This window comes from Hibiscus syriacus, unplaced genomic scaffold, assembly GCF_006381635.1.
Source record: "Hibiscus syriacus cultivar Baekdansim isolate YM2019G1 unplaced genomic scaffold, ASM638163v2 tig00110548_pilon, whole genome shotgun sequence".
Classification (NCBI taxonomy): Eukaryota; Viridiplantae; Streptophyta; class Magnoliopsida; order Malvales; family Malvaceae; genus Hibiscus; species Hibiscus syriacus.
In genome coordinates, this window is record NW_024062775.1 from 5,307,959 (window position 1) to 5,359,799 (window position 51,841).

The 51,841-nt window shown below is 35.7% G+C and overlaps 2 protein-coding genes and 3 pseudogenes across 2 annotated transcripts; 1 reads left to right on the forward strand and 4 right to left on the reverse strand.

The window, feature by feature from the left end:
* Positions 1-14,376: 14,376 nt before the first annotated feature.
* LOC120130714 lies at positions 14,377-16,766 on the reverse strand (annotated as a pseudogene).
* A 5,536-nt stretch (positions 16,767-22,302) lies between these two features.
* LOC120130663 (CCR4-NOT transcription complex subunit 9-like) lies at positions 22,303-24,166 on the forward strand. The gene is made up of 6 exons (XM_039147856.1): positions 22,303-22,464; positions 22,637-22,735; positions 23,261-23,303; positions 23,420-23,526; positions 23,681-23,776; positions 24,050-24,166. The coding sequence occupies exons 1-6, from the start codon at positions 22,303-22,305 to the stop codon at positions 24,164-24,166; spliced, it is 624 nt and encodes a 207-aa protein (XP_039003787.1).
* Positions 24,167-24,798: 632 nt separating this feature from the next.
* Positions 24,799-28,164, reverse strand: LOC120131086 (annotated as a pseudogene).
* Positions 28,165-28,332: 168 nt separating this feature from the next.
* Positions 28,333-29,010, reverse strand: LOC120130664 (probable ubiquitin-conjugating enzyme E2 26). Its single transcript, XM_039147857.1, has one exon. It carries the CDS (start codon positions 29,008-29,010, stop codon positions 28,333-28,335), a length of 678 nt encoding a protein of 225 aa, XP_039003788.1.
* A 6,067-nt stretch (positions 29,011-35,077) lies between these two features.
* LOC120131085 lies at positions 35,078-39,806 on the reverse strand (annotated as a pseudogene).
* Between the last annotated feature and the right edge of the window lie 12,035 nt (positions 39,807-51,841).

Here is a 51,841-nt window from a genome sequence, read left to right on the forward strand (position 1 = left end):
CCGACGGGAAAACCCGGCTAAGTTCGGGTCGGGTATCGGAATAAAATTCGGGGATTTTTTTGGGTTCGGGTTCGGGTTCGGATTAGGGGCAAGGTATCCCCGCCCCGCCCAGCCCCGATTAAATATATATAATATTTTTTATTTTTTATATTAATTATATAAAATACAAACAAAACCTATAAGACACTCTTTATATATAAGAAAATATTCAAACAAATATAATATCGATTATTGAGAATTTTAATTATTAAATCTGGAGATGGGTTCGTTTAAAAGTCATAGCTAACCCTTTGTAAAATATAAAATATGAAGATGTTACCAAGTCATGGTCATCTTTATGGAGAAATTTAAAAATTATCAAACTATTAATGGGTATGACAGGGTCAGTATTATTTGCCCTAATACGTGAGTGATGTTGCCATGATGGTTCCAGCAGGTTGCTCATGTTCTACATACATTCATGCATGTATACATACATAAATACATTTATTCTTTTTTTGCCCTAATATGATCGGGTTGGGGTCGGGTATAATATTTCGGGTCGGGTTCGGAGACGGGGCAAAAAAAATCCAGACGGGGCGTCTTGATAAAAAATCCGACGGAAAATGGGACGGGGATGGGGATTCATTTCGGGGACAGGGACGGGAGAGCAAAACCCGCCCCGTTGCCATTCCTATACATGAGATCCTCACAAGCGGAGGTGCATGGCACACCACTTCTGAGATAGAGTTGCACCTCCAACTCGAGTGATACAATGACAAGTATCATATCGATAATTCAACTTAGTTCTCCCATCACCAGATTGGCCTGCAAGGAAAATAATTTATTTTTATAAAGATCACAGTGTGATTCCTATGAATGGAATCAAGTTGCAATCCATTCATCAGTACACATTACAAACCCAAATTTCCATTTCATTGACACTAAGCAAAAGCTAAAGTGAGTACCTTCAAGAGGAACCCATGATTCTTCTGGATTGCTAACAAGAAATGAAAGCCTCTCAGGACGAAGCACTCGTTTAGGATTATTCTTGTCCTTGGATTGATTTATGGCCAACATATCAGGGGTTTCATACAATCCGTTATCATCTGCATGGTATCCTCTAGTGTGCCTCAACAACAGTGCCACGGCATTCTGCGCAATTTCTTCAGCACCAGCAGAGGAGAGGCTTTATCATCAGCTTCAGGTTTCTCAACCTGTTTCTGTTTCCTTATAATCAAACCGGAGGCAGCAGTCTCAATTCCTGGCTCTTTAACCTGTGGATTGTCGGCATTCCTAAGTACCTTCTTCCTATCTTTGTAGTCAACAAATTCGTCAACTTAATGTGTATCTACTTCTATTACTTGATTCGAATATTTAATCTCCTTGTTCTCAACAGCACCAAGCCACTGGGGCTTTGCAACGGTACAGATAGCCTTTTTCCCTCGGATGTATCACTAACAATATTTTCTTCTGGTTTCTTCGTTGATTTTGTAGAGACATCTGCGACCCCCTCTTTCTGCATGGGAGAATTTTCTGATTCTGTAGATGTACTAATATTTTGGCTTCCTTTGGAGTTTGCTTCCGGACAACAGCCGCAGAAGGTTTAGATTTTTTGGGTGCTGGTACTTGTGCCTTTGTATCCCTTTTCTTAGCAGCTTCTCCAGTTGGGTCTGCAATCTTCAACAGGTGGGAGATCCGATCCAACTCAGACTGAAGGACAGAAAGTTCCACCTCAAGTTCAGGCAAGTTCAGCAGAATGATTTCCAATTTTCCTCTCCCGTTGACCCAACTTTCAACTCTGATCTACTCGTCGTCCGACCTCCGATCGATGAGCCGAAACCACCATCGTGTTCGTTGTCGAGCGAGGAACAAAACCCCTCAAAGCTTTCGTCATGAATCATCGCCGTTCGTCGTTAATTTCAGTCGAAAGTATCGTCGATAATAACCCGATTTTAGTTGGTTTTTCATCGATTCACGACGATCGGGTCATCCATTTACGACACCTCTCGTACCATCGTGTTCCTTGTGCCATTCCGAGTCCACCGGTGTCATCCCTTTTCTCCAGCGACGGCGGCGCGTGTGGAGATGAAGCAGTCAAAGTTTTCGATTCGTTGAAATCGAGCTCTTCACCGTTCAAAAATTTGAACCGAGCTTTGTAAGTATCTCGAAATAGCTTAAAATAATTTTTAAGAATTTTTTCGGGAATTTTCCGATATCAGGACACTATTCACGTGCCCCCACGCGCCGCCACTACGCGTGGGGAAGACAAAAGTGACCGGTTTTGGTGCACAGTTGACTGGTTTGACCGGTCACAACCCGACCCGACCCGTTGACCCATCCCGACCCGTTGACCCGGCATGACCCGTTGACCGTTGACCACTGTTGACCAAAACTTTGACTGGCTTTGACCGGGCATTAAACGACCTTTGACTTTGATCGAGTATACCTATCCTGACATTTTTCGACATTCCAAATCCGATTCCGCAGTCCGTTTTTCGAAATTCGAACCCGAAGGCCTCGAAATTACTGGTCAAACCCGTTGACTTTGATTTTGACCGAAAATTTCAAATTTTCGAAAAGTCATATTTTATACTTTCGACGTCCTGAATCCGAATCCGAAGTCCGTTTCGCCAAATTCGAACCCGGTAAGCTTTCTTTCACCCGATTCGATCCGTTTATCGCAATTAAGCTCCCTTTCTGATATAATTTATGTTGATATGTATCTGAGGAATTATTGGAAGTTGAATTGAAGATCAAAGGCATTCGAATGTAATTTTTTATGGTCGATCAGTATTGCACGGAAATCGAGGTAATACTTTACTACCTCTTTATGCTTTATGGAACATGTTTATATTGATAAATCCATGAACAAGATAATGTTGGTCACTTTGGTGGAGTTGAATGATTTATACACTCGATATGATGTGGTAGAAATTCTGTAACTGATTACGGATCGAATGACTAATATAAGAGATTGATGAATTGTTAGATTAAATTACAAGTTTTGTGATTAGTGATAAAGAAATCAGCCTTGTATCTGCAACTTATAATTTATTTCATCAAAGGTTAAATGTTAAAGGTATTTGGATGAGAAATTATGAGAATACTCCGGTAGGGTAAAATTACAAAAATACCCTTATGTTATAAAAAGACAAGATTTGAATATGGAAGTTAGATAAGAGGATTTTACAGACATATTGATTTGATAAAAATATTGATGTGCATAAGAAATGTTAGTTTTATTTAGAAATTATGGATAACCGGTTTTAATCCTAGGAGAGTTTGTGAAGGATACTAGAAGTCTGTTAAGAGAACCGTTTCAAGATCAGAGAGCGTTCAAGAAAGCAATTAATTATAGGATCTCTGAATTATATTATTTTCGTTAAGACCTAATATCGAAATTATCTGGTTAAGAAATTATGAAAATGCCCTTGAGAGGTAAAATAGTCAGAGTTGACCCTGAAGGAGAAAACACTTTGAGGATTTGTACTTAACTCGATTAAGTACAAATTTAATTATTAATATTCTGCCTTTGTAAAGAAAAATTCATAATATTGCGTTTGTAAAAGACGAGAAGGAACTTGACCCAAAAATATTTGAGTTATGAGTAAATACCTGAAGAACAATTTATCGGAGGGTGCTCTTTTATCAGAATTATTCGAACGGACTGGAATGGATGATAAATTTGAATTAAATAATAAGATCGGATGGAGGAAAAAGATTGAAATACCGTGGATCTATAAAATGACCAAATTACCCCTATAATGGAAATGACCCAAGAATATCACCAAGCTCAGGAATGATGGGATATCCTTGAGCTCTGTTATGATTGGAATAAAACGAAAAACCAAAATGACCAAAATACCCTTATGGCCTATATTAAGTAAATATCTTTGGATTAATTAAGGAATCCAAGTAAGCATAGGTGTTAGACTACCTTTAGAAGTTATGGAATAACTTAAGCGAGCCGATCAACCGTAATGATATGTCAGTACCTGAACGACATATGTATCAGTTGAAGGTGTGTTTGTCTTCTCAAGTGTGGTTTGATGATAATTTTGGAAGTACTCAGCTCAGCTCAACTCTAGATCGCATTCGATAATAAGAAATGGATATTCGTTAGTCAAATAAACCACGAAGACCAAATTGAATTAAACGGAAGTACAATATGTATACAAATTTCATAAACGTCTGGATTACCCTATAAAAATCCGAAATCACTGGAATGGACTTGAATGCTAAATGAACTAAGTAACCTCAATGATTAAGGATTAAGTAAATGATGTGGATGAGTCTGGAAACGTTAATGAACATACATGATGTAATGTTTTTATGGATATTGAACTACAAATCAAGCACGTCAACATTTCATGATATAGTGGAAGCGTGAACATGAAAAGTCATATTTTATACTTTCGACGTCCTGAATCCGAATCTGAAGTCCGTTTCGCCAAATTAGAACCCGGTAAGCTTTCTTTCACCTGATTCGATCCGTTTATCGCAATTAAGCTCCGTTTCTGATATAATTTATGTTGATATGTATCTGAGGAATTATTGGAAGTTGAATTGAAGATCAAAGACGTTCGAATGTAATTTTTTATGGTCGATCAGTATTGCACAGAAATCGAGGTAATACTTTACTACCTCTTTATGCTTTATGGAACATGTTTATATTGATAAATGCTTGAAAAAGATAATTTTGGTCACTTTAGTGGAGTTGAATAATTTATACACTCGATATGATGTGGTAGAAATTTTGTAACTGATTACGGATCGAATGACTAATATAAGAGATTGAGGAATTGTTAGATTAAATTACAAGTTTGTGATTAGTGATAAAGAAATCAGCCTTGTATCTGCAACTTATAATTTATTTCATCAAAGGTTAAATGTTAAAGGTATTTGGATGAGAAATTATGAGAATACTCCGGTAGGGTAAAATTACAAAAATACCCTTATGTTATAAAAAGACAAGATTTGAATATGGAAGTTAGATAAGAGGATTTTACAGACATATTGATTTGATAAAAATATTGATGTGCATAAGAAATGTTAGTTTTATTTAGAAATTATGGATAACCGGTTTTAATCCTAGGAGAGTTTGTGAAGGATACTAGAAGTCTGTTAAGAGAACCGTTTCAAGATCAGAGAGCGTTCAAGAAAGCAATTAATTATAGGATCTCTGAATTATATTATTTTCGTTAAGACCTAATATCGAAATTATCTGGTTAAGAAATTATGAAAATGCCCTTGAGAGGTAAAATAGTCAGAGTTGACCCTGAAGGAGAAAACACTTTGAGGATTTGTACTTAACTCGATTAAGTACAAATTTAATTATTAATATTATGTCTTTGTAAAGAAAAATTCATAATATTGCGTTTGTAAAATATGAGAAGGCACTTAACCCAAAAATATTTGAGTTATGAGTAAATACCTGAAGAATAATTTATCGGAGGGTGCTCTTTTATCAGAATTATTCGAACGGATTGGAATGGATAATAAATTGGAATTAAATAATAAGACCGGATGGAGGAAAAAGATTGAAATACCGTGGATCTGTAAAATGACCAAATTACCCCTTTAATGGAAATGACCCAAGAATATCACCAAGCTCAGGAATGATGGGATATCCTTGAGCTCTGTTATGATTGGAATAAAACGAAAAACCAAAATGACCAAAATACCCTTATGACCTATATTAAGTAAATGTCTTGGATTAATTAAGGAATCCAAGTAAGCATAGGTGTTAGACTACCTTTAGAAGTTATGGAATAACTTAAGCGAGCCGATCAACCGTAATGATATGTCAGTACCTGAACGACACAGGTATCAGTTGAAGGTGTGTTTGTCTTCTCAAGTGTGGTTTGATGATAATTTTGGAAGTACTCAGCTCAGCTCAACTCTAGATCGCATTCGGTAATAAGAAATGGATATTCGTTAGTCAAATAAACCACGAAGACCAAATTGAATTAAACGGAAGTACGATATGTATACAAATTTCAGAAACGTCTGGATTACCCTAGAAAAATCTGAAATCACTGGAATGGACTTGAATGCTAAATGAACTAAGTAACCTCAATGATTAAGGATTAAGTAAATGATGTGGATGAGTCTGGAAACGTTAATGAACATACATGATGTAATGTTTTTATGGATATTGAACTACAAATCAAGTACATCAGCATTTCATGATATAGTGGAAGCGTGAACATGAAATAAAGACATTGGAAGATTTATTCAGCGATGATTCTGAAGATTATATATAGACTAGAATTTGTGGTATTAAAATGTAAATACCCTGTAATGACAATGAATTGACCAGTCGATAAGCATTAATTCTGGGAGTTATTCATCTGAAGTTGTTTGATAATGAAATCAATCGACATAAACTGTAAATGTCCTGAATCTTCATTTATTCCTTATCAACCAAGTCACATTTTGAATAACTGGTGATTTCTTCAGTTAATGAACTCTTCCCATGGTGATTCAAAATTCCAAAATTCTATCGGCATACTGAAGATCTGTGTTTCTCTGCCTTATAAGATTATCCAGTCCCTCTAAATAATATCCATAAACTCTGGTGTGTTCCCTACTCACATGAATATTTTATCTGATTTTCGATTTGAATTCTGATCTGATACTTGACATGGATTCTGATCTGATATCTGACATGGATTCTGATCTGATACTTGACTTGGATTCTGATCTGTTACTTGACCTGATTTCTGATATGATACTTGACCTGATTTATGTTTTGATTTTTGATATATCCGTTTACGGATGGAAAATGTTTTAATTGGGGGTATTGTTGAAGGAAGAAGTTTCACGGGTTCCTCGACTTTGTGCTCAGGGCCTTATATGATGTGCTGGGTTGGGTGTATGGTTCTGGGGAACCTACACATTATGATGTGTTGGGATGGGGGTATATATATATATATATATATATGTTTTAAAAAGATCTGAAAAGTTACATGGTTTTTTGGGAACACACTAGAAAACCTGTTATGATCTCCTGAACCTAGACATCCGAAATATTTCCATATGAAATGAATACTATTTATTACTATATGCGATATCAATGGACCTCAGCTCAAAATAAAGATCTTTAAATATCTGAACCAATAAGGAAAATATATTTATCTGTATCTACACGTTCATCAGCATCATCTGGTAGTTCTATATTACTGAGCTTTCCAAAGCTCACTCTATTACTCGCATTTTCAGGTTAAAAGAATTGTACAAGTGCATCTATCGACTTCAGTAAGGGAGTTCTTCCGGCGTTGTTGCAAAGTATGGTACATGTGATTAGGGGCATGTAATTGTATTTTGATTTATATACGAGTTTGTAAATCTGTTTTATTTTTAAATAGTAACAACTGATTTTATAAGTTACATGTTTCAATAAAAGTTTTGAATTTTCCGCTATTTTTACAGTGGGTCACTTCGGTGGCCCTAATGTGACTTCTCGGATCGGATCGGATTACCTGCATCGGTCTTGGGGGTTACAATTACCATATGGAACTTTTGCCATATACACTCGTTCTTCGTTAGTTTTAGGAGATAATTGAGAACTAAGTTTCAAATGAGAAGCCAATGGGATACTTACATGTTTGGTATTTTCATTCATGCCAAAACATTGTAATACATTTCTCAAATATTGCTTCTGTGTTGAACAAAGCTTCCCTCTATGTCTATCTCTGCTTATCTCCATACCAAGAATCTTCTTGGCCTCACCTAGATCTTTCATCTCAAACTCTTGATTCAACTGAGCCTTTAATTTGTCTATCTCCTTTTGACTCTTCGAAGCGATCAACATATCGTCAACGTACAAGAGAAGATAAATGAAAGATCCATCTTTGAGCTTTTCCAAATACACACAATGATCATATTTTCTTGTAGTATACTTTTGCCTCCTCATAAAGCTATCAAATCGCTTGTACCACTGCCTCAGAGATTGCTTCAATCCATATAGCGATTTGTTCAGCTTACAAATCCATTTCTCACAACCACCATCTTTGTATCCTTCTGGCTGAGTCATATAGATCTCATCTTCTAAATCACCGTGCAAGAAAGCAGTCTCTACATCAAGTTGAGCTAGCTCCAAATTCAATTGTACTACCAAGGCCAACAATATTCTAATGGAAGAATGCTTCACAACAGGGTAAAATACTTCATTGTAGTCGATTCTCTTCTTTTGAGCGTAGCCTTTAGCTACCAACTGTGTCTTGTAGCGAACAACTTTATTGCTATGAGATCCATCTTTCTTTACAAATACCCACTTGCATCCAATGGCTCTTTTACCTTTCAGTAATTGTGTCAGTTTCCAAGTGTTGTTCTTTTGGAGAGATTGCATTTCTTCATCCATTACACTTTTCCACTTATCACTTTCCAAGCTTTGTATTGCTTCTTGGTAAGTGATAGGGATATCATCATCAACAACTGGAAGAGCATAGGCCACCATATCAACAAATCGAACAGGTCTACGAATTTCTCTCCTTGGCCTTGTAACTACAAGTGGTTCTGGTGTCTCCAATGGTTCTTGGGTTTGAACCTCTTCATCTTCTGATTTTTCTATTAGAGTTGAAGAATCAGCTACATCAACTTCTGGGATCATCGTCTGCTGAAACTCCACCTATTTTGGAGTATGCTTCACCTGTTGTGAAGTACTACTTGTCTGGGCAGCTTCACTTGTTACCTTCTTTACTATGGCAGATTCATCAAAGGTAAGATCTCTGCTACAAATCATCTTCTTGGTGTCTAAACACCAAAGGCGAAATCCCTTCACTCCATGGGTGATTCCAACAAAGAGAGCATTCTTTGCTCTCGGATCAAGCTTGGATTCCTTCACATGATAATATAAGCAGTGGATCCAAATACATGTAAGGAATCATAATCAGTAGCAGGTTTTCCAGACCATACCTCCAATGGTATTTTTTCTCCTATCGCTGATGACGGCAGATGATTGATGAGATGACTAGCATATGTCACAGCCTCAGCCCAAAATGCCTTGCCTAACCCAGCATTAGACAACATACATCAAACGTTCTCCAATAGTGTTCGATTCATACGCTCTGCCACCCCATTCTGTTGTGGTGTATGTCTAACAATGAAGTGTCGAACAATATCATACTCATGGCAAACGTCAAAGAATGGGTCACTTTTATATTCTCCTCCATTGTCCGTCCCAAGACGTTTGGTCTTTCTACCAGTCTGGTTCTCGATCATATTTTTCCATTTCAGGAAAATTTGAAGCACTATATCTTTAGACTTTATCGGATACACCCAAACTCTTCTAAAAAAGTCATCTACAAAAGTTACAAAATAATGGTTTCCTCCCAAAGATGATGTCTTTGAAGGACCCCATACATCTGAGTGAATATAATCTACAATACCTTTTGTATTATGTATAGTGGTGCCAAATTTCACTCTATTCTGCTTTCCCAGAACAAAATGCTCGTAAAAGTTCAATTTGCAAGCCTTTGCACCTTTCAACAATCATTTCTTTACCAGAAATTTGCAAGGATTTCTCTTCAACATGTCCCAACCGCATATGCCACAACTGGGTTGCGTCCAAATCATCACCTCCGGAAGCTGCTGCAACTGCTCCAATAATTGTACTACCTTGGTAGTAATACAAATTATTTTTCCTGATTCCCTTCATCATCACAAGTGCGCCATATGTGACTTTTAAAACTCCATCACAACTAGTAGAGCATAGGCCACCATATCAACAAATCGAGTAGGTCTACGAATTTCTCTCCTTGGCCTTGTAACTACAAGTGGTTCTGGTGTCTCCAAATTGGGTTTGAACCTCTTCATCTTCTGATTCTTCTATTGGAGTTGAAGAATCAGCTGCATCAACTTCTGGGATCATCGTCTGCTGAAACTCCACCTGTTTTGGAGTATGCTCCACCTGCTGCGAAGTACTACTTGTCTGGACAGATTTACTTGTTACCTTCTTTACTAGGGCAGATTCATCAAAGGTAACATCTCTGCTATAAATTATCTTCTTGGTGTCTAAACACCAAAGGCAGAATCCCTTCACTCCATGGGTGATTCCCATAAAGAGAGCCTTCTTTGCTCTCGGATCAAGCTTGGATTCCTTCACATGATAATAAGAAGTGGATCCAAATACATGTAAGGAATCATAATCAGTAGCAGGTCCAACGAGAGGTGGTAGTGCGGTGTCAGGATAACAGAGACAATAGTAGCCTCCATGCGGTGAGAGCTAGTGAGAGTTCGATGCGGCAGACGTGATATCATGTATCTTCACTGTATATTTCATTCTAGGTACCGCATTGATAGACCATGACTCCACTCACTCCTACATATGCTTCAACCTAGTTCAGGAAATAAAAATCCCAACATAAGACTTAGAGATAGGAGTTTGTGTATCAAGCCCTCTAGTTCTAGATGTCCTTATGGACAAAACTCATAAATAATGCCCGGTAGAGATCTAATGGCAAACCTTCTCAGTGGATTTAATAAAATTGCCCTTCCGAGAGTTCCAAATGATCCTAGGCATGATTTGGTTGTCCGAACATGACGCTAGTTTGAAATGTAAAGCCAGACAGTTCAATCTCAAGATGGATGATGGTACCAAGCTAGTAATTACTAGTAAGAATCAGGTCAGCCAAGTTTAGTGTCAGACAAGTTTAGTGTCAGTCATAAAAGCCCAATGAATGATCGACCGAGGTTGTGAGGCCTTCTTGGATCACGTGGTTGATACCCGAATTTTAGTTCCAATAATCATGTACATCCAAGCAATACAAGATTTCCTCGATGTATTTCCAGAGTAGTTGACGGATCTACTACCCGATTGCGAGTTATAGTTTGGCATTGAGGTAATGCCAAGTTCAGCTCCGATATCCGTTGCTCCTTACCGCATGACACCGACAGAGTTAAAAGAGTTAAATACTCAGACTCAATAGTTGTTAGGGAAAGGTTTCTCTGACCAAGAATTTCACCTTGGGAAGCACATGTCTTATTTGTCAAGAAGAATAACAGGTCGATAAGGTTGTCCATCGACTATAGATAGTTAAAAAAGTTAACCATCAATAATTGTTACTCGCTCCCAAGGATAGACGATGTCTTTAACCAACTTAGAGGAGTGTGTGTTCTCGAAGATCGACTTGAGGTCAGGGTATTACCAGTTGAAAGTAAAGGATGCCGATGTAATGAAGACATCTTTTATGATAAGGTACATTCATTATGAGTTCCTAGTAATGTCATTTGGACTCACCAACGCCCCGGCGACATTCATGGACTTGATGAACCGAGTATTTCACCCTTACCTGGATCAGTTTGTAGTGGTGTTCATAGAAGACATCCTAGTATTCTCCCGTTTGGAAGAGGAGCATGATCAGTACCTCTGCGTTGTTCTTTAGACCCGCCGAGATCATCAGTTGTATGCTAAGTTTGGGAAGTACGAGTTTTGGCTCTCATATGTAACATTTCAAGGACATGTTATGTCAACAGATAGCATCAGAGTGGACCCTCATAAGATTTAGACCATAGTTGAGTCTAAGGACTAAGCCATCATAACATCAATCCACTAAATAAATTATGTTCATTATCTATGTAACAATCTTTAACGATTATGAATAAAATAAAATAAAATGTTTAAGCAATTTATAATATATCATAATAAATATTTTTTTTAAATCATCATATTAATTAATAAGTTGAGAATTTAAAAAAAATACATATAAGTGTAAATAAAAATGTGATTATAATTTTATGTTTAAAATTTAGTAATTTATTCTAGTTTACTTGAATATAATTAATAGAAAATGATTTATATGTCCTATATGATATTAATTTAGACACTTTGAGGTTAGAGAATGTGGGGTTATTATAAATAATTCTTAATTTTATAAATATTATATCACGTGAGGGTGTCTAAATAAAACCACTAATTTCATGCATTGTATTGTAAAAATATATCGTCGTTTTGTTCATGACTTTTCGATGATAACTTCCCCTTTAAACAAACTACTTCAGAAGAGTGTTCCTTTTGTATGGGACGAGAAAAGACAAAAAAACTTCGAGCAACTAAAGATTATTCTGATTCAGACCCCAATTCTAACTCAACCAGAGTCGGGTAAAGATTTTACAATTTTCAAAGATGCTTCATTGAATGGACTTAGATGCGTCCTGATGTAGGAAGGCAAGGTTGTAGCTTACAAGTCTCGTTAGCTTAAACCTCATGAGCGTAGTTACCCCACCCATAAGCTTGAACTAGTAGCAGTGGTGTTTGCCTTGAAGATTTGGAGACATTATCTCTTTGGTGAAAAGTGTTACATCTTCACTAATAACAAAAGTCTTAAGTATCTCCTCACTCAGAAGGAGTTAAACCTCAGGCAACACATATGGGTTGAGTTACTTAAGGACTATGATTGTGTGATAGATTATCATCCGAGAAAGGTCAATATAGCAGCAGACGCCTTGAGCAGAAAGTCAATGTTAGAGTTGTGAGCCCTTCTAACACTGTTAAGTTTATCCAGTGATGATGGGTTGTTAGTCGAGTTACGAGTTGAGCCAGAATTTGTAGGTGAATCCAAGAGATTACATGGTTCATATAATCGATTGAGAATTCAGATTGAGCAAGTTCGTCTAGGCGAAGTTTTGTGTTTTGAGTTGCACGATGAAGATGTCTTGTATTTTAGGTGTTGGTTGTGCATACCCGTAGATGTTCAGTTGTGTAGTAAGATTCTCCATGAGGCATATTGCTGTCCACACTCAGTGCACCCAAGCAATAATAAAATGGAGCTTCGTCAGTTGTTTTGGTGGTCAGGCATGAAAAGAGAAATGTCTGAGTTTGTCGCTAGATGTCTAGTGTATCAACAGATTAAAGTGAAACACCAGGTTCCCTCAGGTTTTCTTCAGCCCATTCAGATTCCTTAGTGAAAATGAGAAAGGGTAACCATGGACTTTGTGACCGAGTTACCAATGACCAGACAGAGACATGACGCAGTTTGGGTCATAGTCGGCCGTTTAACCAAATCAGCTCACTTTCTCCTAGTTAGGATAGACTACACCTTAGAGAGGTTAGCTCAATTGTACATCTGTGAGATTGTGAGGTTACACGGTTACTCACTTCCATCATATCAGACAAAAACCCTCGAATCATCTATCATTTTTTAAAGCCCTTTATGAATCCCTAGGCACCAAACTAAATTTCAATACAGTTTTCCATCTTCAAACAGATGACCATTCAGATCATGTCATCTAGATCTTGGAGGACATACTTAGGTACATCATTATAGAATTCGAGGGTAGTTGGGAGGACCATTAACCATTAGTGGAATTTTCCTATAACAACAAATTTCAATCGAGCATTCAGATGGTTCCGTATGGGGCCTTGTATGGGCGTAAAGAATTAAAATAGTAATAAATCACTGAATTAATTTTGAAATTAAAAGTCAATTAATTGTTGTAATATTATCTTATGCAACTTGTTGAACCTGGCCCCAAAATCATCCAGGTTTATCCACAAAATAGTTGTTAAGACAACTTTTAAATCAAGAAAACAAATTGTTGAAATTAAGCTCAGAAAATAATAATGTTGTTTGTTGTAATTAAGATTCGAACATGGCCCCAAAACTATCCATGTTCAATCTCTGAAAAGTCAAATTCCAATATTAATAGCTACTAAAATACCAACTGGCACAACTGTTACAAGATTACTAGCTAACATAACAATTATACAGGTAATTAATTTGACTAATTTAAAATTCATTTTAAAAATTCTCTTTTCAAATTTAGTTTCAAAGGAATTCTTTCGTATTTTCTGTAAAAAGATAACGAGCGCAAACATGTCAAAATTACGACTACGACCACGACCAATTGAACGACACGAGGGAGTTATCTGACCATATTTAACAATAGAGGGTAAAAGGGATTTTTTAAATATCCTTTACAGGGATGTTTCCTCCCAATGTGGGATAGGACATATATAAAATCTAATTGAGATTTACATAAGAATTTACAGATTACCTACAAAAAATGATGATGGCAAGATTTAAATTTGACCGTACAAACTCAAATTCATAAATCTCAACCATTTATACTAACACTCGTTGGCTCCGCTACAATTGTTTGGCTGATATATTGCCACATGCGCGCATAAATTCTTATATCTCTATAATTTTGAGATTAATTAAAGTAAATTTTTAATTATTTTTTATAAATATGTTTTGGAACAAATGATAAGATTGATGAGCCAGCGGAACATGAATGCACACCAAGTGGGCTATAAATTTGGAAAATACACGCTCAAAACGTGACCTTCACTGCTTCCTGCATTACAAGCATTATACGTAACTACAGCATGATTTTTTTTATAAAAAAAGTTGAACCTTTTTTCAACACTGAAATCGACATACAAATTGGAACAAATTATTATAGATTTTTTAAAAATAAAATTAAAACTGCATATCCTTCTTCCTCAAACGAATAAAAATAATAAAGAATAGAAGGCGATCTTAATTTATTCTAAATTGTACCCAAATTACTGGAATTGCTGATTTAATTGTTGCCATTGTTGTTGTTATTAGTAATGGTGGTGGTAGTGGTGACATTTCCATTGTTGTTGGTGATAGACGGGTTTACGTCGTTATTATTAGCGACGTTGTTGGTATGAGAGCTCCCGATAATAGAAGTGATTGCGGCGGCCAAAGCAGCTGTGAAGTTGGGATCTGTCGCGGTGGCTGCGTTTACGATGTCGGCATGTGAATTTTGCTGGCCTTGTTGGGGATGGTGATTCATCTGAGGTTGTTCGATATTGTGAGACATTTGCAAACCAGAGAATTTGGATTGGTTGTATAGCGTCTGGCCGAATATCTGGGGCAGCAACGGCAACGGTGAGGCCTGGAAATTGGGATGCGACAGTGGGCTCGGGAATGGGACCTGGAATTGGCCTTCGGGTCTAGGGAACTGTAAAGGGTTTGGGATCTGGGTTAGATCCAAGGTGACGGTGGGGAATGGGGCAGAAGCTGATATAGTAGCCATGCTAGAAGAACATGGAAGGAGAGTTCTGGTGAGGAAATTTGAGTTCATTATTCCATCGGCACTGGACATTGAACCGGATAACAGCATTCGTGCAACCGAGGATGTCGTTGACGCCATTGCCATGGCTGCCGGAGGCAAAGGGTGGTTGTGGTTGCCCTCATATGTTGTTATTAAAATTGTCCGATCTTCCGCATATCTTTGTACCTGTAACAGTTGACATTCAACATTGGTTTAACATCAAGATAATTTATTTATTTATTTGTTTTATATAATATCTATTTATTACATTTTGAATGTAATGAAAAATAACCTGTTTTCTAACTGGGCAGCCAGCAGCCATGGTACATCGATAATATGCTCGAGGGCACGGATTTCCTTTGGCCATTTTCTGCCCATACTTTCTCCACTGGCATCCATCCGTGATCTTTAAAAACAAAAATAAACATAAGATCATGAATTAAAATATTTTATATGATTTGATTTAGTGAAGTCACGCCTACCATGGGAGCCTCTAATCTTGCTCTAACAGATACTATTGCCTTCCTCATGGTAGCCTCTGTTTGATCAACAGTTTTGGAAGATTTAACCCTAGGAACCTTATTGCCATCCAGACTATCTTCCCTACCAGTTCCCCGACCTTCTTCTCTACTCCCACGCTTCCTCGATCTCAAGTCCTTTGAACCTACCTCCGCGTTAGGCGACCCGGACCGATCGTGACTCCTTCCTTCCGTCGACGACAGCGATGGTTCTTCTGTATCGACTTCCGTTGCAGCAGCAACGGCTAGACCAAGATCCATAGACTGTCTTGGGATCATTACTTCTACGTTAGATTTCTTTTTGTTCATCGTTTTTTTCACCTTTTCCATCTTGCTGTTGCTGCATAAGGGTGACCAAATGTTTTTGAACCGTGTTGTAGTTGCTCGTTACCTGGCTCAACATCTCCCTTAACCTTTGATTCTCACTCTTCATTCGTTCCAGCTCGACTTGTAAAACAACTACCTGAAAAAGAAATCAATGACACGTTAAAAGAACTCATAGAATTCTCCAGATTTTAATAAAATAAAATACCTCATTTTTAGCTCTTTTATCATCCATGTTTGAAGAGATCCCATCATCCACTGTGGATTGATCGCTACTTGTGTTCGTAGTTAACAAATTCAAACCAGTCTGAAAATCAACAAACAAAAAATATATACGAATCCAAATGCATCGATTCACAAGTGATATTATTAATGAACAAAAAAAGGAAAAGAAACTGTGAGCACGTGACTTACATTAACGTTAAGCTCGAGAGCAGTTCCATCAATGGAGTCACTCATGTCGGCATTTGCATGATCGGAATCATCGACATCATCGGTACGATTCCTTTCCGCGAAGAAATCCATTTCGCCTATGACCCTCCGAGGGTGTTCATCGTTAGAACAGTTGTGATTAACGGGGAACTGAATGGTGGTGGGTGGTGGAGGCGACATGTTTGCTGTGGAAGCATCATCCATGGCGGACAAAGACACTTTGGGACAGTAGTTGTCGTTGTTGTTGATGATGATGGCTGGTTTAGTGTCTTGCTGTTCTGGAAAAGAATTAAGGACAGTTGGGATGTGAAGGAAGAAGGAAAGATTGGGATCTGAATCAATGGAGAGTCCACTGGGTTTGGCCATAAATCAAGAGAGAAAGAGGACGAGAAGAGAGGTGTTTTTGAAAGGGGCAACGGACCAGGCAATAAAAAGGGAGTTGAAACTATAGAAGAAGACCAAACTGTAGTAAATATATTAAGTGTGTGAATTTTTTGTTTTTCAATATATCTTCTTCTTTTTTCCATATTTTTTTTAGATTTATGGCCATAATATCATTACATTATATCAAGAGAGTCAAACTCTCAGACGTAATATATTTACCAACTATGGTAATAAACCTCACAAAAATTTTAATAAATATTATAGTTTCCATTCGTTAACACAATAATAATAAGTATTTTTTTATATATTAAACTTTTAAAAAAATTATATAATTTCAATATAAATTAAGTTATCTCAGTTATTTAGGATATGATTATTATACTTAAAAATCTCGAGTTTGAATATATCATACATAAAAATGATTAAATGTCCATTCTCAAATAATTAAAAAATTTTGAATAAATATTTTTTTCTAATCACTCAAGATAATCAGTTACTTTAGATTTTAGAAATAATATTTTTAGATAGAGAAACAATACTATTAAAGAGATAATATTAAATTATAATATAAATTATAAAACAAATATGATAATAAATAACATATTATAACTTCTTCTTATATATATCATTCGATAGTTATTTTTTTAAAAAAAATATTCAATAATTTTTATTATTTCATTGACATGAAAGAATATAACTCTAAGTTGAGTATTGGCACAATTTGACTTTTAACATTAGAAAGTATATATCTTTAATTTTAATTATCTTCTACCATATTTTTCAGTTGTCGAGTTAATGGGACTAATATATGCAATAATTTCAAGATAATCAGTTAATATATTTTACTAAATTAGAATTGAACTAATATCATTTTTTGTATTAATTTAGATAAATATAAGGTGGTATATATTCAAAAATAATTCTTAATCATTTCACTTTTAAAATTCCCACATTTCTAATGTTCAAATATAAAATCTTAAAAAATAACAATAATTCATTTATTACTGAAATCACTCTGTTAATTAATATCACATAGAATAAAACACAAAGGAGATTGAAGCGTTCAAAAAAAATTCACCGCCCCGATTGGTCCGGCGGTGGAAATTAAAACAAAAATGGAAAATAATCAGAGTCAACGGAGTTTGATGAATAATGGGCCCACTCTTTTTTATTTGACTTAAATACAATTCCACGTAGGATTGGTTCGTACACCCGAAGCTAACGGTCCCACTCCGTCGGGCTTTTCTCACGTGGAATGAACTGAACCTTGCATCCTTCTTAACCACTGCTTATTTTGCCTTGGTATCTTTTGAACTATTAACTAGTAGCAAGGAAAAGATAAATACATCACTCATAATTGTGATGAGACATAAGATTCAAACTTTGAATCTTAACGTCTACATTTGAAATAAATCAGGTAAGAAAAATCGTCTCGTAATAGATTTATATAAAATTCAATTCGAAATAATCAAAACAAATCAGATCTTAACGATTAATCTTAGAAAAATTAGTGATAAAAAAGATAAGATTTCACTCAGAATTACGTGACAAGACATTAGATTATTTAAGTAAGATCAAAAGTTTGAATATCAACATCTATGAATTAAATAAATTTATTCTCGTAATAAATTTATATAAAATTCAATCTAAAATAATTAATTGTTATTGGATATTAGTGATTAAACCTAAAAAAATAATATAAAGAGGATAATACATCACTCAAAATTAAGTTTAGGCAAGCAGGACCCCGAGTTGGCGCAACTCAAAAGTGGTGGAGGAACTTAAGAACATGGACGTTGCTCACGATGGAAATGCTTTCGAGGGTTCTTTCACGCTTTTGGATAGCTCGTCAAACAAGGGTTTTGTTGTGGGATCGAATGTATCGCGAAATGTAGATGAGGGGACTTTTTCTAAGTCTGCTGGGTGTGGTTCTGAGGAGTCGTTGACATTGTCGTGTCGGTCCTTTACCAAAAAATTAAAGTTGAAGAAATTTGGATCAATGCTAGAAATTCAGGGCAAAGTTCTCTCTAAAGCGGAGAAAAGAAGACGAGATCGAGCGTTGAAGAAATTAAATTTGAATCAATCCGATCTTTTATTTGATTTATCGGGCACCTCTATCTCAGATTCCGTTTTAAAACAAAGGTGGGCTGAAGCTTTTATTAAAGCGCATGAGGCATTGTCTATAAATAGACAACTCGGTCTTATGGTCGGTAGTCCTGAATTGGTGGTTCTTTAGAAGCTTTTGTCGTTAGTCTCGAGTTGATGTTATTTAGAGTATTGTTGGGATTGTTTAGGCGAATGTTTTGATCTTGGAGATTTTCTTAGGTTCGTCTGATTGCCAAAGGGGGATTGGATTGATTGCGTTTCGTTCTGGAGACGTTTGGGATAGCTTTTTGGAGCGTGGGTCTTTCTATTCGTGACCTGTGTTATCCCATTGATTTTCAGGTTTTAGTTCGAAGTTCAAGGTCTATCTATGTTTCAACTGTTAATGTTGAAACTCTGTTTTGGTGCTTCTCCGCAGGAGGTTTGTGCTAAGTTGTTTTGTTGCTCTTCACTTTGTGGTCTTTTTCATTGGTTCCCATCTCTGTTTGTACCTGTGTGTATAGCAGCAGTTTAGATGTGTTTTTGTAGTAGCATGTGTCTCAGGCAGTGTTTGCTTTCTCATGAGCTTCTTGTTCTTTCCACCTCATGTTTCACTCTTTTTCCTCTAAATAAGTTTAGGGGGTTTTTTTAATGAGGTTCATGGGGTGTTGTACCTTGTATATTCATTAATACAAAGTACTCATCTTTAAAAAAAAGAAAAAAAAAGAAAAGAGAGTTTAAACATGTAAAAAACGTGATTCAATTAATTTAGTCTATGTTTAAAGATTAGATTAATTAGTAGAAACTCTCTTGTGTTTCTCAAATCATCTCTTTGCTCCTTCTCGTGACTCTACTAATCTCTTTTGCCGTATCATGGTACCTATCTTAAAATAATATGTATGGCGTCGTAATGAAATATTTAATTGGGTACGTAGATATTAAAGTTTCATTTAACATTAACAATTATATATTTTTAAATCTAATATAAAAAATTAAACATGATTATTACGTGATAAAAATGCATAAATACTATAAAAATACGATAAGACTAATGTATGTATATATATGCGACGAAAAAAAGAATAAGAACTGAAGAAGAGTTATTAAGTATGAAACTATCGAGTTAGTACACTACTCGTAGTTACAGGCTTACAGACAGTCCACGCAAATAATTCATTAGTCACGTAAAATTTAAGTTCACATTCAACAACCAACACGTGTTCCTTCAATTGACCATTTGCGTTCGACTTGCCCATGACCAACCACATTTAGCGTCTTCTAGTATTGTAATTGGTTGATTATTATGATATAAGTTGTTAACAAATAATAAAAAAGGTTGTCAAATATATTCGAGTTCAAATAATAAAAGAGGGCGTTGTTCTCTTTAAAGTCTTAGGTTCGAATAGTTGTATTTGTAGAATGTGTGCGCGTTATCAATGATTAAAAAAATTCTGAATAGATGCTACATTGTAATCACCTCAAATTATTCATAAAAAGTATAAAATCTTATTTGAATATAAAATTAAAATTTTAAACTATTTAATCAATATAAAATTATATTATTGCACATTTATTACATGCAAGTGTAGCATCAACTTAATCATTAATTTAATAAGTAATATAAATAATATTATCCCATTAAATATGAAAACAATGAAATATGAACAAACAAAACAGATTAGCCTAGAAATTGGCTAAAAGAAACAATAGTCCACTTCACATCGATTTGAATGCATGTGAGTGAAATTGAAAAAAAAAAAATAATTGAAGTTGAGTAGAAGTCCAAGAAATTAGTTAAACTGTCCAATCCCCAATTTCTCCATTGATGAACTTGTTGACCTTACATGTGATAAGAATATGTTTATAGCATAAATGATACATTAATTAAAATATATATTAAACTTTGATTCTGATAGATCATACATTGTAAAATAAATGAATAATATTTAGATTAATCATAATTAAAATTAATTTTATTTATTTTATAAAAGTGTATCGATCATAATATAAATTATAAAATAATATACGAATTGTTATAAATTCTATTATATGTGGCCGTATTTTCACTATTTTAACTACCTATACTATAAATTTTATAATTTTATAATAAACTATCAGTACGATCTCCCTCAATTATCTTAGTTTTTGATTGATTATTGTCGATAAAGATTTTATTATGATATTGATGACTACAACTGTTACTCAACTTAACTTGAAAAGTCTAATATGTTTTTTCTTATTTATCTATTAAAATGTTTTATTTATTTTTTGTTATATTTGATTTTATTATTTATCAATAGAGTAAATCATTAAAATGTTAAGTTGTGATAGTATAAATGATGTTAAATATAGATAAAATTATTGAGGATAATAGTTATTTATTATTAGACAACATTTATAAAATTAGGGTAAACTATAAGGATAGTCCCCTTTGTTTTTGTTTGATCGATTTTGGTCATCGATTTAAAAATTAAGTGTATTTGGTCCTTTATGTTATCGGTTCATTTGGTTTAAGTCTCTTGTGTTATTGGTTCGTTCGATCAGATAACGTAAGGGACCAACATATTTAATTTTTAAATCGATAACCAAAATCGGTTAGATAAAAAAACAAAAGAGACTATTCGTGTAGTTTACCCAAAATATTATTATATTTTAATTTATGTTATAATCTTTTTGGTTTAGTGACCCCAATGTAAGTTTTAAAGTTTAATGATCAAAATGAAAATATTTAAAAGTTTAGTGATCACCATATTAACATATGTACACTACAATTATGAAAAAAAATGTACGAAGATAAAATAAAAATTTTAATTTTGAATAAAATTTAGGATAAACTTCGTTAATATCACTTAATTTTAAAGTTCAAATAAATTTTATCTCAAAATTTGTTTCGATTTTTAATTATGATACTAAACTTTCATTTTGTTGCAATACAGGCATTATATCATTAAAACTTAAATAATGTGATGATTTGGACGAATCTTTCTATGATAACGATAACATAAACAAAAATACAATATGCTCTATAATTTTTTTATAAAATTAGTTCCCAACATTTACCTTAATAATTACTTTGATCCTTGATTTTTGAAGCAATTTAACCTCCAATTTCAGTTTTGATCAAAATAACCTTTATATTGATAAAAGTCGTTAGTTAACTAATTAATGGTTAACGCATGTTGTTAACGTAAATTTTTTACATTTACTTAATTGTTGACATGTCATATACTATAATAATGATGTAGCATGTGTCATATCACCAATTAAGGAAATGTAAAAATATCACATTAGTAGCATGCGTTAATCGTTAGTTAACTAACGATTTTCATTAAACAATGGTTATTTTGACTGAAAACTAAAATATTATAGACTAAAATACTAAAAAATAAGAATCAAAATGATCATTTGAATAAACAACGAAGATTAATTTCTTTTATAGATGAACCAATGAATTAGATTTAATAAAAATAAATAAATCACAAGATTTATTTTGTAAAATTTCAATCAACGTGGATAATGATCCACAATTGTGACTGACCCAACGGCGGAAATGGTTTCAGTAGCGGCGGCTCCACCCTCATTCGACACTGCTACGATCACTCGTTTGATTCGAGGCCTCGATTCTGAAGAAACTCGAGAGCAGTCTCTTGACCTTCTGTGTAAGGTATGTGATCCAATAACACATTTGAAAGAGTTTGAACTTGTATATAAGATTATATTATATGTCTCTTGACCCTCATTCGTTTAATTCTCATGCATCTCTAGAACAGTACTATTCGTCTACCATACCAATGTTATTCTCCAAGAAAATCATAGATTTGCAAGCTTTATTGATACATACAATGCCCACACCAATTCGATACGAAATCATTGTTTACCTTTACATTATTCAGGTAATAACTTCAGCTTACCGTCCATTATTATCCGATAGCCTTAAAGAACGAGCGGTAACACAAGTTTGCAATGCCATGGCGCTTCTCCAGGTCCATTCTTCTATTTCCTCTTTTGTGCATGAACATTGCCAAGTTTTAGTCTTTATTCATAGCATGGACGAACTCAAAATTTTATGTTATGTACAGGGAGCTTATAAAGTTTTAAGGGGAAACAAGTTTTATAAAATTTTAGGGACGAAAATAAATTTTCAATATAAAATATAAAGAAAATATCTAAAAACATATAAAATTTTAAAAATTTTAAGGGGCGACCACCCACCAGCACCGTGTAAATCCATCCCGACTCATTGGTTGATTTTTCTACTTCTATCTTGGAAGAACTTTCATGGAGATATATTTTTCAGTTTCATATATTATTCAATGATTCTATCAATGGATACTGGTCCGAACATGTATTATAGTATTGTATACAATGAATTGTTGCTATTGTAGCCTACATTGATATCTTAAGCTTGGAGCTAAGAATTTAAATGATGATTATTTTCTGTATTTTTACATTATGATAATTTTTATTTATTTGAAAAACTTAATTATCCATTCCTTGTAACTTCACAGTCTGTAGATTCTCACCCTGAAACAAAGATGCCATTCATTAGAGGTAATTGAACTTTTAGTCCTCCAAATAAGTGAAGTTTTGTGAATTAGTGTACCTTTTATAAAAATATTTGTTGGTTGCATCATAAGAATTGTTCTAATTGAAATATTTCTTTGTAGCTACTATGCCAGTGTATCTTTATCCCTTCTTGAACACTATGAGCGGTGAAAGGAACTATGAATGTCTAAGGCTCACTAGCTTAGGTGTCATTGGCTCGCTAGCAAAGGTACCCTTCCCTCACATCTTCTCTTCTGTATTCGTCTCAATCTCTTGCAGGATACATACATCATTAGAACTCATGGAATTTTATTGAATGGTTTTTCTGTTAATATATTGTACTTCCTTTCTATTCGTGTTTTTCGAGTTTTCGATTTATGCAGGTTGATGATCCAGAAGTGGTTGAATACCTTCTTTCTACCCAAATATTTCCTAGTTGCCTACGCTGCATGGAGTTTGGCAGAACGTTGTCAAAAACAGTGAGTGACTGCACTTTCTTCAAACATAGAAATCGATAAATGTTGTATGATCAGTTGTTTCACGCTCTTTCTCTCTCTCTCTCTTTTGTTTGCATGTCCATATCAATAAAAAGTTAACAACACTAGAAATGAATCAAAACCAACAATTCCTATTGGCTTATAAAAATTTCAGGCTTGATAAATTATGGGTACTTTAGGGGGGAATAGAAGAGTTCGTATTAACATAATTGGCTATATTCTTGAAGCTAACATTATCAGCTGCTAATATAATAGACACTACAGGTTGCCAATCTTACTGAATGTGGAAGGTCTCAAGTACTGTTTCACACTTGCGGAGCGATATCTTTGGGTAAGCCAATGTTTGGCAAAATTAGTGGAGAGACTTGGTGAAGAAGATGAAGAAAATCTGCCGCGCCTGCTGAGAAACATCATCGGTTGCTATCTCAGGCTCTCCGAAAATCAAAGGTTAGCCAAAAATACATGTTCTCTATGTACATAAGAGTGTGTGTGTGTGTATATATATATGATATTTAGTATTTACCAGTTTATTCTTTAATGTTTGAATTTTGAAACTTGTTTTTTCTACAAGTAGGACACGACCACAATTGTCAAGCTACATTCCTTGGAAGCTGATGGATTACAAATATGTCAATATCCTTCAAGTAAGCTTCAGAAACTACATGTATTGAATCTGGTTCTTTTGCCTTTTGAACAATTCCTCATGCTATTTTCCTTTGCAGGGTGATCCAGAATCCCTTGGTAACCTACGACAATTGATCTGCAATCTAAAAATCAGCCAGAACTCCACCACTCGATCTACCGGCGAGTCGTCAGAGTCGTTCATTCAATGATGGAGTGCAATTTACCTTATTCGGGCTGGTCAAGGCTGTCACTTGGAATACACAGTACACAATATCTATCCCTTACATAAACTTAACTTTTTAGAATGTAGACTAAAAACATAACTTATTATCAGAAAATTTGATTTTACAAATTTAATTGTTTAATGTTGATAAATTTGACACATAAGGGTTTGAAGTGCCGATTACTTGGCCTTTCCAACGGCTGTGATTTTACCAGCTCCTCCACTGATTGAATCATACCTTTGAAACACGTTGGCTAGAATTAACGAAGCCGACCGTGTCACGTAATCCTTTCCTGCACATTGCTTATTTGACTCACTAGGGGATCCGGTCTGAGGCCCGTTCGACCAGAACAAGTAACTCAACAATTCCTTTCCTTTCCCCACGAACCGGTCCGGCTTGAAACTCTCCGGTTCATCGAAGATGTTATCGTCTTTCATAGCCAACGGCTGATACCCACACAGCAACTCACCCTTTTTGACGTCGAAAACCGAGTCATGAGAAGTGAGTTCAAAATCCTTCCTCGCTCGTGCATATTGAAGCGTGACAGGCGGGTTGAACCGCAACGCCTCGTAAACAACTGAGTTCACTAGCTCCATATCTTTCACCGAGTCAAAACTCAAGCTCGTTGAAGGGTCGGATAGTTTTCTCACTTCTTCTCTAAGCCTGGCTTGTAACCCGGTTTTATCAGTAGCCACAGTGTTGAGCAATGACGGAAAAAAAACAGAGAAACCACCAATGGCATTGAACCCAAGAACGAAGATCAAGTTATGGATTGCTTCCGGTAGAGGAAGGCCGAACTCTTCGGCGCCGCGCCGCACAACTTCTCCGCCGTGCTGTTCGATGAAGTTATAGAGTTTTTGGTAGTCTCTTTTTATGAAGGCGAAAGGGTAAGCGTAAGAGTGGAGGAATACCTCTTCGAGGGGCTGAAAGATGAGGAGAGGCATGACGGGGAGGACTTGTAGGGCGAGCCAGGTGTTGAGGGTGGAGGGAGCGGACTTAGCGAGTTCGGGGTCGATGGCGGGGTCGGCGCCGACGAGGGACCTGGTGAGGAAGTTGAAGATGAAGTTTTGGAGATGTGGGGAATAGGATGAGCTGCCTCCTTTGGCAATGTCGGATTCAATGGCGTCCAAGAATTTGTGGAGGGTTAGCATGGAGCTCTTTCACCCACACGTTGGAACCCCGCTTCAGTATGTCTATGACAAAGTTTTTGATCTGTGTTGTTTATCAATTTATCTAAACGGTCATGAACTGAATTTTTAATAATAAGAATAATACAAATCAGTAGAAATTCTATTAAGTTACATAATTGAGGATGAAACTATAATTAATCCTATTCCAAATAATTTTATTCATTATAAAAATCTCTTAACTATAAAAGACGAGGTGATAGTGGGAAATCAATCAACATCTCGATTAGAAAGCACGTCAACCAACGATCACTTGGTTTAGTGGGATGAGATATTAAGTTTTTTAAGTAAGTTCAGGGATTCGAATCCTGACATTTACGAATAAAACAAATTAGGTTGGGCTGCAGTACCTGATCTGAATTAGTTCCATTGCTTTAATTGATTGATATATATAATGAAAAAATATATAAAAAATAATTAAAAATTATTTTAATAAGATATTTGAAATAATGTATGCAATAACTACTCCATTTTCGCCATCCTTTTTCTATTTCTTTTTCCCATTGGCTTTTCCTAAGATCCAAACAGGGTGTTTGGCAATGACAGAGTTACCCTTATGAAAGGGTATCCATCTACACCTCAAAAAAGAAATTTTATTTTCTTATAAAATTTATATAAAAAAAGCCAAAAATATTAAAAAAATATTAACACTAGTAACTTATTCTTATCCATTGAAAAAAAGTATATATAAAATTTTCAATTTTAACACCATAATTTAATTTCTTTTAATAGTCTAAACAATTGTAAAATAATTATATGTTTATAATTTTTCAGTCAATTAATAATGCACATGTATCCTATAGATTATAAATACAATTATTCAAATTTAAAACTTTTAAAAAATATAAAATATAATATTCCCTTTCATTACCTATATATTCGCAATTTAAAATTTTCTTACATCTATTTCCATGACAAAAGAAATGAAGAGATTGTCTGTATAAACTGACGTGGTCCCTTCACATTCACACCTATAGTTAACAAATTTATCCGTCATAATCAATATGATTTATGAACATTTATTAATATGAATATAATTTAAGTACATTTCAATAACTATAATATATTCATGAAAAACATGATATTCGGCTCATGTTTTTTATTTTTATTAAGTTTGATAAAAAAAATATTCAAATTATATGAATTTCTTATTTGAATGTTTAAATTTTATGTCAATTCATGTGTTTAATATTTCTAACGTTAAATTTTTAGGTGTTTTATTTATAATGGACATTAAATTTCATCAACAAATGAAAAATGTCATGCTCAAATAATTTCAAAATTTTATTTTTTAAATATACAATTTTTTAAAATTTAATAAAGATGATATGTGTCATTTAACAGCCAAATTTAATGGCGATAACGGTCAAGGCACCTAAAACTATAACGTTGAAAATATTATGCATCTAGATTGATCAAAAAATAGTTTAGACACCTAAATGAGAAAAATGTATAGCTTGAACACTTATTTTTATATTACGCCTTTTTATTATGCTAGAAACACAAGAGATATTATTGTAGTATATATAAGCGAATCGAATTAGCAGCTGAACATAAATTTTTTTAAAAATATTATAATTTAAAACATTTAAATTTAAAAAAAAATTATTTAATCTCCCAAATCTTTAGAAATTTAAATCAAACATTAAATTTTTAAATATTCTTAATTAAATCCTCTCATAATAAAAATAAATCTTATTAAATCTCTTAGAATTTTAAAAAAAATAATTAAATCCTAATTTTTTGGAAAAAATTGTAAACTAAACCTTCAAAAGTTTTGAAATTTTTTAAGGTGTTAAGTTGAGCCACAAACTCCATCGCCAAGTGGAGTAAGTTTTACTTACTGTGTTTTTCTTTAAATTCAAATTCTTGAAGAAGCATCCGAGCTCTCAAGTTAATCAAAGAGAAAAAAGAAAATGAAGAGATACCTGGGCGTGTTTGGGTTCAGAGGTATCAAGATAAGCGCAAACCCTGGAGCCACTCGTGAAGTCGGTGCTAGGCATGAAGTCGCCGACCAAAACATCTTTTTTCTCGACAATTTCCATGTCGAAAAGATGAGAGAAAGATTTGCAGTCGACTACGGCGATGACGTTGGGGTTCACTGATCTCGAAAAGAAAGGGAAACTCGGTGGAACGTTGGTACGGAAAACGGTGCAATTTTGCTTCTCCATTCTCGACCTGAAGAACGCGTCTGGTCCTTGGAACCAGAAGTAGTCTAGACGGTCGGATATTTGTCCTATCAAAGGCCAGCCTTGTGATCCCGGGATCGTACGGCGTGGGATCTTTGATGATGATGATGGTGGTGCTGATAGAGACTCAGTTGCCAACGGTGGTGGTGATGGGGTTATGTTCATCATTCTGCTCATCATCATGGTTTAATTTTTAATATTACTCTTATTTTGGATGTTAAATAAAAGTTTAGTGGCTAAGTTTCTAAACTATTGCTATCACGTAATTGAAGAAACTAACAGATATATTAGCGTTCGCAGGCTCTGGTTTTTATCTAATTTTTAATGGCTTTCCAAAACTTTTTCAATTTGCTGATAATACCACTTGGCCGCTTTTCTTCAACCTCCACCATCGTTTCGGGCAAGTTGTTCAACGAAGCTCCGATGCCATCGAAAGCTTTATAAAGCTTCGGGTAAAGTTGATCCATGGACTTCTTGAATTTCTTCGACACCTTTATCTTTTCATCTGATGTAATCCGCCCATCATCAACATCGAAGAAGCCGATTGAAACTCGACGGTGTCGATAAGCAATGCAAGCTCTCAATATGACGCTCCCATGTTCCTTAAAGTGCGCGGCGATGAATTCCTCGAAGTTCCTCAACGGCTTATTCAGCAAAAACAGCATCGTTTTGCAAGACAGCGGGAAAACATCGGCGTTGTAAGCCTTCCACGAAGGAGCCGGTTTAGGTCCCGGCTCGTTGTAGTAAGGCTTTTCGTTAAGAACAAGTCCCTGAAGAACCGTTGATTTGTTAGGGTCCCATCGCTCAGTCTGTTCGCCGGTCCAAGTGTTCAACAAGCTAAAACAAACGTACCCATCTCTGCATAAATTAGGGTTTAATGTTAGACCGAAAGAACGGTAACGTACACTGGGAGGACGATTGGGATAATCGGAAGGGAATTCAAGGTCGAAGAAGAAAAGCCCATTGTGATAAGGAGTGTTTCGAGCACCCATAGTTGCAGCTCTCAGAAAATCGATCCTCCGTATACCCTAACAACGATCGATTCCGGTAGATCTTTTTCCAGAATTTCCCATTCTTTCATGATCCTCCTTATAGTTCTCTTATCATTGATCTTTTCACCGCACTTCTTTTGCTTCGACTTCTCTGTAATGTAATAGTAATGATCTGAGAAATCAGTAACGCAATCGAATTGCTTGAATTTAACACCAACTTGCTCAAGCCCTGCAATTTCACGGATCAAACAAAAGATGCAAAAAAACAATATGGAGAATTTAACCGAAATTTCTTCATAAAACGAGAAGAATAATTAACTTTAGCTGGGATTACAACAGAAGAGTGGAGCGAGTTGAAAGAATATAACTAAAGCCATTAGTTTACGATTGCTAAAGAACTCGGTTGACAGACTCAAGTATAAATCTTAAGTTAAAATTTACGGTTTTTGTTATTTAAGTTGTTTTTTTAGTTACGGTTTTATTAGTATTTTAATAACTAAACTATACATAAAATAGATATGCATTAATTACACTTTTGGAGGAAAATTTACAGTCGATGAATAAGAATGGAAAGCAGTAGAAGAAACTCACAGCATTAACAGTAGTCTCCAAATTTTGTGCAACTCCATAAGCGAGTAAGACCAACAAGGCATTGTTCAAGTGGATTTTGTTTTGTAAGCACAACTGGATAAGGCGGAGGGAAACTCGTAATGTTTGAAAAAAATGAAAATTATAAAGTTTTTGAGATAAATCATATTTAAAATAATTGTTTAAAGACATTTGATGTTTTAATAGTATAATTGTTTAAATACATTTGATGTTTTAATAGTTGTTTAGGGAAAAAAGAAATATTAACATTTTTGTTAATATTGTCACGTCATCAATTTAATAGGATGATGATAGAGTGATCATTTTGTTACAAAACGATAATATTAGAAATCAATTTGTTACAAATCAATAACATTATTTTTTTTGGATAAATAATTTATATTCTATCAAGAAAAAACAGACATGCTACTACAATCAACAAGTTACCTCAAAACAAACCCCAATTCAAACATAACTGCCTGTTAACATCATCAATCCTAGGCTTGCCATATCTACTCAACTTAACTCTAACAGCTAACTTTATACTATTAACAAGAGCATCAACCGAGCGAGATGAGCGTCTAAAGAGCCTGTGATTACGCTCTTCCCAGACCGAATACAGCAGACCAGTCCAAGCGAGCCTAAAGATTCGAATTCTGAGGGATTTGCCTTTCAAGTTTGCTATCAGCCAATTGAAAAGATCCTCCCAGTTGGTCAGAGTATAACAAACACCACAGGAAGTTAGAACAATATCCCAAACTTCCTTTGCAAAACAACATTCAATAAAAAGGTGATCACGAGATTCAGAACTAGAGGCACACAGACCACAAACATTATCAATAGCCAAGCCGAACCGAACAAGCCGATCTTTAGTAGGCAGCCTATCGAGGATAACCATCCACGAAATAAGAGAGAACTTGGGAATATGGGCAGGAAACCAGATCAGCCTGTGCCAGTTAACCTTCACCCTACAATCCCTGATATTGTCCCAGATCCAATTACCTCTAATAAGGCTCCAGTTCACACAAGGAAGGAATAATCGGCGAGCCTCCTCGCGCAGACTCAGCAGTTTGCTCAGGATCCAGCTGAAGTGGGCTTTGCACTCTACATCCCAGTATCTAACTGCTTTGAAGTAGTATTATTTGATCCAGACGATCCAAAGTGAACCTTCATTAGCCAATATGTTTCTTACAAGGAGCAAACAACATGTTTTATTCCAGACCACAAGACTTCTAAGGCCCAAGCCACCCTCAGACTTCAAGGAGCAGATCTGGCTCCAACTCACTCGAGCTCCTTTTGCTGAAGAATCACTGCCCTTCCAGAAAAACGCATACAAAGGCGTTCAATATCCTTAATAATTCCCTTAGGCAATACCACATGTCTACTCCAATAGTTAAACATGTTGAACAGAACAGTTTTAATCAATTGGAGTCTACCACCATAACTCAGGTTCTTGTTAGACCAGTGCCTAAGCTTATCCTTAATCTTTATCAGAAGTGCCTCACAATCTTTACCAGAGAGCTTGCGGGTCACCAGAGGCACCCCAAGATACCTCACAGGAAGTTGTCCCAATCTGAAACCAGTAACCAAACTGATTTGCTCCAATTCAGACGCATTCAACCCAACATAGAATTCAGTCTTCTGTGCATTCAACTTGAGGCCAGACAGCTCATAAAACCTGTCTAGAGTGCTTTGGACTCCCAACACAGCATCCAAAGAGCCATGACAAAAAACAAGCAGATCATCCGCAAAGCAAAGATGAGTGAGGGAAATTCTTCTACACTTAGGGTGAAACTTAAAAATACCATATTTGGCAGCAGCATCTAAGAGAGAGGACAGAACATTCATGGCAATAACAACTAGGTAAGGAGATAAAGGATCCCCTTGCCTAATCCCCCTAGCTCCTCTGAAATACCCCACCAAGCTACCATTTAAAGAGAGAGAGAAAATAGGGTAGTAATGCAAGCCTTAATCCAATTACAAAATATCAAGGAGCCCTATAGCAGCAAGAACACTCAACAAGAAGCCCCAACTAACAGAATCAAAAGCCTTCTGTAAATCAATTTTAATTGCACATTTAGGAGAAAGACTCTTCCTAGAGTAGCCCTTAACAATTTCCTGGGCTAGCAAAGTGTTGTCAATAATGCTTCTACCCTTGACAAAGGCTGATTGACTAAGAGATATCATACCAGGAAAGTAAGGGGCAAGTCTGTTAACTAAGATTCTGGTGATAGTTTTATAAACTACTGAACAGCAAGAAATAGGTCTGAATTCCTTAGCAAGGCAAGCATTAATAGATTTAGGCACTAAAACAATAGTAGTGGCATTGAAAGCTGACAGCAAATAGGAGGACTGGAAAAAATACCTCACAGCAGAAGAAAAATCAGCACCTACAATGTCCCAGGCAGCCTTGTAAAAACCAGAGGTGTACCCATCAGGACCTGGGCTCTTGTCCTTTCCTTGCTTGAACAGGGCCTCCTTGATCTCCATATCACTCACTTCTCTAATTAAAAAATCAGCAGCTCCTTCTGGCAGGGAGTAGTTTAGCAGGTCTTTCAGAACCTCAACGAACAGCTATTGACATAAGGATCCTCAACACCAATCAGATTAGTGAAGAATCTCACTAATTCAGCAGCCATACCCTCAAAAGTATCATAAAATTGACCATCTTCTCCTTTAATTACTCTAATGGTATTTCTTTTTTTATTAGATTCTACCCTCTGATGAAAGAACCTGGTATTGAGGTCCCCCTCATTCAACCAATGCAACTTAGCCTTTTGTCTAAAAAACTCAGATTCAGCTACTTCCAAATTAACAAGCTCATCTTGAATTCGTTTTTCCTCAGCAACTCTCCTCTGCTCAGCATGAGTCAGATTAAAAATCTGTAATTGCTCCAGTTCAGCTCTTTTCCCCTTCACTCTACCAGAAATGTCAGAGAAAAACTCCTTATTGAGCTCTTTTAAGAGAGGTTTAAGCCTTCTCAATTTGCAGAACAGAACTTGCATGGCAGGACCTGCACAATGCACTTGCCATGAGTCTTTGACTATGCTAAGAAATTTCTCATGGGAGACCCAACAATTAAAAACTTGAAAGGCCTAGGCTTCTTAGCCAAAGCACCCTTATGTGTCCATAATACCCCAAGGCAATGATCAGAAACTCCTTGTGCTTTGAATTCCACAAAAGAGTCAGGGTAATCAAGTAGCCACTTAGGATTAACCAGAACTCTATCTAGCTTCTGGGCTAAAAAAGAACCTTCCTGCCTATTGGACCAAGTAAAGGTAGGCCCAAGGAAAGGGTGGTCCATCAAGTCAAGCTCTTCCAGGCAGTCTTGGAACTCCTTCATGTCAGAGGAATTGTGGACTCCCATAGTCTCAAAGTCAGAACTTTCCTCAGCTCTGGCAATTATGTTGAAGTCCCCACCAATCACCCAAGAAGAGGAACCAAGGTCATTCTCAACAGTCCTCAAATGCTCCCAAAGACCTCTTCTAGCAACACCAAAATTGCTACCATAAACAGCAGTTATAACAGTTCTGAGGCCAGCAATATTACCAATGATGGAAATGGCCTGATCACAACAACTCAAAACAGCAAAAGACAATTGCTTCTTCCAAAGAATCCATAACTTGCCCCCCTCCACACAGTCATAATTTCCAACCAGGTTCCAATCAGCAGAAAGGGCAGAGGAGAACTTAACAGAATTTTCCCTTCTAATCCTGGACTCCATAAGACAGATAACATCCACTTCACAAGAATCCAATCTCTTGAGCACTTTCAATTGTTTTAGGGGTTATTAATCCCCCTAACGTTCCAAAAGCTCACTATCATCAAGAAGAGGCAGAGACATCACACACAGTACCCAAATTCACCACATTACTCTTTGTTTTATCCAAATGATCCCTCTTCTTTGCCTTGATCTCATTAAACAACATGGCTACACCCATAGAGGCAACCCTAGTCTTCCTAAGACCATCCACCAAATAATCTGGCTTACTGGAGGAACCAACAGGCTCTTTTTTCTTGCCCCTAGTCTTCTTCTTCAGAGAATCCTGAAGTGAAGGAAAATCACAAGGCTTGACAACTCCCTCAGCATTCAAAATAGTGGACTTGTCAGCAGTAACAGTTGGCAAATAGTCAGTCCCCAGGCCAGCAGCCTGTGTGGCCACACTAGGTTCCTGCAAATCATGGACAGAAGACTCCATGACAACACCAACCTGAAGATTCAAACCATGAATCCCCCCAATGAACTACCCGGAAGAGAATCAAAAATCTGTCCAGAAGCTTCAGCATTACCATTCAAAGAATCCTTACTTCCAGTCCCCCCAGGAAGAATACCTTCTTTCTTCCTCCAGACTTGGACTTCTTTAGGCTTCACAGAAGTTTGCCTAACCACAGAACACGAATTAACATGATGCCCAAACACTTTACACGTAGAGCAGTACTGAGGCATCCATGGCACATGCACCTTTATACTCACAGTCGATCTATCCCTAAGAGTAACAAGAATATCCTCAGGAAGAACACTGCCAGCTTCAATCTCTATACACAGTTTAGCAAATTCCAACCTCTCACGAGAAGCAGTGATAGAGGCCATATAGAGAGGAGTACCTAGCGCACTAGCTATGTAACTAAGACCCTTTTGAGAGTACAGTTCAAGCGGAATATTATAGAGTTGCACCCAAACAGGCATTAAAGCTAGGTCAAAATTGAGACTCTGCAACCCAGGTTCCCACCTCCTCAGAACCAGAGGCTCGTTCTGGACATGCCAGGGACCGTTTTCGAGCACCCAGTCCCTCAAATTAGCATCCAAAAACGAAAAAACGTAAAGATTTGGGCCAGCTAAACTAACCTTAACTTGCGAAGAATTCCCCCAAATCGAATCGATAATACGCTGCATTGAGGAAAACCTAGGAGCCGCACCAATGAACTGACCCACTAGGGCATTATTCCAATCAGCAATGCCTTCCTCAATCACCTCAATAGGAGGCTTAACCGTGACAACTCCATCCCGAATCTCAGGAGGAAAGAAATCGAGAGATTGATTCTTCGAACCCACGAATAAATTCCTCCAATCAAGGCTCACGCTCGTCGAATCCATACAAATGAATCAGGAACCAAACAGCAATCTTTGCAAGCAAATACGCAGAAAGAATCAAAGTGAATGAGAAGAAGCTGAGGACCCATTAGTCCAGCTAACGTGCGCCCAGAGAAACTTCATATTTTCCTCATGTATTAAATCAATAACATTATTGATTAATTTGTTACTTTTAAAACTTTAGTTGAGAAAATAAAGATTTAGTCAAACATTAGTACCATTATTGTAGTTTACCCAAAACATTATAAAACATAAATTACTTGTAATCGCTCATACGTGTTAACTTTAAGATAAACATAAACTACAAAGACCTAAATGTATTAACATTAATTATCCCACATGATCATCTTTGAGATATACGCGGGAGTCGAGTATTAACAGCTAAATGTACAAACTACAAAGTGAAGGAAATATAAACAAAGATTAAAGCATTTTCGTGTTTTGAACTTCAGGAAGGGAGGGAGAAGGATGATCCACCATGTTTACTAGACAACGGCGTAGACCTTTTCGACGTCCGTTTCGTAGAGATGAGGGAAGGTTCCTCTTCCCACTCTTCCATGGCTACATCGACATCGTTGTCATCGGCACTTTTGAAAACCGGGTGCATATACGCGTTCTGAAGGAACCCTTTCAAGTTCAGATTCGGTTCCCTTGCTCGCTCCAATGTATCCTTCATCATTGCTTCCTACAAACGCAAATGAGAAGTGTTGGATTCGAGTATGTTGAATTACTTTCTAGTCAAGTAAGATGGGTTTAACAGAGAGCCGACCTGTAAAGGATATCGAACAAAAGCCGGTTCGTAACGCTCTTTGCAGAATCTGTGGAACCATATGGTCAATACTGTGCTCAATAATCCCATTAGTAGCAGCTGCGAGACTATTAATGCGACAATGATACGCAGGTGAACATCAGGCCAGAATGCAGCAGCACTTTCGTATTCTTGATTGTAGACATTTATGATCTGCAAATTCATTTAAGTAAATATTAGAGCAAGAACTTACAAGAGAAGATGAAACGGACCGAAATATGCGGTTAATCAATCGGAACCATCTTCGAGAAGCATAAATTCCAGACAACATGATTGATTTTATGACTGCTGCATGCATGCTGTTAGTACTTATTTAGTGATAACATGTGGCTATAGTCACTTGCATAGCTCATGATCACTAAATCAAGCATTTGTATCACTGCAGAAAGATGTAAGTCCTCACCTGATGACGGAATACGACATAAGCCAACCCAAAGAACACGATTATGAAAGGAAGGAGGATAGGAGTAACTACAGCATAAACAAGACCAAGTAAGAAGTAAAGCTGTATTTGGGGTTCTCCTGTATTGAAACCAATGGTTCCGGGATCCATTGCCTCTTCCCGGTCCTTCTCGGTCTTAACCAAGAAGAAATTCTTCAAGTGATAGATTATCAACGGTTTCAGCCTCAGTATCTCGGCAGCAACTCCAGCCCAACCATCAACCATTATATAAGTAATGAAGAATGTTGCCTTCATTGGAATTGAGGCACCAATTGTCTTTGGTATCCTGCAAGTAAGCCATATGAGGTCATATAAGAGAAAACCCTTGAATGAGAACTTAATATTGCTGATAAAACCTACAAGTTAAGCATTGTAAGGTCATGAGTCTCATGACCTACGCAAGCGACATAGAAATTTTTGGATTACATGGTAGAAAAAATTATCAGAGTAATGATGAAATGAAAGAGCAAAGAAACTTCTTGAAGCACTTGTGTACAATGCACATTCAGACAATGGGATGGAGTTTTTGACCCTCCAAGTTCATAGAAAAACATTTTAAAAATTGTTCATATCCGTGCTAGACACAATAATATCCAACATTCACACCCGAGTGCAAGTGAACTAAATAACAAACTAGAAGCCACTAGATGAGATGAATGGCAGGAATGAGCATCATTTAACTAGAGCAAATCTGGCTGTGTTGGTGATTGTTATCACTGCTAAATTAGATCCTAAACTCTTAAGGCCGCTAATAAGGATAAAATAGAAAAGATAAAATATGACAATAAATACTAAGACTGCAGATGCACGCAAACATAAGTTTATCAAGTGATAGTATTAAAGAGAAGGCCTATATGAGAACATACTCGTTAGTAGACTGATGTATGAAATGATTTAGTTGCTGAAAAGCAGTTCCGGTGATTATACTCCCGAGAAACACGTTGATAAATTGGAAGAAATAGTATCTACTTGCTGATCTCCTTTCCAGAGCAGATAGGCTAATAAATCCTTCGAACTTCGACATTATCATCAATATTGTGGGCAGAAATATAAGAAATATCTTCAGAGCAATCCCAGGAAGAAAGCCTTGAATGAATGACTTTATGAATTTCCTGTTGTTATTTTTGTGCAGTTAAACGAAAAGTTTAAAATAATTGTAGAAGCTGAAGAAAGTTTTAGCAGCTACGATAGCTATTTGCTAATAAAGCTTGGCCTAAAAGTAATAAAAAGACGATAATAAGTTCCTTTGTTCTTCAATGCAAGGAGAAGAATATTATAACGAACAAGAAGAAAAAGAAAACTCACACTTCAATTATAGGCTTAAGGAAGGGAAGTGCTTTCTCAATGCTCTCTATATTAGCAAGGGACTGTACGATTGCGATAGGAATCATGAAGAAGAATGTAAGGAAGAAAAATGCAACAGCAACAATGAGCCTCCGAATAGTAAGATAAACAAATGGAATTGCAAGGTTTTCCTAGTACACATCTCGTGGTTCCGGGGCCCAGTCGGTCAACAATATAGTTGGATTCCTACATTGTTGAGTTTGTGCACAAACAGCAGCTCCCCATTGAGTTTTGAAGGAAACAAAGGCTGTTGGCATGATTGATTTAGGGTTGTTGGTAATCTTCTCCCTCTCAGTGGCTATCTGGTAGTCATTGAGTGAACAGAAGATTTAGAACACGCCCCTTCATTTAGAAACATAAACCAATGATTGGACATTTACAATGTATGCATGCGTGCATGCAATTTAAAACTGCAAGCTTTTGAGCCTGAAAGCATGCTTAATATTCAATAAAATACGGTGTTGGACACAGGTACTTCATCAAAATGAAGTGCCAGAGCAACATAGTTGATCTTCTGAATTTCAGGACAAACAAAATACATGGAAAACAAAAAGAAATGTTACTTACGTCTCTAGCTAATCTTTCAATTTTTGCTGTATAAAAGTCCACTGCATCTACGCTATCACCCCAAAGGCCAAGGAAACCTGTCTGCTTGATGGAAGAGAAATTCATCAAAAGATGTCATGTATCCAGGAAAACACACACAACCATGATCTCATCAGCTTTATTTTTGGTTGAATTCTAAAAGATAAAACAAATTTTAGAAGGCAACTTAAAAGTCACATTATTTGCAAAAAGTTTACCTTCAATAAAGGTCTCTTAGATGGATTCCTTTCGTATTTAATTTTATAGTAGTCAAGCCAATTCTGAATTTTCTTCTTCTCTTTGACCAATCCTGAAAGCTTGTTAGCATTGTAAACAACCTGCAAGCAAATAATTACAACAAAAACCCAGAGAAAAGATATATTTCAGCATTTAAATGGGATAGAATGAAGCTTAACAAGACCAAATATATATAAGTTTATGTTGATGTACATGTATATTATCAAACCTGATGACTGAGATAGTGATATGGATGGTTGACAAGAAAGAAATGTTCGACAAACTCACTAACTGATTCATCGGGATCGGGTGGGACATTTCTTACCAGTACCTTTACAAACAAAATGGTTTTAGAAAAATAAAAAATTCTTAACCAGCATAAAGGAAAAAAAAATTTAAGATGATAAATTTTCAGTGCTAGCATCAAAAAGACCATCTGACTGCCTTTTTGCTTTTGAACTCGATAATTGCTTGGGGCATGTAAAATAATTTCTTAACTCAATAGTTGAATTATGCTTACCGTAAATTGGTCCGGGCGCCGATGTTCCGATGCAAGGAAATGCAATCTCATTGCTGCCACTATCTCATACTCCTGTTTCAGTGCGTAGCATGTCCAAAAAGTAAAGGCATAAGCCATGACCAGATGTGTCCAATATCTGCAAACAAAAAAGCGTATTAAGAATGTTAATAGCTATGGAACTATGCCTGGAATTTGTAGAAATCACAAACTATGTCAAAGAGTTATTTTTAAAAGATAAAGCTTGGAATGAGAATGCTTTGTATACCTATTGGATCCATTTGGAATATTTGATATCGAGAGCTTATCGATATCGCTGAATGTTAAGCCTGAATGTTCCAGGGTATTATTGGTCCAATTAACTGGTACCATGATTGCAAATGCTAAGAACGCAATAGGAACAAAAATTTTTAGCCTGCACTTCAATGAGAAAAAAAGAAAGGTAAAAAATCACATTAGTCCAAGACATAAAAGTAATACAAATTACGTCTTTGCAATAGAATCACAGATTTTCATCCCAAACATCCATGGCTATAGGATTCTAGTGCGTTGCAAATAGTTAAGATTTCACAAAAGCCAGAAGAATCTTGTACACAATGTATTCACTAAAGCCAACTTATGGTCTATAGAGCTAGAACGGAATTGACCAAGCAAGAACATACATACCCCAACAAGTAAATCCTCAAGTAAACAGCGGAATCCAATCCAGCATGGTCGATCAACTCGGGCTCCGGCATTTGGAGTGCAGCAGGCATCCAGCTGAGAAATCTGGCGTATGACCTGAAGTCCAAATTGACGAACTTGCTTGCAAATGCACCATTGGCCAAAGGTGAGAACCTTAAACCTTTGATATACCATTTGGGGAAGTAAACCCTGTCATTCACGGGTTGAATCCGAAGAAACGCAAATGCTAAAAAGAAGGCAAATGCGCTGAGAATGTTGATAGCCGCTGCAAGTCCAATATCACTTAGAGTAGCCATGAATTTGCTTCAACGATGAACAATCACTACTTCCCTGAAAATAGAAAGGAAATTATTTTCTCAGAAAATGGGTAAAGCTTAATCTATGCAATTTGAGGTAAAAAGAGTCCGGAAAAAGTACAATTTGTCGGCCAAAAATATTCATTGTTGTGATGTTTAGCTACTTTTGACTTTTGTGTGAATTGTGGGAAGATCGCCCCCCCCCCCAAAAAAAATGCATTGTACCCAAATCCAGCAAAAGATGAAATCGGATTTGCTCTGAAATTTTAAACTCATATGAAGCAACATCCACCACACTTAAATCCAGCATTGAAACAAGAATTTATGAAAAATAAACATGAAAGCATAAACAACCGAACAACAGTAAGATTAAAAGGATAATAAACTTCCGATGTAACGTGAAGTGTTTTTTTGCCCATATTTTCTCGGCAACCAAACAAAAACTATCGCAGTTATCATTTATCTCCCACCCTCTCAACAATGAAGCAAAAACTAAATAGATAGACGTCATTACCCTTATTGAACAAAGAAAAAGCGTTTGAAGTTCAATGCAATTTTGAACTCCTCGTCAGAAGAAGTTGAAACAGACGAGAAAACCCAGTAATAAACACTTCAAAACCCTTCTTTTTCAGTTCCTTTTTAAGGGGGAAGAAAAAAAGGAAGAAAATCCAGTTTTTTTTCTAATTCTGGGGATAAAAGGAATCAATTTGAAGTTGAAGAAGATTTACAACTGGAATAAATTCCTACTCTGTTAGCGTTTTCCAAAAAGGCGAAAGATCAAAGAATAAAAGGGAAGTTGGAGGGTAAAAATTAATGTTTAAATCTACAGAAAAAGAGCCAAAGCAATTGAAAAGGTAGATGAAACTATAAATATTCAATTCATTTATTGATTGCATAGATTTGTCATAAAAGTCTTTTGTCGGTAAATGGCATGTGCCAAAAAAAGCGAATGAATAAATGAGATCTATAACGGCTACCAATTACCCTCCAAAAAGGCTTTACACGTTGCGAAAAGAAATTCAAATAACATGTTACATTTTACGTAGGCTTTCCTAATTATATTATTTATTATATAAATTGATAAAAATAAGTTAAATATGTTATATATGTATAATTAGAATTATATTGAATACAATAAACTAGAAAAATAAGTTAAATAAAAAAACTATTATATTTTAAAATCTCAAATGATTAATAATAAACAGTCAAATATCTTATAATCATTAGTGTTTAGACTCATGATCTCTATAGATAATAATCATATATTAATCATTGAAGTCAATTGATTCGTGTTATTATAATATTTTTAATAATTTATTAAAAATTATTGTTTGAATACATTTTTATGTTATACTATTTTTATGTATATATTTTTTTAATAATGATCTTACATCATTGTATAAATTTATTTAGATGACGATAATTTGATGAAAATGTAATGTAAACCATACATACATACAAATATATAGGTGTCTAATGTAAATCATAGTTTAATACCTGAATGATTGATGGTTATGACATATATTGTTTGCACGTGTACCACCTCTTATAAACAAAAAACATGATTATTGCTGCCAACACTTACCAAAGCAGGATTTAATCAAATTATTAATATATATATATATATATATTATATATTGTGTCAATTTTTTATTTTTATTTAGAGTCTAAAATTAACTATTTTAATAATATTAAATATATATATATATATATATTTTATTAAAAATTAAAGATATTTTTTAAATTGTAATTAAAATTTATTGATGAGTATATATATTCTAGCCTATATTAAATAATAAAACAGTGTATTGAATAAGCGGGATCAAATGAAAAAATGATTCGAATTGAACTGGATACCTCCAATTGCCAGTAAAAGAAACTAAGAACTACTTCAACTTAGGTAGGGTTGTAAACAAACCAAGTCAAATTCGAGTATTACTGAACTCGATTCAAACTCGAAAAGTTTAAATTAGACTTTATTCAACTCGAAAACTAGCGAGTTAAAAATTATCAAGCTCAGTTCGAACTCGAAATATAATTTAAACTCGACTCGAACTCGAAAATGCTAGAACTAAAAAAAATTCAGGAACTCGATTAAAAACTCAAACTCGAATTTAAATCTATAAAAATCTTATATTACATTTAAAAATAAATTTTTAAAAATTTTATAATTATCAATAATATATTTTTAATAATGTAATTTTTTAAAAAAATTAAAATTATAATATAATATTTTTTTCGAGTAGGTCGCGAGTTTTTCGAGTCAAATATTAAATAGTTTGTTTTAACTCGTTAAAAATTCGAATCGAGTCGAACTTGAATCAAATTCATTCGATTCAAGTGTTGATCGAGCTTTAACTGATCCGATCTCGAATAGTTCGCAATATGTCTCATCACATTTACATCGTACAATTTTTTAATCTTATATTTCTCTAATAGAGAAAAAACAAATAATGCCTCTATCGTTATTATAATAAATAAAAATACGCACATCAGTATCTTTGATTCAAACACGTATCAAAAACTGCAAAAAATCAACCGGCGGATCAAAAAATATATATTAAGAAAAACCAAAAACATGAATTGAGAACCAGAAAGCAAGGATCGGGGGCTTATAATAGTACCTTGAGCTGAGCTTCGATGGCATCAAGCCTTCTGGATCTTTGAGCAACTTTGATGGCATCTCGCTGTTTCTTAGCCTCTTCTTTTGCTTTCCTCTCTCTCTCTCTCTCTAATTTCAACTCGGCCCTTTCCTTCCTCTCCCTCTGTTCTTTATCAAGCTTCTCCCTCGCTCTCCTTAGCTGGAAATCCATAACTGTAGAATATTTCCCTTAAATCTCCTTCCGAGTTGGGTCGTAAATTATGAGACGAGCTTGCGTGTGCATGGGATTTCTTTGTTTTACAAAGATTATTTTGAAAATTGTGAAGTTTAACAATTTATAAAGGAGTTGTAGAGTTGGATTTGGATTGGGTTTTGGTGGGGATTTCAGTCAAGGAATAACGGGAGCCTAAAACTGTTTTATATTTGGACTTCTACACGAGTTGGATAAGGGTCTGGGCCTTTCTACCGAATCAATGGGCCGGTCTATTCTATCGACCTTGAAATTCCAAAATAATTAATTAATTGTTTAAAGTATGATTATCAATATTTATAAACACAATTTAAAATCCATTAAGTGATTTCAATAAAAAAAAAGAGTGTTATTTTCTTTAAAGATTTCAGATTTAAACAATTATGTTTGTGTCGCAACCGTCTTTCGGTTGGGCCCCGGAATTGGGCTTCGACTTAGAAAAATGTAGATTGGAGTCGCCACCGATCATTTATTTAAAAATAAATGGGTTGATCGGATACCCTATTTCTTACCTGATCTGCGTCTTACCAGAAATATGTCGGGCTCGGGAGTCGGTTACGGTCAAGGAAGGATTAGCACCCTTGAACCGCCCTTTCGGTACTACGTAATTTCCAGTTGTCTTAATTAAGAAAAATAACAAGTTAAATTAAAAGGTAAAGTTTCGACCCCAATTACTTACCCTTGATTGATTTGAAAATATCCTTAAAAAATCGAGAATGTGTTAGATAAACAAGGTAAGAAAACAAATAAGATAAAAGGGAAAATAAAAAAAATAAAATAAAAATAAGATAAAGAAAAAAATAGTAAAGTAATAATTATATAGTAATATTTGAAAAAAGAAAAATATATATATATACATCAAAGTATTAATAAAAAAATAAGTATATATACACCAAATATTTAAAAATAGAAAAGCTACCCTCTCACTTCACCGAAAGTGAGGGGCTTTAGTCAGAAATAAGACAAAAATGGGTCCTCTAGGTTAGTAATATATAATATAATGTTTAATAATAATAATGATAAAGACACAAGATTTTTTTTAAAAATAATATAATAATAATAAATAAAAAACGAAAATAATATATATATATATATATATAAAATTATAAGATATATTACGTAAATAAAAAATAATAATCAAATAAAAATAATTAAGAATATATATATATTAATAATAGGTATATAAATAAACTATTAAAAGTATAAAAAAATATATGACTAGATAAAGATAATTACAATATATATAGTAATAATAGACTTATAAGTAGAATATTAAAGAAATGTATATATATAATAATAATAATAAAATATAGTAAAAGAATGAGAATAATCTAAAATATTATATATATATACATATAATAATAATAACATGAATAATAAAAATAAATGAATAAAATATCTATATAATAAATAAAGGGACTAATATAGATTTTTAAAAAGCTATTCCCCTTCTTTAACCGAAAATCAAACCGGTTTTTAAAAATAAGCCTCGGGGTAGATCTAGGTTCGAAACTTCGAAACCCCACCCATTTTGGTCATCGGCGCAACCCACGTTTTGGGTTATTCGAACCAAATCTCAAAAAAAATAACGTGCACATGCAAAAGAAAGAAAAAAGAAAATGCTACCTTTTATTTCCTTTTCGAATCCTTTACAATAGCTTTGCCTTTGTATCTTCCCGTGCTTTCCTCTATGTTTTGTGTATCAATCGTGTCCTACAATAGTGAGTTACAATGGCTATTTATAGTGCTTGTGGATCCTATCTTTAGGAATTTAAATCTTAGTAGAACTCTATCCTATTTTTAGGAGTTTGAATCCTAGCAAAAGTTTATCCTATTTTTAGGAGTTTGAATCCTAGTAGGACGAAAATGTGTGTTGACAGCTGCCCCTCTTTGCCCATAGTCGTGTAACGAGGATAGGGCAAAGATTAAAAGACACACTTTTCGTTCAGTGGAGTTGAAAATTAACTCTGATGTTTCAATAACTCCCTGTCGAATTGAGTTACGGATGACTCCTCCATCGTGAAGTCGAGTTCATCTTGGAATGATATGAAATTGAAGCCGCAATTCGGAATTTGAATCAGAACGTGGCTTCTCGTTGCCCTTCGGTCTTCTTCTCGGTTTAAAGACCTTGGATCAGAATCGAACTCAGAAATCTTCATTGACATATAGCTTTTGTTTGAAAATGGTTGCTTGTCACTAAGGCACGGTTAACCCAGGTCCTCTTCTCGACTTGAAAACATCGACTGCAACCGGAAAGTAGTGCGATTGATGTGTCATCGAGCTGAATGGAATCGAACTCGACAATTTTGATGGCAGATAACCCTTCTAGCATTGAGTTATGCTGTAAATGATGTGCCTTGGAGCTGAGCGTAGTCGAACTCGAAGGTCTTTGTTGACATATACTTTTGAGTTGGATATCCTTCGCCGTGAAGTTGAAATCCAATCTAAAGTGGATGATGCTTGTGTGCACGTTCCCTTCGTCGTGAAGTTGAGCCTGAAATTGGATATCCTTCGTCGTGAAGTTGAAATCCAAGTAAGTAGCATTGTTCAGAGTCCAATATCCTCCGTCGTGAAGTTGAAATTGAATTTGAATGAAATTTTGTTGACAAGCAGCGGTCCCTTCGTCGTGAAGTTGAACTTGCGTTGTCTGGAGTCCAATATCCTTCGTTGTGAAGTTGAAATTGGCTCTGAGATTGGGAAGTTGTTGTTGACAAGCAGCGGTCCCTTCGTCGTGAAGTTGAACTTGCATTGTCTGGAGTCCAATATCCTTCGTTGTGAAGTTGAAATTGGCTCTGCGATTGGGAAGTTGTTGTTGACAAGCAGTGGTCCCTTCGTCGTGAAGTTGAACTTGCGTTGTCTGAAGTCCAATATCCTTCGTTGTGAAGTTGAAATTGGCTCTGAAATTGAGAAGTTGTTGTTGACAAGCAGCGGTCCGTTCGTCGTGAAGTTGAACTTGCGTTGTCTGAAGTCCAATATCCTTCGTTGTGAAGTTGAAATTGGTTCAGAAATTGAGAAGTTGTTGACAGGCAGCGGTCCCTTCGTCGTGAAGTTGAACTTGCGTTGTCTTGAGTCCAATATCCTTCGTTGTGAAGTTGAAATTGGCTCTGAAATTGAGAAGTTGTTTGTTGACAACCAGTTGTCCCTTCGTTGTGAAGTTGAACTTGTGTTGCCTCGAGTGCCACGATATCCTCCTTCGTGGAGTTGAAATCGCAGATGGCCCCTTCGTTGTGAAGTTGAGCCTTGACTTGAATATCCTTCGTCGTGAAGTTGAAATCCAAGTATTGTATGTTGCGGGTGGACACAATTACCTTCACCGTGAAGTTGAAACCGTGGAGACCCCTTTATTGTGAAGTTTGGCTTCGAGCTAGATATCCTTCGTCGTGAAGTTAAAATCCACTCTCGAGCAAATCGTGTCGCTTTGAGTTCAATATCCTTCGCCGCGAAGTTGAAATTGACTCTAGCTAAAACCTGAAAAAGTTATGCATATATGTGATGCTATGGATGTAATGCTCTTAGGTGTGCCTAAAATGCATATGCAACATATGTTATCTTGGGGCTCTGGAGAGAAATCTCGATCTCCAGTTGCCTGTCTGGAATCTTGATTCTTGAATCTTCAAATTTTGATCCCTGATCTTGAATTCTTCAAATGTTCAAATCTGATGTGCACATTCTATTTTTGATTTGAGAAATGCTTCTCGACCATCTCAAGTATGTGTCTGAGCTGAGTGTAACGGTTCAGATGATGCTTCAAAAGAAGTTGCCTTGAAAGAGATAGAATTTGTTTCAAGGGAAACGATCTCAAAGATATCTGTTGGTTCATGAGAAACGGTCTCAAGGGAAACAAAATTATGTTTAAGGGAAATAAATTTGAAGATTTTGTGTTTCAAGAGTAACTGTCTCAAGGGAGAAAAAATTTGTTTTAGGGGAAATAAATTCAAAGGTTTTGTTTCAAGGGAAACTGTCTCAAGATAGACGAAAATTGTTTCAAGAGAAACTGTCTTAAGAGAGACAAAACTTAGTTCCAAGGGAAAACTATCTCAGAGAGACGAAATTTATTTCAAGGGAAATGTTTTCAATGTTTATGTTTCAAGAGAAACTGTCTCAAGAGAGACAAATCTTGTTTTAAGAAAAACAATCATGAGTGAAATAAATCTTCTTTCGAGTAAAACAGTCCCAAGTGAGACAAAGTCTGTTTTAAAAAAGCAATCTCAAATGAGATAATCATCTGCATTAAATGACACTGTCTCAAGCGAGACAGAATTTATATTGGAAATGTCGAATCTGAAAATGAATGTCGATCTTTCTATCTGTCGAGTTGGTTGAAGTGTAGCTTCTTGCTGCTGAGCTAAACAACCGACATCAATCTGTAAAGGTGCTTTGAATCGAGTATCCTTCGTCTTGAAGTCGAACTTGACTCTAAAGCTGTAAATTATGTACGTGGAAAGAAAATGATATATGATGCTCTAAAATGTATGCATAAGATGCATGTAACATGAATTGGTTATATTTTATCTCCTGAAAAAGGTCTGATAATTCGCATTAGGATGTTGAATCCCCAAAGATGCCTCAATATCCAAAAATACCCCAATATTTGATGTTGAATCTTCAAAGATACCCCAAATATTCCTCATTTCTTGCTTCATCATTGATTCTAAGCATGAGCTTTGTGTTTAAGAGTCACATGTCATTTACCAAGATCAACTCTAGAGAGACTGTCTTGTTTGAAAAAAATGTTTTTCTTTCTCTTTTATTTTCAAAGTCATGAAAATATCAATTAAAAGAGTTTCAAAAAAATGTTTAATCTCAAGTTTTAAAAATATTGCCCCTATCACGATTTTACAATTGAGACGAATCATAAAACTAGAGTTCATCAGATATCAAAGAATTAATTACAATGTTAATCCTTCAATAAATTATAGCTATTTGACAGCTGCCAAGATCCAAACTATTTTTGGGAGATAGTCAAGTAAGGAAAGGATAAAAAATCTCAGGTTATTGTGTTTGGTCAAAGGTTTGGCATTTGATGCTCAAAGGTTTGGCATTTGATGCTCAAAGGTTTATGGGATAGCCTGCATGCTCCTCTACTGGAAGTGTTCTTCGACTCCCAGTATTCGTGGTCACACTCGGATTGTGCGATGCCTTATCAAGGAATTTGTGTGATCGCCTCAGTTGCACAATTTTTATATTCGAGCCGCCTTTTCAGGTTTTCAACTCGAACACTCCTTTGGTTTCAAGACGTTATTCAGGATTTACGTCTTGAACCCCCCTTTGTTATTTTTCTCTATCATACATTAATTACATTGTTTTTTGCAAACAAAGATTAATCCTGATGGGCGGGATGAAATCTGAAGATAGTCTCTCCTGTTTAGAAATCCATGTATGATTTGAAAGGACTTTTAAGGCACGTAATGTAGGCCAGGGTTCATGGTTATGAAAGAAAAGGATAAATAGGCCCAAACAAGTGTTTCAGGGTGTTGAACCAAGGATCAATTCATTCTGATGCCTTTAATCTTGTCTTGCTCAAAATGTCTCTTCTCTTGATGCTCTATGATCTTCGAGTGAAGTGATTCGGGAATGATTGTGCTTGATCAATCTCGTAGTTGAAGCTTGATGTGCCATTTGTCTTTAGGGAATCTTTGCATGTGTTTTTGTCCCTTTTTCTTTTTTTTTTGTTCTTTTTTGCTTTTTTTTTGCTTTTTTTTTTCTTTTTGCCCTTTTTATTCTGATTAAATATTTGCACTTGGCATCTGGTTCACCTTTGGTAACTCCTTTGGATTGATGTCTTCATCATGTGAGAAGATTTCCACATTGCCCCCAGTGTGGAGGGTGATCTTTGGTTAGGGTTGAATCAGAAGAAAAATACTATAGGCTCAAAAGGGGACACAAGGGGATATATTTTCTCCTGTTGTGAAGGGATAAAGAAAGAAAGCCGTTCATCATTTCATACATGGAAGTCCTCACAGAAAAGGTATCCCCAGGGGGATAGATTTTCAGGATTAATTCTATTCACATGAAAACAGTGTAATTAACGCGTGATAGAATTATTTCGGATGAATTCTTCTTTTTTCCCCAGATGTCTCAATGTTCAAGGTCCCCGCGAGATGCCCCAAGTTGTGTCTTTAGAATAAATCTCATGTTCATATGAACAACTCAATGCCTTGGGTTAAAATGTCAATTTTGAGTCTAAAAAGGCAGTGGTGTGATCTTATTGACTCAAAGAAAAGTATGGGTGTATCAAAAAGATAAAGGCAATGTTCAAGAATTTCAAAGGGAGGTAATGTCAAAATTTGGTCTTTTTGGTAATGACCATGAGTTATTTTGGGCAAAGAATCAAGGTATTTTATTCTGGGGTTTGAGACAGGATAAGAAATGTCTAATCTTGTCATATGTCAAAAATCTATAATTCTTGAAGAATTAAAAGAATCCTTAATTCATTTAATATTCGAAGAACTAAAGATTAAAACTCGTTCAATTGCTCCACCTTAGAAAGTAGCATAAATTCAATCGTTTAACAGATTAAGCAAACATGAAAGATCAGAGACGTATTCAAACAAAACAATCCTCTAAGTGCAAATGGTATATGTCATGTCCCCTTCTTCGGCTTTTTATGCCCCTGAATCCATCAGGTTTTGGATCTTGCGCTTCAATGCCTTATAGTTCTCAGAGGAATGTTTGGGGCTTCTTATGTGGTAACAGCTAACAGCTTCAACATCGTAGTCCTTAGGATACGAGGATTCTTTTCTTAGATCATCATGGCCGGCTTTGTCCTATCATCAGCTAATTAGGCTCTTTAATGTTACAATCTTGCTTCCATGTGGTTAAATTCGCTTCATCGAGTCTTTCATGACTGAATTTCATGTTTGTGAAAATGCTTAAAATTGTAGATGAAAATGAAAAAAGGCAAAAATGCAAGAATGCATGAAATGTTCGAGGCATTGATCCAGAAAAGTGTCCATTATTATAAATAATCCTTATTCAGACAAAAATGTTTTATCTTGTAAGAGATAAAACAATAAAAGGTATGTTCGGACTAAATCTTCTAGACATCCATCCGAGATACTTTCTTCCATGACTTGACTGCTTCTTTGATCATCTTATAATTGTCACTGTGATACATAAACTCTGATAATCCATATGTTGCTGGGACAAACTGATGTGCCCCATACTGTCTAAGTGCCAACAACGGAGCATACCCAACTGCACCTCAAAGTCCAAATAGGGTCATAGTGTCAGAATTCCCACACTTGAAAAGAACATCACTGAGGAATAACCAGGGGGCTCTCCAGGTAATATCCCGGTCCTAAAGATGAGTGAAGACTTTCATCCATTTCTCTTTTAAAGCGCCTTCATGTCATGTATGGTGATGAACTCTCAAAGGTGAATACGTAGTGCTAAATCTACAGTAGGCAACCCCATTAGTCTTCCAGAAGTGGATGTGAATCCAGACTTGAAGGAACTGAACACATCCAATGAATCTACCTCCGCTAGCTCTTCGGTAATGGTTTAGAGACCAAAAGGTCTCGGCTGAGATGGTCGGTGCTGGGTTGACTCGTTTCGGAAGTTGCTCAAACAGTTCCACCACGGCTGCGTCAATGCATCCAAAACCTTTGGAAAGATGATCAAGCCATCCAGACCTAGTGCAAAAAGGTCTATAGTCTTCCATTCATCAGGGTGGTCCTTCATTAGTTCCCTTATGTGGATCCACTCAATTCCTTTCCCGTTACATTTGTTTCGGAGTCGATCAGTCACCCATTTTTCATCAACTCCTGCAATCTTAGCCAGCCCGTTCTTGAAAGGCTCACTCTTGATGTGTTTAATGTAGGCTCGCTCCAATTTAATGCTTTCACAGTGCAATAGTGTAGTATACTCCTCGATGGTAGGTACCATGTCCTCCTGGTTAAAAGTGAAGCAACTGTATCCCAGGTTCCAAAATTGAACCAAGACTCTGATTAAGGGCTCATCGGTCTTAACATGAAGCAAAAATACAATGTCACCATACCGCTGACTGAACTTCTATTTCCGATCAATCTTCCAACTATCTCAGATGTCTCGAAGTTCTTTGCACATTATTCTGTTTTAGGCTGATATAGGCGTAGCTAACCAGCTCTGACACATAGCTTCCTTGAAGACTGTCTCCCTTTTTCTTCTGAGTCTTCTCGGACCATAGTCGTACCTCGGGGTTTTTAATCTCTTGTATTACAATACCTTTGTCCATGGATTCAGATTATTCGAATTTTAACAAACACGTTTTAGTGGATCAATGACCTCTTTTATGATGCAAGTGATGAAAATAAAATAAAATAAAAGAAAAGAAAAGATGAAAAGAGTTAGTGAGGTGAAAAAAATAATAAAAAACGATCATAAAAATGAAAGTCTTACCCTACATGATATCTACCCCACATGCTTATTATTCCTACCCGAACATGATCTCTATCCCGCATGCTACTTTCAAACAAATCCTAACCGCATAAATTTCTAGTTCGCATGCTTTGAACAGAAAGTAAACTAGGAAATAATTTCGGTATCCTAGGGTTTGGAATGAGGTTTTGGGTGGGCTCTAACTCCTTGTAGTCTCCCGGTTTAGGTTCTAAAAAAGGTACCCGAGTTATCCTTGTCGGTGCCCCATTGGGCTTGCCAGACCCTTAGTCCTAAACCCATCACAGGCTTGTGTGGACTAAGTTAAACTCGGGAGGATACATTCCCTTATGCCCATACGGAGAATAAATTCACACGAAGGCATAAGGTATATGAATCCCGAAGGTTACTTGCTAGGCCCATACAGAGAATAAATTCACACGAAGGCGTCGCTTTCACCCCCACTTAAATAGGGTTTGGAGCTCGGGTATAGAGTCTTTAGATGAAAAAGTTTAGAAAGCTGAAATCATTAGAAAACAGTCAGTACAACTATTTACTCGAAAATGTAATCAAAAGTAAGTAATAAGAATCGAAAAATTACCTTCAAATTCAAACTTACCCTTTTCGTTAAAAAGACAACTGAAAATTACCTTAGCCTGACTCACTTACCTGTCCCCAGCGGAGTCGCCAAGCTGTCGCAACCGTCTTTCGGTTGGGCCCCGGAATTGGGCTTCGACTTAGAAAAATGTAGATTGGAGTCGCCACCGATCATTTATTTAAAAATAAATGGGTTGATCGGATACCCTATTTCTTACCTGATCTGCGTCTTACCAGAAATATGTCGGGCTCGGGAGTCGGTTACGGTCAAGGAAGGATTAGCACCTTGAACCGCCCTTTCGGTACTACGTAATTTCCAGTTGTCTTAATTAAGAAAAATAACAAGTTAAATTAAAAGGTAAAGTTTCGACCCCAATTACTTACCCTTGATTGATTTGAAAATATCCTTAAAAAATCGAGAAATGTGTTAGATA

Coding starts and splice junctions, on each gene's coding strand:
- LOC120130663 (XM_039147856.1), top strand. CDS start 22,303: ATGGTTTCAGTAGCGGCGGCTCCACCCTCATTCGACACTGCTACGATC. Junction 22,465..22,636: donor AGTTTGAACTTGTATATAAG/ATTATATTATAT, acceptor GTTTACCTTTAC/ATTATTCAGGTAATAACTTC. Junction 23,777..24,049: donor GCAGAACGTTGTCAAAAACA/GTGAGTGACTGC, acceptor CTAATATAATAG/ACACTACAGGTTGCCAATCT.
- LOC120130664 (XM_039147857.1), bottom strand. CDS start 29,010: ATGGGTGCTCGAAACACTCCTTATCACAATGGGCTTTTCTTCTTCGAC.